The sequence below is a fragment of the Notothenia rossii genome, assembly GCF_949606895.1.
Source record: "Notothenia rossii genome assembly, chromosome: 3".
NCBI classification, from domain to species: domain Eukaryota; kingdom Metazoa; phylum Chordata; class Actinopteri; order Perciformes; family Nototheniidae; genus Notothenia; species Notothenia rossii.
The window spans coordinates 16,521,152-16,593,240 of NC_136901.1; the positions used below are offsets into that span (position 1 = coordinate 16,521,152).

Genomic DNA, 72,089 nt, shown 5'->3' on the forward strand with positions numbered 1-72,089 from the left:
TGAATGTATTTTGACCAAGGTAAACATTTAGTTTATGGGGGAAAGTTTAAAACCTCAACGTTTACTCAAGTTCTTATGTCAGTGCCTGTTTATTGGTGACATTCAAGTTTGCCTAAGTAGGGCTTAATGTTCAAATAAGATTAAAAAAAAGCACTCCCTTTTGTATTTGTGTTGGTTTTCTTATTTTTATTTGTCAATCATGTAACATTGTTATCAAATACTACTTCACTGCAAGGTCAGTAATGATCCCTTTCTTTGTTTGTTTGTTCCACACAATAAAAGACGATTATTATGTGAAGCACATGGAATAAAGATTTATCATTAAAGTAAGATACATTTTCTGTTCACTGTATATGACTTTACATGAGATATCAAAGGTGAATTAATGTTTACAATACATGTCACACATTGCTAGATACATTTACCATATATACATACATATAAATGTGTATATCCTAAACTATCCAAAAGTATATAAAGGAGTTAAAATTAGCACAGCCTTAAACAGCAGTAAAATGCAACATTAATTCAGCAGTAATATTAATCCAGAAACATCATATATAATAATAAAACACTGACAGGGAACATTTTACTGCACGGTGACTACTTTTACTATTCATACTGTTATTTACATTTAGCTGATCATACTTAAATACTTTTAAATATGTAAGGTTTTAAATGTAGGATATAGTGGAGTATTTCCACAGTTAGGTAGGGTTTTTACTTCAGTAAAGGATCTGATACTTCTTCCACCAATAGCAGAAAGAAAACTGCAACATTCATGCAGTTGCCTCCTCAAATACTTGTGGGCGAATGATATCCCTCAATGATAGATATAAGTCAAGTGCTTGTGACCTATTCATTGGGAACCCCATGCCTGATTCTTCCATTATGATTGTGCACAAATCAAACACGTCCTCGTCACATGGAACTGAAGTTAGGAACTTGCAGCTCTCTTTGCAAGTGGGTAAGTCATCACTGAATGGAACAAGAAGGTCATCTGCACCCCACAAATGAGGTGCCGTATACATGATATTAGGTATTCCTGCGGGGACATTGGCGTTTGTAGAGGGCCTGATGCGATGTGTGTTCCAAATCTGTCTTATCTCATTCAAGTCCTCCTGCAAAAAGAAATGGAAAGGGGGATAAATTGTATGTACCGTATGGAATAATAGCAAAAAAACAAAGTTATCTGATCTACTCTCGTTGCCCACTGCACACACATCATTCAAGCATAGCTTCGACATAGCGCTGTTATTTCAGAACAATGGACAGGGTTGTTGCGCGTTGGCAAGAGATTATTAGATTTGAACCTCACGGCATGCTGTACGCGATCTGATAAATAAAAGATGTAGATATATCAAACACAAAGTGATCGCTATAATAGAGCCGTATTAACAGATAATTGGCGTTATGGGTTACATCACGGTACATTCTTCAAAATCACAGGTCTAATTGTGTGAGGCCTTTTTAGCGCAGACACATATTCTTACGCATTCATTATGCATGCAGCTATCAAGTGTCCTATACACTGACAATTAAGCACAACTAAACTATACATAACATAACTTTGAGTCAATTCCTTCATCATAATAAATCCTACGTTAAATGAATAGGTACACATGCATGCAACTATAGTAGGCCTACGTCTTCATTAAAGTATACCCAAAGTGCGTAAAGACTCACACAACTCATTCAACAACAACGTTAGCTATACCCTAAATAAAAAAGGCCTATATGCCAGCTGTAAATATACGTTATCAAAAATGTTTGCCAATGTCTATATAGCCTATTTATATATAAGTTAATCATGTCTATGCATTAACATTGGAAGGCTATGATTGTCTGGCAAGTTGTCAGAAAACGTAGTGCGGCTTTTCGTAAAACTGTTGTGTGAATCGTTACGAATGTTGGGCAGACTGTGTGTTTATAGCCTGTGTGTTCAACGTAGGTTCATCTTGATGATGAATTTATGTCAGGTTGATTTTAAAGGTTGTTCTACAGTGGGTGTATTTGGCAGATCATTGCTGCCTATCAGTGCGTAAAAGTATGTGGATGGATGCATACAACATGATTGACTCTAATAATAAATCCTGTGGTTTTTAAGTCTGTGCCCTACTTTTACTATTTCCCGATATTTGTATAATTTACATGGTTATGGTCTCTGTTTAACTGCAGCTAACAATTGTCAGATCAACATCATATTGTTTTACCTGAATGATTGCCATGAAGCACAACTGGACAAGTGCTTTGTCCAGAAAATCACCGGTGAAGAGCCCTTCATCCTTGAGTTCTCCCAGTTGCTGGATCCAGTATTGAACCCCTTCCTTTCTCATCACTCCCCACCAGCTCTCTATTCTCTGATTTGCTGTGCTAGCTCCTGTTATATAACTCCTTTCTCCTGCTCTGTCATCTTCATCGTTTCGCCGTAAAAACTGTTGGATGTCTCGTAGCAGCACATTCTCTGTGCCCATGTCAGTGCGTAAAAGCCTTGGGTAACCTCCGACATTCTCTATTGCTTCGACAAAGTAGCTTCCAATTACTTTTGGGTCACTGTTGGTGAAAGCTGCTTTTAGCCAGATAATCCTACGGGAATATCCGTCTATGCATCCATTAATGCATATTCCATAGGGCTTGAGTTTGTCGTAGCCATCTACGTGCCATATGAAATTAGGCCCTTGTGAAAAATACTTTCTCCGGCTGAGACGTCTTTTCAGGCGAGCTTGAGAGTTGACTGGGTCGAGCAGAGAAAGAAGGATCCTCACGTCTTCTTTCCGGATGCGGATACCTCGCTCCAAAAGCTTTGCATACATCCAGCGATATCCATGAAGTTGTCCAGGGCCTCCCAATTGACCAACTATATAGTCGATAGCAACTTCCAAATCAGCATATTTCCGACGATTTAATCCACACGCTCTCAATATTCTCCTTAATGTACTTTTACTAACAATTATCCCTTGCAAAGCAAATGTTGTCAGGATGTCTTGATAACTCATCCCAAGTCCAAAGTAAAGCTTAATTAAAGCGTCTCTATCCATAGCTACAACCATTGACCTAACCCTAACCGCTTTGCCAGGTCAGCATCCGTCACTACAGGTATTATTGATGCATCAATCTGGGGAAAAAAAACAAAAAGTAGTAGTTATAATGTGTACATAGTTACAATGCATATATGTTACCACTAGGTGGCAGTATAACATATATTGACATATAGAAGTGAGTAGAACAAGATGTAACTTGGTACTGCTTGTTGGCTAATAAAGTGGCTAGTGAAGCTAGTCTAAAGATTCAAGACGGTGTCTTATTTATAACAAATAAGAACATTACACTTGATGCACAATCAAAAGTGTTTTTATCACTACATCCACGAACAGTTGGTTGAAAAACTAGTGTTGACACCATTTATCCTAGCTGCTAGTGCTACCGGTATTAGCTTGTTAAACTTAGCAAGTTGGCTATGTCGGTCGGCTGCTTAATAAATAGCCAGCACAACTAACAGGTAGATGGCCAAATACACAGTTAAGCTAGCAATTCATGTTTAATAGCAAGCTAATAATCAACTTAACTTACCGATCAAGCAGGTGAACTCTTCTTCATGCTTCGGGGAGAAAGGCTGGTCTGTTGTGCTGTAGGCTACATTATATACCTAACTATCTCGTGCGCACGAGTTATTAAAGCGTGCGCACGAGTTATTAAAGCGTGCGCACGAGTTAATAAAGGGTGCGCACGAGTTATTAAAGCGTGCGCACGAGTTATTAAAGCGTGCGCACGAGTTATTAAAGCGTGCGCACGAGTTAATAAAGCGTGGCCTCGTTTTATTTATTTTTCTCTCTATGAACCCTCCAGGGCTCCGTACTCCCCCATTCTCATTGAGTATTTTACAAAGAGTGAAACAGCGCCCCTCTAGATGTTATGGTGAAACAGTAGATTGCACTCTCTGTTGCGAGAGGAGGCAGGCCGAAATTTGCTTCCCTTGGTGAAAAAAAATGGAGGGATTGACCAATCAGATGAGGCTCACGTCATGCCCCTGCCAACCTGTGATTGGTCAGGGCCATGCCAAGGGAAGCCAGAGGCGGCTGGCTTCCCTTGCCTCACAATCCAATCAAATCGCATCAACTTAGTGGTGCAGTGACGCGTCCCAAAAAGCGGAAGTAAGCTGCGCTCGGTTTCCCTCGACAAAATAGCAATGGGATTTCTCCATAGGATTTTGGAAAATAGCTCAAAATAAGGTCAGTGGAAAACGAACCTGTTAGATAAATGCTCGTTTTGTTCAGTCGGATAATATCCACATGTCTACCCTACTTTTATAATTTTCAAATCATAAATCTAATCGATAGAAGATAGATACTGCACCACTCTCACCGCCGTTAGAAAGTAGCAAGCAACTGAAGCAAATGCAATTATGGAGGGTGGAGATTTGGAGTATTTAATCAAAAATAATTGTACTAAACTTCCGCTGCAGCAGCAACAACAAATAAAATCTGATGACAGGCCAATGCCCAAACTGGAGCTGTGTACAGCGAGGAACAAAGGAGCGAACCGGACGTAAAACGTTAAAGGTCTCCTGATTTAGTTTGTGAATGAATGCTTATTAGAGTTTCGGCTGGAGAGTGCGTGCGGACCTGTCGGTCAGATAACAGGCGTGTGTAAGTCCTGCATTTGTATGATACAAATGTGTGTAAAATGATACCGGGCGCTGTAATCACTCATCTGGTTACGTTATTACATTGACCACCACACCCCCCCCCCCCCCACCCCAAAAGAAAGGACGTATTATTGGCTTCCCCTAATTTTTTCCCCACGCCACGCTACTGGTTGTCCATACTATTATATCGCTCTTCAATAGCTGATCTGGAGGGATTGTCGGCTGGGAGTAAGTGTAATACTTGATCCTGAATAGTAGACTGCAAATCTCCCACAAATTCCTGTAAATTCTCAATTGTAGAGAGAACAACAGTATTTGGAACACCGCTTCCCAAAAGTTTGGCTATAATGGAGGCACCCATATCTTTGCTGTGAGTTGATAGTGAAGGGCCTGCTTCAATATTTTGACATTGAGAAGAAGTAGAGGGTGTTTCATCATTCATGCACTGAGAATGATCATGCTGTTGGATGACATGGTTGGAAGGGGTGTCTTGAGGCCCACAGGATTCATCAGTATGAGCATGTATCTTAATAAGATGTCTTCTAAATCCAGAATAACTTGAGAATTGCAAGCAACATCCTGTTTGCCCACAATTTAGTCTCAAGTTTTTACCAGGATACATTCCATGAATTACTTTAGGGTGTCTGATCAAAAGTAAAGCTGTATCAAAAGATGAAGCACAGAGGAAACATCCAAACATGTGGGCTGCATTAGTTAATACTTCTTGTTCAAGAACTTTGCTCTCAACTCTTTGACTTTGGAGTTTCTACTGTTGTGCCAATGTCAATATTGTACAGAGTAGTCTGCAGAAATGTGTACAGGCTGGACAGAGCATCATCATATGTCACACTAAAAGCGAAGTGGGACTTGAAAAGCTCATCAAATGCACCCAAGGATGTACATGACTGACAAGGAAGAAGCTTTTTGTCCAAGACGATGTAGAAGCTGAAAACCTGTGCCTTTGAAGTGCCTGTGGCCAGAAGATACGGCTGGTGGGTTCCCTCAATGGTCATCATGTGATCCTCAAGGCTCTTGCAGGACTGAAACAAAATGAAAAGCATTTCACATGCGTGTGTGTGAGAGCGTTTCACACGTGTTTTTGAGAGCACATTTCTCAGGTGTATATGAGAATGTTTCATATGTGTATGTGAATAACTTTTAAATTCAGTTGTGTCGTTTCAAATATGTGTGTTTTTAAATGATTTGTTTCTGTTATGTGAGAGTGTTTCATAATTGTTTGTGAACAGTATTTCTGAATAATGACCCTAACGGCCCCGCATACACAACAACATGATGCACAGCATACAGGATGTAGATGATATTGTCAGACAGGAATGTACAATTGAACATTAAAGTTCAATTGACATCACATCAAGTCATCCCTATTGCAACTGTAAGGTTTCAGCGTTAGAGTTCTGTTAGTTTATTGTTTTGTGTTTTTATTGTGGCCTTGCATTTTATTTTGATGTTGACTCTGTCCTCTCTTTTCAGGTGTCTACACTTCCGGTCGTTGTGTGCCACCTGCCAGCTTGATTGTGGTCTCCTGCTCATGATTGTTTTCACCTGTGCCCCACTAACCGTTGTGTGTATATGTAGCCCTGTTCTCCTTTTGTCTTTTGTCGGTTCGTCTTGTCTCTACACCAAGTCCATGTCTGTGCTCCCTCGTGTAACATTGAGCATACTAGTCGAACCTAGAGAACAATTGAGGATCCTAGGATGCATTAATTGATTCTGAGGCTGATGAGAGCTTGTTAGACTGGGAACTGGCTAAAAGTTTGAACTTAAACATTGTCCTTTTAGATCAGCCATTAGAGGCTAGCGTGTTGGATGGCCGCCTTTTATGTACAGTTACTCATCGCACTGAGCCCATAGTAATTGTCATAGATCAGGAGCACCGTGAGCATATTAGTTTTCATTTATTTAACTCAGCTCAACATCCTCTCATTTTGGGTTACCCTTGGCTTGTTAAACATAACCCTCACGTGGACTGGCATACAGGAAAGGTTAAGGGTTGGGGGAGTGAGTGCTCTCGTTCATGTTTAGCCTCTCCTACAGTTTTGAGTGGCCCGCACAGATCTAGGAACGTTAAACAGACGCCAGGTAGTGACAATGTCGCTTCTTCGAAACATTCTGACTTTCCTGACTTGTCCAAAGTTCCTGAGTGTTATCTTGACATTAAGGAGGTGTTTAACAAAACATGAGCTACTTCCTTGCCTCCCCATAGACCGTATGATTGCCCCATAGACCTTCTCTCGGGCTCTACTATCCCCAAAGGCCGGTTGTACTCTCTCTCTGGTCCAGAAAGGGAGGCCATGAAAGAGTATATCGGATCATTACTCAAAGCTGGCTTGATTCGGCCATCATCATCCCCAGCCGCAGCAGGTTTCTTTTTTGTGGGGAAAAAGGACGGTTCATTGAGGCCCTGTATTGATTACAGTCGACTAAATCAGATCACGATAAAGAACAGACCATCCCCTTCCACTCATCTCTACTGCATTTGAACTATTACAAGGAGATAAGTTGTTCACCAAGTTATAATTAATGAATGCATATCACCTACTGCACATCAGGGAGGGGGATGAGTGGAAAACAGGGTTCAATACACCCACAGGACATTACAAATATTTGGTTATGCCTTTTGGACTTTCTAATGCACCTGCTGTTTTCCAAACACTCATCAATGATGCATTAAGAGATTTCCTGAATATATTCTGTTTTGTGTACCTCTATGATATTCTCATCTTTTCTCCTGATGAGAAAACCCATGTTAACCATGTTCACCTTTTTCTCCAGAGACTCCTTGAGAACAATTTGTTTGTGAAAGCCGAAAAATGTGAGTTTCATGTCAACTCATTGTCATTTTTGGGCTTTGTGATCTCTCCAAAAAAAATGGAAATGGGCCCAGCAAAGGTCAGCAACGTGGCTAATTGGCCAACGCCAAGCTGCAGGAAAAAAGTTCAGCAATTCTTAGGGTTTGCTAACTTTTACAGACGTTTCATACGCAATTTCAATGCCATTGCCTCTGCTCTCCATGCCCTTACCTCTCCCCATGTTCAGTTTGTGTGGACTCCACAGGCAGAGGACTCTTTCCAGACACTGAAGAAAAGGTTCACAACAGCTCCCATCCTGACTGTACCTGATACCAGCCGGCAGTTTGTAGTAGAGGTAGACGCCTCCAACGACGGCGTTGGGGCTATATTGTCCCAGAGGTCAGCGGCGGACAACAAGCTTCATCCCTGTGCCTATCTCTCCCGAAAGCTGTCTTCTGCTGAGAGGAATTATGACGTGGGAAATCGAGAACTGTTGGCTGTGAAGATTGCTTTGGAGGAGTGGCAGCACTGGTTGGAGGGAGCGTAGCAGGATTTCCTGGTCTGGACGGATCACAAAAACCTGCAATACATCAGGAAGGTCAAACGCCTGAACTCTAGGCAGGCCAGATGGGCTTTGTTCTTTAATAGATTTAGTTTCACTCTGTCATATCGACCTGGTTCACAGAACGGAAAGCCTGATGCACTCTCCAGAATGTATGATCCTGAGCCAGTCCCCAAGAGTCCAGAACCCATTCTGCAGCCAGGCCGAGTGATAGGGAGTGTGACCTGGCCCATTGAAGTCAAGGTCAAACAGGCAAACAGTGGTAATCCTGTCCCTAGAGGGTGTCCTCAGAATTGCTTGTTTGTGCCGGATCAACTTCGATCTCAAGTTGTTCATTGGGCCCATACGTCGGTACTTACCTGTCATCATGGAAACAAAAGGACCCTTTTCATGGTGAGACACAGATTCTGTGGCCTGCTATGTGGAAGGATGTTGCAGAATATGTGGCAGCGTACCCTTTGTGTGCCAGGAACAAAACTTCTCGGCAAGCTGCGGCAGGTCTTCTCCAACCTCTGCCCATTCCCAACAGGGGAACACATTGCGTTGGACTTTGTGACAGGATTGCCAACATCGGCAGGTAATACCACCATACTCACTGTGATTGATCGTTTTTCTAAAATGGTACACTTTATCGCCATGTCCAAGTTACCTACTGCCAAAGAAACAGCAGAGGCCATGTTGTCCCATGTGTTTAGGATCCATGGTTTTCCCAGTGATGTCGTTTCAGACCGAGGCCCACAATTCGTGTCACGTTTTTGGAAGGAGTTTTGTCGCCTAATCCAAGCCACTGTTAGCCTGACCTCCGGATACCACCCACAGTCGAATGGACAAGCGGAGAGGATGAATCAGGATTTGGAGACCTGTTTGAGATGCCTGGTGTCCGAAAAACCTACACCCTGGAGTAAGAGTCTGATTTGGGTGGAGTATGCGCACAACACATTACCCACATCCGCCACTGGTATCCCCCCGTTTCAATGTGTCCATGGATACCAACCTCCATTGTTTCCGGAGCTCGAGAAGGAGGTTACCGTACCATCAGCCCATGCTCTGGTTCGCCGCTGCCGTCGGGTCTGGGCGGAAGTTCGCCATATGATGCTATTCTGACCATTCTGTCCATTTTATTGACAATTTTAACTTTTTCTGGGATCGCAGACATCTTTATAAGGCAAATGGAGTTTGCCTGAACAAGTCAGGAGTGAAATTGTTTATCTTTAACATATTCAACTGCCTGCGTCATCAATCTGTTCCCTCTGCCAAGGACAAGCGGCAAGAGAAATAAAAACAAGAGAAAGACACAACACATTGTGCAGAAAACCCTGAAAAAGTATCACTGCACCCGCCTGAGGAATGTTCTGATTATGGGAGACCTATGACACAAATGGAGGAGTCTCCACTGCCCGTCACCCTCCCTGTCAACGCCTTTGAGGATACTCTTCATTCATCCCCCAGCTCTCTCTACTCTCCGCTCACCCTTTCACCCTCGCCCTCCCCCCTGGAGTTCGATGACCGCATGAAGGCGATACGCAGGGTTGGCAGCATGTCCTTTACCCCCGCCCCTCAACGACGCCCACCAAAATCTCCGAAGCAGAGACGCGCACCATCTCCCCCGGCTTCATCACCATGCCTACCACAATCATCCAAACCAAAACAATACAAGGAAGATGGGAGCAGATTTTCAAACCCCCCTTTCTACCGTGTAGCCCTCACCCCGCCCTCCTATGATGAAAGGAGCAGGGTGGTGGGTTCTCCCTCCCCTTCAAAGCCTGAATGAATGAATGAAGGTATATAATCAGGGGTGCACATAACTTTTTTGCCCTGGTTCTCAAAGGAGCACCTGAAGATGTTGCTTGGTGCGCATCCTTAAAATGAAATAAACCGGACCTTGACTTTATGAACGGGGGGGGGGGAGGTGCGCTAAGTGAGCACGCAGCAGGTACAGCAGACCCTTCACGCGATAGCGAGGGGAAGAGCGAGGGATCGCAGATGCCATCTTGCTCATGGACGGATTAAAACAATTAAACCTAAATAGCTCGCGAATTATACTTTGGCGGCCGTTAATATACCTTGGCGGCCCGCCCAAGTAAAGTCTATGTGTGGGAAACCCTGCTATCTTACCAGTTATTATGCAACTCGCAAATATCTCTCTCTCTCTCTCTCTGTCTCTCTCTCAATGTTGGTGCGCAAATGCGCCTTTTTTCAAATGATCCGGTGCTCTTTTTTGGCGGGTGTGCGCATGCGCACCAGTTATGTGCAGCCCTGTATATATGCATAGCTTAAATGACTGTTAGTAACTTCAATGAAAAGACAATAAAATAAAAATAATACTTACATATAACCTTGGAACAGGAGTGGAGGTATGTTTTCCAAGAAGTCCCGGCGCATTAAGTACTGAAAGTGTTATATTTAGGCCAAATGCGTCCTCTGTGTCAGTAGCATACCATTTAAAAAATGTCTATCCTCATAGTTTGCTGTACGCACTGAAAAACGGCATGATCCATGCATGCTTCATTGAAGGCCAGTGATTGGCTGGAGGCTTGATTGCTCTGCATCCTTCATTTGATTGGTTTAAACTCTTCACCCTTTTGCCATGGAACAATCTTTTATCTTTTTAAGTGTGGCAGCTGATCTTTAGAGGGGAAATAAAAAGTAAAGTATATTATCGTTTACATCACCTGGCTTCATTTACAGTCCTAAATCCTAGTCCTAATTTCTTGCACTAAGAAGTACTTGCACTAATGTCCAATTTATGTTTCTTGTTGATTGTGTTTTTTATATATATTTATTACTTACTTTTATACCCTTGTTTAGCTAGAACGTTCTTCATTAGTTTATATATACAGTATATATATATATTGTTTTTGTTCAGGCTGTGGGACTGTAAGAAACGGTATTTCAATGTTTCTGTATGTATAACACATGTGGAACATTTGACACTAAAGTTGACTTTAACTTCGGCTAAATCTGTAATAAACATTTAGTTTTGTTCACAAAAATATTTATACAAATGTATCGAACAAACGGGAGACTATACCGATTGTAAGTTGCTTTGGATGAAAGCGTCAGCTAAATGTAATATTAATGTGTGTAGTGAGTTTGGTAGTAATAAACTGGATAATAGTGAAATTATGGAAGATGATGCCATGTTTATTGAAGATTTTACACTATAAATATTCCCCAAAATTATTCAAAAGCACATTCTTCCAAACTCTCTACTTTAGTCCGACCAACAGGAGACTATTGACGTGTGTAGTGAGTTTGGTAGAAATATACTGTATAATAGTGACGCTATTGAAGATTATACCATATTTATTGAAGATTTTACACTATAAATATTCCCCAAAATTATTCAAAAGCACATTCTTCCAAACTCTCTGCCGTAGTCCGACCAACAGGAGACTATTGATGTGTGTAGTGAGTTTGGTAGAAATATACTGTATAATAGTGACGCTATTGAAGATTATACCATATTTATTGAAGATTTTACACTATAAATATTCCCCAAAATTATTCAAAAGCACATTCTTCCAAACTCTCTGCTGTAGTCCGACCACCAGGAGACTATTGATGTGTGTAGTGAGTTTGGTAGAAATATACTGTATAATAGTGACGTTATTGAATATTATTGTATTTTCTTTTTTCGGAGTTGCACTTTGCAGACGGTCCCTGAGCACTTGTTTCTTCTCCGGCTGCTGAAAGAGACCAATTTAATGTGTCCAGCTCGGAGAACGGCGCATATTGGCTTTTTTTTTATCAACATGTGATTGTAGTTCGTTCTCAACCTTACCGCGGTACATAGGAGACGTCATTTGTGTCTGAATAACGTTTTGTTCATGAGTTATTGATCCGTGAAATCCGAATCTGCCAATATCGTTCTAACTTTACTCAACTACGGAAAGGATTATATTTTGTGCTAAATAAGAGACATGTAATAATTTACAAAACATCACCATGTTTTTATTTAACAAAATAATGTTGTTTAATTCACGTTGGCGTAAGTACAAAACCATCGCTATGTTTTTTCATCAGGAAATGCAGCCTGGCTCAAACAAACGATTTTCAATCACCATCCTCACGATCATTTAATGTATCATAATGTTCGCGAATTTAAATGAATACACTAATACATGGTTTAATTCACGTGAGTTTACAACAACACAAATAATCGATTTGTTTTTATATCACATCTGACCGGAGCAAAATGCAGCACGGGTCTCCCGATAATCCTAAACCCACGGGCAAACAAACAATAATATGTACAGTGTTAATATTTTACTGTATTATTAATGTCTAATATTACTGCTATAACAATCACACATTGAGTTGTTAAAATCAGACCGTTGTTTTTTTTTTAAACAGTCTGAATGAAACGGCAGCTCTCAGGTGACCAGCTGTGTGTTTATGCATAGTAATTTAATAAATCCTTCCAACACACATTGTAAGAACAGTTCTGTTTCATATGAGTGTTGAGAGCTGTATCCACAAATCTCTTAATTTTGCCCTCAAAGTGCACCAGATTGATGCATTTAACCCTTTGGAGTCGACCGTTACGCCGGCGTGATCAGATCACATGACCTGTTCAAGCCGGTGCCGCATAAAAACAACAGTCCGGACAACATTGCTGTGTGTTTCTGTCGAAAGTATTGGCTTGAAACTATATCCCAGTCTTTGTTTCATGCAAAAATACCCAGTAAACACGGAGATACGATTATATAAAGTTAATACTAGGGCCGGGACTTTAACGCGTTAATTAAGATTAATTAATCACACAAATTAACGCATTTTAATCGCACTTATTTTTGCACCGCGGAACGTTTCTCACTGGATGAGTTTCAGGGGTACCGATTATCAGTGGTCAAGTTGTAAAAAAAAGCCAGGGGGGATGGTGGATCTGCATGCCCTCCCCCCCCCGGAGATTAAAAACAAAAACTAACCTGCAATTCAGGGTAGTTGAGTAGACTGGATATATGTTTGGTGCTGACTGCCTTAAGGGCCCTTAATTTGATCTGATGACAGCGCATTTGGTGGGAGACCAACGTTGTACCCTTTTGATTAGTGTTTAAGCACAAAGATAATTATTATATTCTATTACTGTAAAACAACTTGCATGCTATGGATATATTACGTGTCAGATACTCCTGTCATTGATCTTGACCAAGGCACCTCAGAATTAGAGTTGGTCCCATGGCTACCACTGCTCCTACATAGTTAGGGTAAATGCAGAGGACACATTTTCCCACTGGGTGCAAGTGCAACTTCAACTTCACACTCACAATACCTATAAATCTACTGGGAATTCATCCATTAAATGTTGAAACAAAACCTCACAAAACATTGAACATGAATCCTCTCTAGTCAAGTCCATTTTAATTCAAGTGCAAGAACATGGATTAAACAAATATACTATTTACAAAATCTGAAAATAATACATATAATATGATATACAAATACAAATAAACAGTTTTATTCAATGGCTACCAACCCAATTCTCCCCTATACTGTAGTATCTCATAGGATCTTCCAAAGAGTTTCATAATCATGTTTTTTAATGACAACTTTCCGGGCTCTTGCTCTCAGATCATTAGCCAAGCTATGACTTTGAAGCCAAGACTTGACATAAACTTCTGGTTTGAACATTTCTAGTGGAGGGCCAACACACTTGATGAAAAGCAAGGCTGACATACTTTTTACCTCTAGCGTGCTTCTAGTTGTGGTTAAAATGTTCATCTGACTGAACCCACGCTCACACTCAGCTGTGGAGATGACCAGTGTGTTCACTGCTTGAAGGAGGGGTTTTAGCTCTTCTGGTGCTTGTGGTGTCATTTCATCAACAGTTTTGAGTTTCACCATATCAACATATTCCCTCATTCCTCTCTGAATTTGTCTGCCATCATCAAGCTTGAAAAAGGAGCAGAGTTCCTGTATTTCCTTTTCGGCATAACGAACACCACACACATCTGGCGAGTTTGATGGCTGCAGCACTTTGACATTGTCAAGAAAGCTCTGGTACTCTTCTTTGCTTCTCTGTTTTCCAGGCAGTGATCCCATTCTTGTCTCAATTTTAGCAGCCAAAGCATGAAAAAAATGTTGGCGGTTTATTTCTCTGCTGTGTCTTAAATTATTTGTTAGTGGCACCCCTTTGAATAGCTTCAAACCGATTGCAGTCTGAGCCACTTCTGCCGCTGGTCCAGGCTGCTCTGCCATGGACTTCAACACACGGACCTGCCGACTGAGTATTGCTACAGCCTTGGGGAGCGTCATGTTTCTGTCTTGAAGAGAGAGAGAGAATTCAGACAACTCTTCTAAAGCGTCATACATGATTCCAAGATTGTGCACAAAGGTGACATTAGAAAGGCGATCTATTAAACCACTGAACATGCATTTCTCTGTTGAACTTCTTTTAGGATCAACTGAGGCATTGGAAAAGTGCTTGTGGATTGCAGGGTACTGCTGCCATACAGCTTTAATGGTCCTGTAACTGGATGCCACCCATCTAGTGCTGAGAATTCTCCCTATGTTCAGACACTGTAAAGCAAGTTCCTCACAACATTCAGTGAGCTCACGGCGGTTTTTGGCCGATGCATGATAGAGACTGTACACTTTGTCAAAGAAAAACTGGAAGTCATTCATCCCTACAGTTTCTTCAACAGCATCTCCAACACTCAGCTCAAGACGGTGGTTCATGCAGTGCCACACCATTACGTTTGGAAACTTTTCTACGATTTTGGTTGCAACACCTGCTTTACTTCCAAGCATTACAGAAGCTCCATCTGATGCAAAGCAAACAAAGCGTTCACTCAGAATAGCTTCAGAGAAGCCATGATGTGACAGATTTTTCATTAGAGCTTGATAGATTTCACCTGCATTGGTAGCAGAAAGCTCAACTAGATCCAAGAAGAATGTTAGGGGCTCTTCACTCATCCCTAAGCTCGCTCTAATATAAATGATCAATACTGATTTTTTACTGTCAGTTGTAGCTTCATCTATCATAACAGAAAGTTTTGTTCCACTTTGAAGGACCTTTCCAACTACTCTCTTTCGCATTTCATTTGCTATGTGTTGGCTGATTGTTGCACAGGAATAGTCTGAATGTAAAGTTCTTCCCATGTCTAGTCCATTCAAGACTTGCAGATCAATATCGGACGGTAGATCTGTGAAAGGCCTTCCAGGTTTCACAATCTTGTAAACTGTACGAAATACCCTATCAGTAGTTAAGAAGTGATCCCTTTGCATTTCAGAAGTCAATGTTTCCAATGTCTTTTCTTTTGCTTTTTCTATGGTTTTCTCAGCTGCTTGGTGATAGTCTGACATTTTATGCTTGTGTATTTTCTTACGAAGAGACTGCAGCTGTGCTGCTCGGTTTGTACCATAGGCTGTAACCTTAACGTTGGACCACTCCTCAGCAATATGCAACTGGTTGCTCCCACCTGTACTTGGCCCAACCACTTTCATTTTCTGGCAGGTTAGGCAGCCAAGTTTTTTGCTTTGACATATTAGCCATAGATAATACTTTTTTTTCTCCCTGAACTTGGTAGATGTCCAGCATTCAGGGATATCTTGCTCATTATCTCCCTGGTTATTTTGGTCAGAATCATCGACACTATCTCGCCCTGCTTCTGCCTCCTCCTCTCTTCTTTTTTCTACCACAAAAACATAAAATCTATGTTAAAACCCCACTTGGTAAGATACATTTCCCCTCTTCGAAAAAGAAAAGTGTCTATTTAGAATGATCAAACCTGTTCCTTCTGCAGCTCTAGGCTCCTCTGCTTCTGCCTCCTCCTCTCTTCTTTTTTCTACCACAAAAACATAAAATCTGTTACCCCCCCTTGGTAGGATTAGCTACATTTCCCCCTCTTCGAAAAAGAAAAGTGTCTATTTAGAAATATCAAACCTGTTCCTTCTCCAGCTCTAGTCTCCTCTGCTCTAGTCTCCTCTGCTCTAGTCTCCTCTGCTCTCCTTCCTGCTTCCCCGCCATGATTATCCTCTATATGAAGAAAACAACGGCATTATGGTTTTGTTAGAATGAGCAGACAGTGAAGTAGGCCTACTGTCAAGTTGTGTTTTTTTTTCATATAAAATAAGAGCGATGACATTCAACCACCAGAAGCCGCTATCACACGATTCGGAGGCATGCATCACATTTAAAGCTTTTTAAGTAATACATTTTGGTCGCTCGCAGTGACTAAAGGTGCAATTTTCACACTTAATTTATATTATATGATCTCACTAAAATGAATGGAAAGCTTATCAAACAAAGTGCTTAAATCACTAGTGGATACATGATCATCGAATTGATACACAAAATCAGCCTAAAGATCCTCCAGGAACCTTAATTCAAATGGGTTCTTTCGGAACCAGTTTTCATACTGAAGAATCCCAAACTTGGACTATCTACCATCCTTAACTGAACTTCACCGGCTGTTTCAGGAACCGTCAACGACACCTGTTCTTCTCTGTGTTCTTCTGCCCCTGTCGTCTCTGCTTGTACACTAGCTTGCTCTGCCTCATCCTAAATTACATTTAATTTTTTTCCCCGAGTGAACATGTCTAGGCTAGTTAAGTGTGTTGCTTATGCGGTCGCCTAAGCAGTAAAGAGCTGTGGGAAACCCTGCGAGATATTCCATGTGAAAAAGAAATCAAATCTGACATTAACTTTGTGAATATAAGAAAGGTCTAACCTGACGTTGGTTACTATAGCAGCTAGTACTAGCGGCCTGGCGTTAGGCTAGTTAACAAGAAAAAAAACGTAAGCTCCCAAACTATAACTCTGTTGTTATCGCCTCTGTCCAGAGATTACACATTTGGTGACATATCAAAAGTATTCTTGACTTACCTTCAGTGGTACTTTTTGTCCTCTTAAAGCCGAAGTAGTCCCTCAGGTCAAGCTGTCCTTGTCGCTTACTGGCCATGATGCTTGCACAGGCTGCGCTGCTATCGTTGACGCTGACTGACTTGACATCAATTTCGTGATCGTGATATGTGCACGAGCCCCTCGTCAACAGTATTTTAGCGGCTAAAATAATGTTGACGAGGGGCACGTGACGTTCACATATAAAATGTAGAATGTTGAAAATTAAACATTGGCAATATTTCCACATTAATTGATCAAATAACAGGGGATGGGAAGGGGGGATGGCCGTTTCATAAGGGGGATGGTTTTGACCATTTTAATACCTAAGGGGGATGCCATCCCCCCCCATCCCCCCTCAACTCTACTACTGCCGATTATACTGGAGCACCAACTAACGTTCATGACTTCAGACAACAACAAACCACAGTAAACAATAGTCAAACATGAACGAAGAAGTTGATGAGACTGCTTTGGTTGGCCCCGTGGATGGGACATTTTGTTTTAAAAAACGGACGGATCGAAGCGTCAATAAGAGCACGGTTGTTTGCAAATTATGCAAAAAGGAATTTGCATATCACCGCAGCACATCAAGCCTCAAGTATCACCTCAATGCAAAACATATAGCAGCTAGCGTGGAAGCTAGCGTGGATGTTAGCCCGACTCGGAGTACAAGGACCCACACCCAATTCGCGTTGATCAAACAGTGGCCTATGCAACAGAGAGATTTTATTTTTCATCAGGATAGTGGAAGAATAGGAGGGATTGAGGTCAATCACTGGCACTTTTTTATTTTATTTTAAATGGTACACTTTATGTTGAACTATTTATTATGTTGTTGGTGCAACTGGCACTTTATGTTGAACTGTTTATTGTTTTGGCCAAGGTTATTGAGAGAGTTGGACTGAAATTTATTAGATTTTTTAAATCAACTGTTGGTAAATCAACAAAGTCTGTTATGGCCTCTGAAGCAACAGAGAGATGTTTTCTAATAGTCAGGGTTTCCAATGTTCTGAATGTACTTGAAAGTATTGTGTTTTACTTAAAAAACAAAGTGTTATAGTTTACAGAAGGTCTACCTACCTATAGGCTACCTGAATCTCTGAAATGTACTATATTCCTAAATATGCTATTGCTACACTTTATGGCAAAAATTGCACTTTTCTGTTGGTATTGGTTAAGTACCACCTTGAAAAAAATAAACAATGTTTTGTTGCTTAAGCTTATGTATTCAGTCATTATTCAATGTTTTACTAAAATCCATGTGAAAAAATTGCTTCTCACTGTTCTCAGGTCAAATATTTATATGTGATTAAAAATGCGATTCATTTCGATTAATTAATTACAAAGCCTCTAATTAATTAGATTAATTTTTTTAATCGAGTCCCGGCCCTAGTTAATACATTTCAAAAGTATGACAAATGGAAGCACATATTTGAATATCTCGTATTTTATCATTTTACGAAACGGAAAATACTGATCAGTATTTTGTACATAAGGTGTGTATATATATTTGTATTATATTTATAATAACACTTTTGCCTTATCAGAATTAAATCCCATGTACATTATTTAAGCTTTTAAAAGTTGTGTTGTGTCTACTGTGTCACTGTTGACAGAACTTGAGAAATGAGGAAAAAAAGCCTATGGATACACCTGTTGTATCGGCTTCATATCGCAATATATTCCCGAAGTCTGAAATGCAAAGAAGTCAAAAATCAAAGTCAAAAATCGTACATCCAAACGGAATAAATATAATTAATTATTATTAATACGTTGTCTTGTTCATTGTTTTTCACTTTTATAAAATGTTTGGTATTTCCGGCACAGACCCGGGACTAAGGTGTTAATGGTGGACTATCGGACATTCAAAATGCAGCATATTTTCCCCCAATTGTCCGTCTTATCTGTCAAAATGCATCTTACGTTTCTAACTTGCAATATCATTATTGCCGCTCTCTTCACTCCAGAAGAGCGATATCCCTGTGTCTCTCTGTGTGCGGGGGATCACAGGAGGAGGGGGCCAATTTGTTTTAAACAAAGAGTTCCCAACAGCATAGGCAACATGGGGGGTGGGGGCTGGTGAACGGTATTGTCCTAAGGATGTCTTCTAATCAAACCAAAAGAGAAAATGCAGATATCATTCTCTCTCTCGACTCGCTGGTATCTCGAGCTGAGCGCTCATTGGTGGTTTGTACCCCATGCTGCTGATGAAACTCTCCATTGGCTCGGCAAAAGTTTTACGTCGCCACTTCCATTCACATTTTTCATCATTGTTCCACAATGTTTGTCATCATGAAATTGATATCTATGTATTTTATACTATACTTGCACTCCTTACCGTTTTCATACTTTATATATCTTAGCATATTCATACACACTGTTCATACTGCTCACAGGCTGGGCTGCTGTGTATTCATACCCCTCCTCACTGTTTATTCATCATTCAATTCATTCTATATTTTATCCTGTAGATTGTGTACATTACTTTTCACTTTACTGCTTGTTGCACTCCTGGTTGGAAGCTAAACTGCATTTCGTTGTCTCAGTACCTGTAATATGTGCTATAACAATAAAGTTGAATCTAATCTTGAGCAGGAACACATGTATTTACTTAGTACATATCTGACATTAACGATTAAACACATTTGTGCATTCTTTATGAATGCAAACCGAGTCAAGCCGACACCGGAGGAAATCATATTTCGCATAAATGTGTTCATCCATTCAATGTGGCATCTGCTATAATGGGGTTAATGTATGATATTACTTAATAATACAATACATTATAATATATGATATGATAATTACATTTTAGCTTTATTCATTTCTTATTTCATAGCTTCTCATTATTATTATTTTTATCGCTCATCTTATTTTTGATTTTATTAATCTGTGTAAATCTGTGCTATCCTATTTTTCACTCTTACCCTATTTTTCACTCTTGAACTACCGTAATTTTCGGACTATAAGGCGCACCTGAATATAAGCCGCAGCAGCTAAATTGAATGATGTGTACATATATAAGCCGCACTGGACTATAAGCCACAGGTGTTTTAATGTTTAATTACCATATGTAGGGGTTCGTGCACAGAGGGGATTGTCGGGAAAGAGATGGCTGTTTGAGGAAGCTCCCATTTATTAACATTTCAACAAACAAGTTGCATATTTGCGTAACGTATTCAAGTGTTAGCATTTAGTGCAATAGTAGCTACAGAACGTGTACTATGCTGTGTAAACTGTACTGTATCAAATAGCGTTTCAGACACACAAACTTTTCAACTTTCAAAATTAAACGGTGCGCTCCCAGCGCACGTACCGGCAGTGATCTACAGCAGTGGTTTTCAACCAGTGGTACGGGGACAAAGTGTCTCGCTCTCGTAATGTCTGTCTGTCTTGCTCTCGTTCTGTCTCTCGTACCACTCTCGGTTCCACTTTTACTTTTGCGCGCTACCTGTCTCACTCTTTTCCGGCCTCCAGCTTTTCCTGCTGGAGCCCGCCGCTTAAAGGTGGGGGTCCGCGGACCGGCCATAGAGCCCATAGAGTTAAAGGTGGTGGACTGTAACCTGTAAAATCCATAGATTTAGGAGGTCCCCTAGTGGCCGTTAGCTGTAAAAATCCATAGATTAGCCGCTCCGTTATATAAGCCGCAGCGTCGAAAAATGGGAAAAAAGGCGCGGCTTATAGTCCGAAAATTACGGTAGTGTATTTCCCCACGGGGATTAATAAAGGTCCATCTTATCTTATCTTAATGTATAAATTGATTTACTTCAATCTACTGTACTGTGTAAAAGCACCCCAACACTATTACAAAAAATATACTGCATAAAGCAAACTATATACTTTATTTGATCTAAAACACTGATGTTTTTTCATTATAGTAGCCTGTGAAAACCATAACAAATAAGTGATTAAATGCTACAGTATTCAGCAAACACAACTGCAGAGCTGCAAACATTGCAAACAGACTAAGTTCTACAACACCCAGTTGTCTTTGTGTATTTGTGAACGAAGCGCCATCTCATGGCTAAATCCTGTAATTGAACACATGGGGAAATTGGGCAACGCCCTCTAGCAATTTGGCAACACCCCCAGCCACTGGGATCCGCTGGGCTTTTGACTGGGACACACCCATGTGAGTCCTATCTGGAGTGCTACATCTGTATAATCAGGGGAGAGCGCAAACGCAGTCCCCCACTACCACAAATTATGCAGTCGAGATTCCCACATTTGGGGAATTTCGCAGCGGTCAGCATAGCTGGGGTGCAATGGCCGAGCCTCGCCGTGGGTGAACCAATTCAATTTTTTGACGCTTTATTGTTATTAAGGCACATAATTTACAAAGGATAAACTTGCAGGTACATTTTCCTGTTTTAAAAAAAACAACACAATTATACTTGTATTACAACAAGAACATATATTTTCTTTTTTTTCCCAATAACAATTCATTTAAAGTGCATACAAATATTTTGTTTTTTTCAACAACAATTCAGTTAAAGTGCATCAATATCTTTGGTTCTTGTCCCAACAACAATTTATTTAAAATGCATCAAAACCTTCAGTTTTCCCGACAACAATTCATTTAAAGTACATCCCTCAGTTCTTTTGTTAAAAATATGTCATAAACTTTCCAGATGGTTTTAATTTCAGCATCCTTAAGCTTCACTCTGTCCCTGAGAATGTAGTCATGGACCATTGTGAGGCCAACCTTTACCACTGACTGTGTGGACATCTGGCAATTCTTAAAGGCGGTTAAGTTCCTACACCTCCAAATTCCTTCTTTCAAGCAATTGATTATAGCCCACCATCGTTGATGTCTTTCAGGATCCTTGGGTTCTAAATCACCATAAAGTACATCTTGCTCATTGGGTCCCCTATAAAGAGCAGTTAACCATGGCCTTAGTGTCCCCCACACCCTTTTCGCACATGAACAATACCAAAAAAGATGAGCCACATTTTCCTCGGAACTACAACTTAGTATGGGGCATTTTGCACTCTGTGAACATCTTCTCTTGTACAGGAACGCTTTTGTTGGGAGACAACTATGTGCTGTTTTCCATGCCAAATCCTTATGGGCGTTAAAAAGGAATGGTGAGTTTACATTTTTCCATACTTGCAGGAATTTTTTTCCGATAATGTCCCTATTGGTGTTAGGCTTGAGGTCAGAGGTGAGAGGCTTTTTTCAACACAACTTCTGTTCACAAAGCCAACAGATGATTTGTCTAAGACGGCTCTCTTAAAGAGGGTCACAGCTCTGCTATACAATGGTGGCCTAGTCTCTGCATGGGGGATGTTCAGAGGCAGTGGCGGCTGGTGGAAAATATTTTTGGTGGGGCTATGGAAATTGTGACAAAAACGTGTGTGTGTGTGTGTGTGTGTGTGTGTGTGTGTGTGTGTGTGTGTGTGTGTGTCTCATACTTGCCAACCCTCCCGATTTTCGCGGGACACTCCCGCATTTCTCCCGAATTCTGACAAAATCAGATTTACTCACGACTGTTTCCACTCGGACTTTAATACAGCTACCCCATTGTTTGGTTTCCATGGTAGCGCGTCTCTTTAGCAGCGCGCGCAACTCAAAGTCTGAGAGGGTGAGGAAGATGAAAACTGAACAAGAATCGACAACTCGACCCTCTGATCACTCCTTTCCTGTAAAATACAGGTCCAGCCCACACATATGCTCCATGGTGCCACAGGCATTGCCCTTACAACTACAATAAGCAAGCAAATGTTAATCTACAGCTCCGGCGATCCACTAGCACCGGAGTCTACCTGACGCAGCCATTCCCTACTGTAGCGTCACCTTGGATACGAGTCTAAACAACTCACAGACACACAGGCCAGGGCGCTGAAGGGCGCCCTTTGAGCATCAGATATGACTACGCTGATTGGCTAAAATTATGTTTCGGCGGCATAGTTTACAGATAGCAACAGTCAGCTTGTTGGCTGCAGCTGCTCTGGCTGAGGGCTCCTTTCTACCGCCCGGACGAGAGAGGGTAATGATACATGCTGCGGCCAGGCAGGAAACATGTGACTTATCAGTAACTTTAGACATCGTAAAACAATTTTAAACGACATTTTATTGTAGATTATAGATTTTATTGATACCAACTATATAATATTTACCTTTTCTTTAAAAACAAAAACAAAACAAAAAAATATATATTTTTGGGAAATATATTTTTTAATTTATTTTTAATTTTTAATGACAATCAAACATGTGGGAAGAGGGGGGGGCGGCGCCCCTAGCGCCCCTATGGGCCGGCCGCCACTGTTCAGAGGGGCTCTTTTGCCTGTACCAGAAATAAACTTTCGGCCCACCCAAAATGTTGCAAAGTGTGTCCAGAGGCTATTTTTCTTTTCAAATAACACAGCATTTAGAATTGGTGTTAAAAAAAAGGGCTTCCAGTTTGACCCCCAGCTCTGGAACTGCTCTCCCTCCTTTTTCCAATGGTTTATACATGATCTCTCTTTTTAAGTATTCCTGATGCGAACCCCAGATAAATTGGAAAATTGATCTTCTCAAGGTTGTTTGAAAGGCTCTTGGTACAGGCAGGGTGGCTGCTAGATGAGTCAGTGATGCAAGGATCTCCGCCTTAATGACAAGGATTTTTGGGCCCTATCTTCCCACCTAAGGAGTTTCCCTTTAATTGCTGGGAGTCTGCTCTCCTCATTTACATTTTCCATGCCTCTACCAATCTCTATACCTAAAATGTTCACCCTTTCTTTTTTTCAACTAACCCCAGATCTACTTTGTCCTCTTTCCAGTTAAGGTAAAGTATCTCACTCTTGGACCTGTTAATCTTAGCGCCTGATGCAAGAGAGAAGAGTTCACACCACTCTAGAGCTTTTGCAATTGAATTGTTTTCTGTGCTTAATATTGTCATGTCATCCATGTACAAGGATACAGTTGCTTCTTTCCCACTGCTACCCGGGACGGGGAGGCCATGAATTAAAGGATCCTGTCTTATCCCGCAAGCTAGTGGTTCCATAGCAAGAATGAATAAAATCACAGATAGCGGGCAGCCTTGTCTAACCCCTGATAAAACCTTAAAGGGTGCTGTTGTATGACCATTTACGGACACTCTACTCGAACAATCTGTGTACAATAGATCCGTCCAGGCCCTCAAATGTGGGCCGAAACCAAAACTGACCAAAACGTCTTTAAGGTACTGATGGTTAATCCTATCAAAGGCTTTTTCTAGATCCAGGCCAGAGATGTACAGTGGCAATTTACGGTCCATAGCATATAAGTAGGAGTCTCTTATTAAAGCCAGGCTGTCGTTCATGGATCGTCCTGGTATTGCACATGTCTGCTCGACTCCTACAATTTCCTCTACCACGTCCTGTAATCGAAAAAATAAAGCTTTTGCTAAAATCTTTCTGTCCACGCCGAGTAGTGTAAGGGTGCGCCAGTTTTTTATTTCCTTTTTGTCACCTTTTTTGAACAACAGGGAGATTGTGCCTTCTCTCAGGGATGGTGGTAATTTACCCGTGAGGAGGCTCTCATTATACATTTTCAATAGGGGGGCCTTCAATTCTGTCCAAAAGGTTATGTAAAATTCTTTTGACAACCCATCGGCACCTGGGGCCTTGTTTTTCTTCATACTCTCAATTGCTCTGGTCAATTCATTTACAGTTAATTTCCTTTCCAGCATAGCTTCATGGTCATTAACCTTTTTGTTTACTTTTGATAGAAGATTAGCCAAAGCTGCTTTGTCTAGAACTTCACTTTTATAGAGTTCTGAGTAAAAGCTGTACACTGGCAAGTATATTATTTATATCTGTCTGCTCTTTCCCATTTTTATCTTTTATTGCGTCCATAACATTTCTCGGTTGGGCTAGTTTTCGAAAGAAGTATCTTGTACATTTTTCGTTATTTTCCATATGACGTACTCTGCTACGTGTAAGTAATCCGCGACTTGCCTCTGTAGTAAGATGTGACATGTCTCTCTTAAGCCTCGCTATGTCTTCTGCTACATCTAAACCCGCATAGGCCATTGTGTAAAGTCGTTGTAGTTTTGCTTGCTGGATTTTGAATTTATAGCGTTTTTTCTTTGCTTATTTTTTACCTTCCTCAATGAAAAAGCTCTTAGTTCGCCCTTTAAAATCTTCCCACTAGTCCCTCACAGAGTCAAAAACAAACTCAAGAGAGGACCACATATAGATTTTTTCCTTAAATCTCCTTACAATACTAGGATTTTCCAGAAGGGATGTATTCATCTTCCATGAGCCTCTACCTCTTATACCCTTTCCTTTAAAATCAAATAAACAGTCCATTTTGGCGTGATCAGAGAAGAGTACTGGTTTTACAGATGCGTTGATGACCTGCAATCCCTTTGAGGTCAGAAGAAAGTCTATTCTTGAGTGTGTTTTACCATTTGACCAAGTGTAGCCTGTCAAGTTAGCGTTTTTGGCACGATACGTATCTGTGAGTCTAAAGTCATTAATTAGGTTTTTCAGGGCTTCTGAGCTGGAGTCCAGCTTTACAAGGGATGTTGTTAAACGATCGTTTTTTGCCAACAGGCAATTGAAATCTCCACCCAATATGATCTCCCTTCCACATAAAAGGAGTGGCTGGATTGCTTTTAGTGTTGCTAAGCGTTCTTTTAGACCAGCAGGGCAATACACATTGATAATTCTCAGATTGTCATCACCCCACCCAACATCAACACAGAGAATTCTACCATCTGATATGCGTTGTAGCCTCTGGATGTCAAAATGATTCCCATTAAATAAGATTGCAACCCCTGAAGACCGATTTTTGTTATCGCCCGACCATACTGAATGTCCATGGCTCCATCTGTCCTCAAACATCTTGTAATTGTCCCTATAGTTTATATTACCTTCCTGAAGTAGGTAGATGTCATGATTTTCTGGATGTAGAAATGTGAAGGCTGATTGGCATTTAACAGGATCATTTAGGCCTCTTGTGTTGAGAGATGCAATGGAAATGGGGGGCATAAGGAGCAAATGGGAGAAAGCAGGGCGGCATGGTTTTCTAAGTGTCAACTATGATGCGTCTTCTTTGATCTCTTTTTCTTGGATTTTATAGCTCTTTCTTTATTCAGATAGATATTTTTTATAGATGTAGCCGAAGAGACGTTAACTACATCCTCAGGCTCAAGTAAGGGATTTGAGGTTGGGGAGGGAGAGTCCCCGTGGGAGGGGGAGGGTTCACCTGATTGTGGTGACTCCTGGAGGCGTTTCCGTGATGGTGAATCCTTTGTGTCTCTTATCTGGGTGATGGCGATAGGTGGGACCAAAGGGACACTTGCCTGTGCTGTATCAGGGGGGTCTTGCCTGAATACTTGCTTCCCCTGGGGTGGAGGAGTGATGATGTTTGCCATTATGGACTCTAGCGTATTCTCTGCGTCTTGAAGGTTCATCCAGGGCGAGGCTCGGCCATTGCATCCCGGCTATGCTGACCGCTGCGAATTCCACAAATGTGGGAATCTCGACTGCATAATTTGTGGTAGTGGGGGACTGCGTTCGCGCTCTCCCCTGATTATAGTGTTGAAGAAAAGGTTAAAGACAACGTGGTTACAGCTTGCATGTGTGGCGGCTTCTTTGCTCCAGGAAAGACTTTCTGGTGCCGATGTCCTCCCCAGAGCGTGTCCTTCCTTTGGGCTCGAAATATCTCTGTCCCTTGCAGTGAGCCTCCCTCTGCGTGCCACGCTCCAGAGCCAAGGCAAGTTCAATTTGTCACCTTTAGCTTCTTTGGCATTGAGTCCAAAAAAGATCCGCTGCTGATGTGCTGCAGTTTCTGCCCTCAATTGAAACCATTTGTTGTGGTTTCCAGATGCGTCTTTGTTTGTTTTTCCACAAGGCAGGAGATGGGTGCACCGTTCCCGGAGGCGCTGCAATACCGGGTCGATGTGTGGAGTGAACGGGGCAAGCCCCTCTTTCAGCTCCCAGTGCTAAAAATCCATTTAATATATAGTCCACGTATAGGGGACGTATCAGATATTAAACCGATAACAACAGATTTTTTTCTTTTGGGAACATTTTTATTGACACTTAATCATGTACTTCTTCATCACTTTTTAGAAACACAAATTCATTTTGAGCTATACCATAATAAATAAATGTACACTGTAAGATTGTATTAAGAAATCAGACCCATTTTCATAAAAGCATCACATTTCATTAAAACATTGTATACCTGATATAAAAACAATTTTCCTTTTAAAATCTTTAAAAAGGGGTACATTGATTCCACTTTTTTGTGCAGGAGCGCAGTGAGTCCCTATCAAGGTTAACTCATCCCACTCCCCATTTACAGGTTGTGTTTCCCGGGATCTTGTCAAGGTGCTCAGCGGAGACCTCCACCCTGTTGTTCCTTCCCACCTGCCTTTCATGGAGAGTCAGGCCTGCGCTGCTTTGACCTTTCCCGTGTGGCTCCGACTCCTTCGTCCGAATGAGCACAGAGGCGATTCTTCTTTGTGGCTGTGTCCTGGTCGTGCCGCTGATTTTATTTTTGCTGCAGCCATCCGGATCACAGCCACGGGGGGATCTGCATGTGCCTTCTTACCAGTAAGTTTCTGGAGGTCCATATGGCGTCTTTAATGGCAGCTAGGGTGAGCCATTGCTTAGAAAAGTCCCTAGAACAGTCTTGTTTTTTGCTCACCCCATACAGTACCAGCTGTGCTGTGAGGACCTCCCTTGCCGGCAAGCACGGGAATTGTAAGGAGTCGGCCATTGCCCACTGGTCTACGGCAGCGCTGCACTCCCAGAGCAGATGCCTCACCGTCTCAGGTGCGCCACAGCCTGGGCGGGGGCAAGTTGAGTTTGCCGCCATGCCCCGGGAGTGCATTACGGACCTGACTGGGAGGATCTCATGAGCCACCATCCATGACATATCCCGGAGTCTGTTTGTCAGAGTGGGATGGTTCACGTTGCACCAAACTGTTGAGGGCTCACCAAAAGTGAGCCCGTGCACTGGACTCACTGGTTCTCGCTCCTGCACAACAGAGAGAAGGGAGCGATGATTAGTTAAAACGTGCAAACCCTCCTGCTCAAGCTGAAGTTTCTTTAAAAATGTTTGTATGAAAGCATAAGATGGTGGCAGGTTAAAGGACACTGGTACTTTGAGGTCAACTGGTAAGATCTGTATCCTTCTTAGAAAGGTCCCCATCCAGAATCTTGTCATTGCCGCCGTCTTTGGGTTTTTGGAGGGGGCTGTGGCAGCGCGGATGTGGAGTGCTGCATATCTGCTTCCTAGAAACAAGTGGAGGTCTGGGACTCCTTTCCCCCCTTTCTGTTTTGGTTTTTTCATCTCCTTTCTTGTTATCCTTTCCCACTTGGACCCCCACAGAAAATAAAATATTGCTCGTTCTATCTCTAAAAGCCCTCTCCTGGGTGGGATAAAAACAGAACCGACTAGTAGAAGCAAAGGTAAGATCACTGCTTTGAGGTTTAAAACCTTGCCTTCCATGGTCAGTCCTCTAAGTCCCCAGTATCCTAGTCTCTGTCTGACTTTCTCTACCCAATTCGTCCAATTAGTTTTCCCTCCCCCTTCATTGTCAAATTGAATCCCGAGTATCTTTTGTTCGGTCTGGGTCACAGTCAGGGGAAGTCCTGTCTTCTCAGTCTCTGTCCATGGTCCATAAAATTGGGCTTGTGTCTTGCTTATGTTCAATTTTGACCCAGAGGCCTGTCCAAACCAGTCAGTTAAGTCCAGCGTCCTGTTGACAGACAAAAGATCTGTACATAAAAGGTTGATGTCGTCCATATATAAGATACATTTAGTTTGAAGACCCCCGCTCCCTGGAATATGTACCCCAGTGATTTGTTTGTCCCTTCTCAAGATCTGTTCAAGTGGTTCTATACAGATAATGTAGAGGAGGGCTGATAACGGACAACCTTGACGGACACCACAGTTTATATTGACTGCTTTTGTCAGATGTCCATTTACAATAAACTTGCTGGTAGTGCCCTGATACAGCAGTGCCACCCAGTCTATAAACCTATTTGGGAATCCCATTTGTTTTAGTACCTGGAAAAGGTACTGGTGTGAGACCCGATCAAAGGCTTTCTCAAAGTCTAAATTTAGGACTACGAGCTGAAAGTTTCTATCTCTCGCAAAGCAGATGGTGCCTCGGATCAGTAGGAGGCTGTCTGTGATCTTCCTCCCTGGCACAGCGCAGGCTTGATCTGGGTGGATCAGCTCTTCTAAGAACAAGGACATACGTGCTGCTAAGAGTTTGCTAAAGAGTTTGCAGTCAAGGTTTAGAAGTGTTATAGGTCTCCAGTTTTTTATGTCCGTCTTGTCCTTGTTTTTGTGTAAGAGTGTCACTATCCCTGTTGTGAAACTGTCAGGAAGTCGGCCTTGACTTTCAAAGTCCATAAAAACATCAAGAATGTCAGGTGCTAGCAAATCCCAAAAGGTCAGGTAGAATTCCAAGGGAATCCCATCTTCCCCTGGCGATTTCCCTGCCTTGAAGGTTTTCAAGCATTCGTTCAATTCTTCAATTTTAAAATCTTGGGTTAAGATAAACTTTTCCTCCACTGTTTTTTCGATAAAAAGTAAAACTTCTTTCATTATTTCCTCATTCACAGTTTTTTTTCTATAGAGTTCACTATAAAATGTCTCAACCGTTTCTATTATTTCCAATGTCGTTTCAAATGTGGACCCATTTTCAGTTTTCAGCCTAAAAATGCCCCCCCTTTATTTATAATCTTTTTAAAGAAGAATCGGGTGCACTTTTCTCCTTCTTCTATTTCCCTCTCTTTACTTCTTAGAATGACACCTTTACTTTTAATTTCCGCTAAAACTGACATTTCTGTTTTAATTTGTTTTATTTCTTCATTAAAATCCATCCCTTGTTTGTTTAATTTAAAGTATCGCTGGAGTCGTTTCTGCAGTCCCATCATGCGTCTGTTGTCTCTATGTTTATTTATTTTACCTGCCTGTCTAAAGAAAGTCTGAGTCCTTCTTTTCACCATTTCCCACCACTGTGCATGTGTATCATATGAGTTTTGAAGGGTCTGCCACTCTTGGTATTGCTCCCTATACTGTCTAACTAAGTCCCCATCTTCCAGAAGGGAGCAGTTGAGCTTCCACAAACCTCTTCCTGCTGTCACACCATGAGAGAGTGAGAGGGTGCAGGAGAGCATTGTGTGATCAGAAAAGAAGACAGGTGTCAGTCTAGCATCAGTCGGTGGGCTATCTCGTGTTAAAAAGTAATCTATACGAGAGGCTCTGGTGCCATCACTACTGAGCCAGGTGAAACCCTCCTCCCTAGGATGCATGGCTTTAAAGCAATCTGTTAGTTTAAAATCTTTGCACATTTTTTGTAATAAGGCCGATGTTTTATCAAGTGTAAAATCATTTCCTGTTCTTCTCCTATCACTTTTGTTCAAAATACAGTTAAAGTCTCCAGCTACAACTAAAGGTGCCCTACCTAGCATGTGGGGTTGCAGGTCTTCTAAAAGGTCGTACCTATCATTCTTGTCCGTCAACCCAATAAGGGATCCTGCTTACCAAATATGTGTCATGTCGGGGGGGTGTCCGTCAACCCAATATGGGGTCCCACTTTCCACATATTACACAGTAACACAAGTATTCACTTGCTGTGTACTTATTGGGGGAGGGGAGTGTCCGTCAACCCAATATGGGGTCCCACTTGCTGTGTACTTGTACTTATGTGGGAGGGTGTCCGTCAACCCAATATGGGGTGCCACTTTCCACATGTTACACAGTAACACAAGTATTCACTTGCTGTGTACTTATGGGGGGAGGGGGGTGTCCGTCAACCCAATATGGGGTCCCACTTGCTGTGTACTTGTATTTATGTGGGGAGGTGTCCGTCAACCCAATATGGGGTCCCACTTTCCACATGTTACACAGTAACACAAGTATTCACTTGTTGTGTACTTATGGGGGGAGGGGGGTGTCCATCAACCCAATATGGGGTCCTAATTTTTTCTTCAGCGGCTTCTAAATAGGGCCCAGATCAGGAATCTGACATATGGGAACCCTAACCCACCCAGAAATGTTTATTCCATTAAATGTCAAACTTTATCACAAAATCCTCTCATAAGCTGAGGGTCTGACAGGGTTGTGGTGGGGGAGGGGGAAAAAATAAAATAAAAAATAAAAAAAGGTGCGTGGCGCTCCGAGACTTTGAGAGATTGTTGCTTAACTTGTGTGGCACCCGCTTGCAAAATGTGGGGCCCCTTCGACCTTCAACAAGGTCAAAACTGAGGTCAGAGGTCACATTTTGATGCCGTACGGTGCCCTTTACGGCACAAAGGAAGGTCCGACCGCTTTGAACTTGATGTCGTTGAAACCGTCTCGGAAAGTAGATGCAGATTGATGCCTCTGATTCAACTAAATGTTAAAGGTTATGGCTTAAAACTTAACAAAACCTTCGGTTAAGGCCTTTTGAAAAGCTGCTGTGTTGCATGACTTTTGAAAGGGCTAAAGAGATATTTTTTTCACAGGGCCCAGATCAGGAATCTGAAGTATGGAAACTGTCACCCACCTAGAATTGTTTTTCAATAAAATCTCAAATTCCTCTCATATTGCTGTCTGGAGCTTAGAATCTGACAGGCTTGTGGTGGGGGAGGGGAAGACAATGAAATGGCTCTTAGTACTGTACACGGAACAAAGGAAGGTCCGACAGCTTTGAGTTTGGTCTCGTTAGAATCGCGTCGAAGACTACATGCAGATTCTGGGAGTACTTCCATTCGCTTCGTGTTGATCTGTAGATGTGATTTCATTCATCGTTTGCCTGTCTTCAGAAAAGACAGGCAAATCTCCCGTCATTCTATTGAGGAGTCTATATAGGAGACTTATTCTCATATTGATCCAAGTGGCTCTGTGGCGCAGTGAGATAAGCATTGCTCTATGGGGCAGGAGACCTGGGTATGATACCTGCCTCAGCGGTGTCAATGAAAAGTGTTTTAGGTGCCTGGCTGTGAAAATTATATGTATTATTAATTGAATTGAGAGAGGGAGAAAGGATCTTTACTTTTAAAGTTAGTTATTACAGGTTCATTTATTATGGACTTATTACATATAAAACAATTGTGTTGAATGAAGAGAGGGATAATGTCAGGGTGAACAGTGAATGTGTGAAATCCGAATATTATGCTAACTGCTAGTTGCTAAGCTAACGGAAGCTATTTCAGTGTATATTTCCATTGGAAATGCTAACCGCTAGCTGCAAAGCTAGCATCACCGCTATTGACTTTGCACACGTGTTAACAACAGATTTCCAAACGCTACGAGGCTGGGAGTACTACTACCAGTGTCATTCGCTTCGTATTGATCTGTAGATGTTATTTAATGCATCGTTTGTACATTTAGACTGTGGGAAAGACTACTGTCTGCACGAAATCGGAGACCCGGTTTTTGAGAGGACTCAGAAAAAAAAGCTCTTAGAGGATAAGTCTATTATAAAGTAGAGTAACGGGACATTTCACTGTCTTGTTCACCATTAAAATGAACAAACTAGACATCAAATGACATCTACAGATCAAGACGAAGCAAATGGAAGTACTCCGGGACACCTGGCGTGTGGAAATGTTTGCGAAAAACGTGTGTGTGTGTGTGGCTTTGAATGTCATTGTCACATGTTCCTTCTCTATAAAACAGCGCGGACCGGGGATTTTGGGAGGGAAAGTTAGAGGAGAAGTGTCCGAAAAAACGGACCAATGGCTGTGAATCTCATTGTCACATGTTCCTTCTCTATAAAAGAGCTTGGACCGGGGATTTTGGGAGGGAAAGTTAGAGGAGGAGTGTCCGAAAACGGACCAATGGCTGTGAATCTCATTGTCACATGTTCCTTCTCTATAAAAGAGCTTGGACCGGGGATTTTGGGAGGGAAAGTTAGAGGAAGATTTGCAATTATGGTGAACACTTGCCCAATTTGTCTGAAAGACTACACGGCCTTAAGCCAACATTTAAAAGTCACCTACAAAGTGATAAATAAGGAGGAAAAGAGTCATTTAGTTTTGTTGGCTGGTGGGAGGCTCAATGGCTGGACCGTCACATGCTGAGCCACACAGAGCTCTCCCTTTCAGCCCGACGCAAAATGCTGGACCGTCTTCAAAGGCGGCCAATATTGGCCCCTTTGGGGAGGCTGAGGGCAACACAGCCAACCTTGCCAATGGTTTCCACACTAAACCTGGATCAGGTGGAAGGTATTGTACCTTATACTTTTTATGCATGCATGTATGCAGTGTTCGAATGACCCATTTGCTTTCGGGGGAGCCCTATTTTTCAGTGCACATCCTGCTCAGGGTGTCCGCGGGGTCTTAAAAAGTATTATTTTAGTATTTATATATATATTATATTATTATATTCAATTTAGCGAAAGTTAAGGCTATTAAAAAGTAGTCTCTGCACGGAGGAGCCGCGGAGGAGCTGCAGAGTTCCTCCAAGGAAGAGGCACATGTTCACCAAAGAGGTTGAAGTTCATGTGGAAAGGAGGCTTCAGTGGTCTGTCTGCACTCTGTTTAGTTGTGCTATCTTACAATCAATATAGTAAATGTGAGGTAAAGTGTGTTGCCAATGTAACCGGTTAGAACTCGAAGTTGCGATGAGGTCTTAAAACGTATGGAAAGGGTCTTAAAAAAGGTCAAAAGGTATTAAATTTGACTTCAGGATTCCTGCATATACCCTGCTGCTACTAAATATGTCACACGCACCGGTGCAGCAGCCCAGCGTGTAGACATTTCAAATAGTGCACCTCCGTAACCATAGCAACGTAAGAAGTAAAAAATGCAGGGCGTGTAGACATTTAAAATAGTGCACCTCCATAACCATAGCAACTAGGGATGCACCGAATATTCGGCCGCCGAAAATTATCGGCCGAAAATGGTTAAAAAGGCCCTTTCGGCTTTTGGCCGAAAAAAAATAAAATATCACCGAATGTCAGGGAACAGGGTTACTTTGGTAAGCTAACGTGTTGTTGTGATGACGTAATCAAAACGCGGCGACAAACACGGAGCGCGACCATGCTCGCGGCTGGCTCACAGCCAACATGTCTGGCGCTTGGAGATATTTAAAAATATCAGAGGAAGAGGCGCGGATTGCGATTTGTAAAACGTGTTCAGCTGACATTTCTCGAGGGGGTGTAACTGCAAAGACTTTCACCACTTCGGGATTACTCCACCACTTGAAATCAAAACACCCGGACAAATATGCGGAGTAAGGTCAAATCACAAGCACTGACAGCGAGAGACTGTTCAGCGCTGCCTCTCATGTGCTTGATGAGAAGAGGAACAGACTTATGGCTGATAAAGAAGAGAAGCTACTGTTCATTAAAAAGAACCTCCCACTTTTCCTTAATAAGTAGACAAGGCTGGCTTATCATAAGCTTATCTAGTTCTACATGTCTACTCTATACCCACTTTCCTGTTATAATTCACCATCTCAGGTTATCATTAGGGGGAAATGACAGCAGCACAGTGTTCAATATATTGTACTTTCGGTATCTAAATGATACAATGTTGTTTACATTGCTCATGAAATTGTAATTTAATTTGTAATTGATTGTGGATTTTGTATCCAGTTTTCACTTTATGTATCTTTATACAATGTTTACTACTTTGTTTATGAGGACAGACAGCCTTATTTACAGATTCTTGAAATTGAATTGTAACTTCATTTGTAAATAGTTGCATTCATGTGGATTTATCCAGTTTGCACATTTGTATGCATTCACTTATAGGTGCATTTGTTGTTGTTGAAGGCCTGGCTGTTACAGTCTTTATTTACACTATTTTGTTGTAGGCCTACTGGCCTAGATGTTTATGCAGTTTTAAAGCACCTTGGCTTTGTTCTGAATGCACTTTGTTGTAGTTATCCTACAGAGAAAAGAAAATGCACTTGACTTGGAATTAATGTACTGTATGCATTCAAAAGTGCTGAATAAATGTTTTATGGACCCATAATAGTGATTATTATTTAAGTTAAGTTTTGCCATAATCATGTCTTTTTCCATAATCAGGTAGCTGAACAACATTGGTAAAAAATGTATACATTATATATATAGATATTTCTATTAATCATTTTCGGCCTTTCGGCATTCGGTTTTCGGCCAACTGTTTCCTATTTTCGGTATCGGTTTCGGCCAAGAATTTCCCATTCGGTGCACCTCTAATAGCAACGTAAGAAGTAAAAAATGCAGCGCTGCCACGTGCAGATGGCAACACCCAGAAATATGAAACAAATATTCAGAAACTTTAATGAACAGTGTTATGTAATTGTATTTATTAATGTATTCTTCTTTTATTAATTTATTCTTGGATTTATCCATTTCATTCTTTAATTATTGAAACTTCTATTTTGTATTATATTTATTTTATTTATGCCTTTATTTATTGATAATTTAGTCATATTTCGTAATCCATATGCATGAGTTATACAATATTAAGTAATAACAATATAATATGCCATCACTTTTCAGGTCTGGAAGAGGAGGAGGAGGAGGAGGAGGAGGAGGAGGGACAAGGCCAAGTCCAAAAACTCAAGGCCGAAGTGGCCAACCTAAAGAAACAGAATGTGTCATTAAATGACAGCCTCGACAGCTGCCAGGAATATAACTGGAAATTAAAAAGGGCCTACGTAACACTGCAGCGTAAACATGCAAAGGCAGAGAAGCTATCAATCTTATTTGGCACCGCAGGGAAGCTTGCATTGCCTGGTGAGCTTGCACTGCCTGGTGAGTCCCCCCCCCCAGACATCGGAAGCGGGCCCCTCCTCTGACACCTTCCGGTCGATGGACTTCCCGGACCATGTCTCCGTCCTCAGTGAGTGCATCTCTCCCTACGTATATGGTAGAATAAATGCCATGATCATTATAGAGATCATTTTTTGTGTTAGTCGTCTAGTAACAGATTGTTCCCCTATCTTTTTTTCCAGACAGCTTATTGGAGGAGTTCAAGAAGCTGCAGGAGGGACCTGACCCATCCCCCAAGCTCCAAAACAACGTGGGGTCCAAGCTGCACAGGATCCGCCATTTTGTTACGTGGATGAGCAAGGGCAAGTCAGACCTGGGGAAACTCAAATTCCTGGGCGATCTGGACCGTCTTCGGGGGTACGTGACTCAATTATTTTTAGCTCAATTGTTGTCCCATGTGTGACACAGACACACACAGACACACACACAGACACAGACACACACACACACACACACACACACACACCCTCACAGAGGTCAATATCACAATTGCACTAAATATTGATTTAATTGATGGTAATACAAGGTACAAACTACACAGTACAATATTATTGCTGTTACAGAAAAACAAATATAACAGGAGAGTTAATGATTATCTTTGTGCTTGTGTCTTTGTATTGTAGATGGGTCAAGTCTCTAAGGGGGAACCAAATGGCTCTGACCACCACGCTCCACTACTTAAAGAATGTGCGGCAGTTTGTGGTTTACATTAAGGACACCCCACCTCCGTCATCACGCATCACCCGGCAGGAGCTGGTGAAGGACATCAGGGAGCTGAAGGCGTCCATCAGGTCGTGGACGCGCCCTGTTGTCCTTCACCAGTTGGTGGAGAAAGGCGAAAAGGATGCCAAACTGCACTCCATCCAGGTGCTCCACCGGTGTCGCAGATTGGCCCTGGTGGCCATCCCCAAACTCCTCTGTAAGTTATAATACATATGTTATAATGAACAGGGTGATGTAGCAATTCAAATAAATGGATGAAAGAATACATATTTTATTTCCCTTGTCATTGCAGCTAAACTGGAAAAGCAACATACCAACATGGACCAGTGGAAATTATTCGGGTATGTCACTGGCTACCTGGCCTCACTGTACGGTCACCGACTTGGAGTGTTCCTGAACATGACCGACGTGCAGGTCAGCCAGGCAGTGTACTGCCCGGAGAAAGGCGACTACCTGATCAAAGTAAACACTTGATTTCTCCTATTTCTTCAAAGTATATTCAAGGCACATTCCTTGTATGTGTAAACTTAATTGTGATTCTGATTTGGAATAGGTGGCAGAGCACAAGACCAATAAACACTTTGGAATGGCAAAGATGCTGCTGAGGGACCAGGAGTACGGCTGGCTCCTGGCAATCATCAAGATGAAGAACAAGTTGGCCAAAGGAAAGAAACCGTCACAGTATGTCTTTTTCAACGCTACATACAAGCCAACCAGGAACCTGACCAAGCATCTGCAGATGGCCTGGTCTGAAATGCAGCTGGGGGGGACAGCCACTTTCATCAGTCTGCGGACCGCCGTGGCAACCTTTGTAAGTGAAATTACACTAATGTAATACTGTAACTGATCTACTGTGCTCACTTTTAACCTCATCCAAACTTTGCATTCTGCTCTTGTGTCTTTTCTGCCTTTGTCTGCTTCAGGCCAGAGACAGACATGGGGAAGACTCCCAGGAGCGTGCAAGCATGGCACGCCTAATGTGCCACGACACAGCAACGGCAGACAAATTCTATGCCATGGACCTGAGCATGGAGCAGGCCCGCATAGCTCGCGGGCTCTTTGAACTGGCACAGGAGGAGGAGACTCGGCCTCGTGGGACCAGGACCAAGAGGAAGAAGGAGGAAGATGAGGAGGGAGAGGAGAATCAAAAGAAGAAGAAGAAGAAGAGCACCCCACCTCAGTCTGACGTAATTAAAAGACAAGAGTCATGTATAGTTACTCATGTGTAGTCCAGTGTATAGATAGATAACTGTTTTCTCTTTTATGATCCAACAGGAGAGCGAGGAGGAGGAGGGTGACAAGCAAGAGGAGGAGGAGGGTGACAAGCAGGAGGAGGGAGAGGAGGATGAAGATGAGGAGAGCGAGGAGGGAGAGGAGAATCAGAAGAAGAGCACCCCACCTCAGTCTGACGTAATTAAAAGACAAGAGTCATGTATAGTTACTCATGTGTAGTCCAGTGTATAGATAGATAACTGTTTTCTCTTTTATGATCCAACAGGAGAGCGAGGAGGAGGGAGAGGAGGAGGAGGGTGACAAGCAAGAGGAGGAGGGAGAGGAGAAAGAACAGATTCAGAGCAAGAAAAGAAGCACCCCAAGGGTGACCAGGAGCCGGGCTATTGCAGTCAAGGTAGTGAAAATGTCACAATTCAAAAAAATATAGTAAAATATAGCATTAAAGATTTTGATTTTATTTGAGATTAAAAACGGTTAAAATAGCACAATATGACAATGTATGAATCCCAACGTGACAAGTTCATTAATAATTGCTTTTTATTTTGTGTGCCAACAGAAAAGGTGCAGGGTGATGTTGTCCCCCCTCAAAGCAAGCCCCCATAAACTCTCCAACCGAGTCAGGCGTAGTCGGAAGGGTTTAACATTCAAGACAATCTGTAAAGAGTAATTGAATGTGCAGACAGACACACACACACACACACATTTTATTAAATGATCTTAAATATTGTTGTTAAAATACATGTTTTAAATGTTCTTGTTGTTGTAAAATAAATGTTTTACATGATTCAAATAAGTATTCTGGTCATTTCTTTAGAGTTATGCTAAGTCATGTTGTATGTTTTGGGTGTCTAGCTCTGATACACTTGGTTCTTATATATATATATATATATATATATATATATGTCAAAGTTGTAAATATGCAGTGGAGTTTCATATTAAATATGATTTATAAGTCGTTTAATATAATCACATACCATTACTGGTAATAGCTGTTATATATTTAACAATTACCCCAAAAATAACCCTTTTAAAGTAGAGTTCCAATCCAACTTTTCGGTCTAACAGACTTCATTCGGCTTAGATGTGTTTCGAACTCACAATCTTCCGCATCAAGGGGTGATAGTTGTCCCACTGCGCCACAACGCTACTTATAAAATCAAGATTATAAGTCAGATATAAAGCATTCTCAGTAGAGTAACGGAACATTTCCCTGGCTTTTTCACCATCAAAATGAACAAACTACACATCAAATCACATCTACAGATCAAGACGAAGTGAATTAGAATACTCTTGACAGCCTAGCCTGCGGGGAAATTGGTGTGCCCTATCACCATAAGAGTGAGAGTGAAAACAGCTTAACAGAAGGCCGTAACGTTACACATTATGAGTAGCAGAGGGTACAGTAGCGTATACCATCCACAGACAACCTTTGACCTCTAGAGCTTTGTCCCCTTTTAAGCCGTAACCTTTGACATTAGGAGCAGCAGAGGCATCAATCTCATTGAGTAATCAATAACTGAAAGACATTGATATATAGAGTAAGTGGGCTAGCATATTATCAGGGTGGACACTCATTGAGCCATCGATAACAGACATTGATATATAGAGTAAGTGGGCTAGCATATTGGGTTGACTGACATCCCCCCCACCGTGGGATAGCATATTGGGTTGACTGACACCCCCCCCCATAAGTATAAGTACAACACTACAAATATTTGGTAAGCGGGATAGCATATCGGGTTGACTGACACCCCCCCCCCCATAAGTATAAGTACAACACTACAAATATTTGGTAAGTGGGATAGCATATTGGGTTGAATGACACCCCCCCACCCCCATAAGTATAAGTACAACACTACAAATATTTGGTAAGTGGGATAGCATATCGGGTTGACTGACACCCCCCCGCCCCCCATTCACCTTAATATGTGGTAAGTGGGCACTCATATTCAGTTGTGGAAACCCCCCCCCCACGCAGTATAAGTGCACGGGTAAGTGAATACTCGCGTTACTGTGTAATATGCGGCAAGTGGGCTCCCGTATCGAATTGCCGGACACCCCGACCGCCCTACCTGGTGGTCCGAGACGGAAGCGCGTCCTGATGGGGCATAGCGGTTTAATCGGCACCTAAAATCGGGGGGGTCGCGGAGGGGCGGGGCTCGGCGTTTTCCCGAGGCGCGGGGACCCCCCCGAGACCCCCAGGGGTCCGGCTATTTTACAAAGGGGGAGGGACGCGGAGTAAGGCGGGGTTTAACTCTATCCGTACAGCGGCTGCATATTGCGCCTGGGGCGGGCTGGTGGAAATCGATCAGCCCTGCTAGTGTTGGAAAGCAGCGCTTCACTTAGCCCATCACAACGTTCGCCTGGATTGGTCCGAGCTGCTCGTGATGGCTACCGGCGGCCATCAAGTCACTACGTGCAACAGCTGCAGGGCCACACCTCCCCTTTCTGCCCTTCAGTGCCTCTCTCCGGGCCTAGAGTCTTCCCCACGCCGTTTTCCGGGAATTATTGTCAAAGCCGTCAGGTGCAGCATAGGCAAGACGAGAAGACTTGTGGGGGTGGGGGGGGGGGTGTAAAGTTTTAGATTTTCTTTTCATCTGTGAGAGAGAGAGTGGAGGAAGAAAGTGAAGGAGCACAGAGAAAGGCTGAGAACAAAAGAGTGTTTGATGTGGCTCTTTGCAGTAACATACTCAAAATGTTGGTTCTTCACCTCTGACTGGTTGGCCACCCCTGGTATAGAGGGTTTTTTTTATCATTACATTTCATTGCATTTAGCTGACGCTTAAGTGCATTCGACCAACAACATAAAAACTTGAAGAAATACAATACAAACTTGAAGAAAAACAAAGACGAATGAGGAGAACAATATGAGAAATCGAAGGTAATAAGTATATAACGTAATATGGTAGGTAATATGTAATATGTTTAGTGCCGTTGGTACGTTAGTTCAAACGGTAACAACGGACTATTTTTTTTATTTTGTTTTGATTGTTATATTTGATTATATTATATATCAATATGATATACTTTTCTATATAATAGATTATCAAAAAAAGTATTTATTAAGTAAGGGATAATGCGCAGCAATCACAATCCATGTAATATGTATCTATACAACATTTTCGCGCCATAGGTAATATGTACTTTTGTTATGTTCAGTGCCGTTGGTACGTTAGTTCAAACAGTAACAACGGACTATTTTTCTTAGCGGATGCATGTAAATTTCAATCAATACATACAACTATTTTTAAATCAATAAAATCATTTTCTAAATCCACAAAAGCATTTCAATTAATATTGGGAGTCATATCGGTACTTTGTTGAGAATGTGTCCATGTAATAAGCGGGATAATGTGCAGCGACTTGGTCATTATGGTGAACAGAACACCTTCATGCCGATCTCGATCCCTCCGCTTCCCCATAATGACCGCGACATTTTCGCGCTATAGGTAGTATGTAATATTTTCTTTTGTTCTTAACTTTCATGACAGAAATGGAGAGCTTTTATACTGATATAAAGCACTACGTGCTCAATGGTGGTTACCACGATCTCACCATCGCCGCTGAAAAGCCTGATACAAGGAAGGCGTTAATTCGGAGGGCATCTAAACAATACCTGATCAAAGGTAAGTAACAGAATAAGGCCATGGTTAAGTCATGAACATACGTTTTTATTATGAGGTATAAACCCCCTGTACATGTGACATCATCACATCCCTTTACTTTTAGGGATCAATAAAGTACATATCTATCTATCTATTTATCTAATGGTGTTTTTTGGTGCAAAAGTGATCATACCTCTAATGGTTTATCATATTGCAATTCCCAAATGTTTCAGTAAATCGCAAGGACTCCACAGCTTGTTTCTCCTTTTTCTTTTTATTAGTATACACACTATTACTGTAGTTGTTATGTCTAAACCCCATTTGCCACTGGATTTCTTGAACAGCTTTTAGTCATAATGTCATCTCTACCCATGTCTAAATGATTGTTTTTTTGTTCCTGATGTGCCAGCTGGAGATTTGTACTACACTTACAAGGACAATGAGAGGATGGTTGTGTGCACCAAGGACCAAATTATCGATGTCCTGAAGGAGTGCCATGATAACCTGGGTTCCGGAGGTCATGCAGGGAGAAGGCGCACCACCGAGAAGGTTTTGGCAACGTACCACTGGTCCACTATGCGGGAAGACGTGAAGAAATGGGTGGGAGTTTTTGACTGATTGATTATTGATCTATAGAAATGTGTTGTATGTGTACATTGAAACTGAGTGAGACAGTTTGAGCTACATCAGAGCTGTCTAAAAACATATTTCAGAATTTGAACAGTTTAATTCTGTCTCCTCTGAAAGTTTTCTGTTCTATCATTTTTATGTTTTGCTGATTGAAAATGTATGATATTTGCGAAGGTTGATGAGTGTCCCCTCTGCCAGCAACACGAGGCCATTAAAACGGTTGCACCCGTACTGCATCCGATTCATGTTCCCGAGGCATTGACTGTCCTTGGTGTGGATCTCATTGGCCCACTTCCCTCCACTGCTAAGGGCAAAAGGTACTATCATGATGGGCTGAAGCATGTGTAACCTCCTTTAAAGGTTCTAAACGTGAAGATTCTGGTTTAAAAAGAAAGGAAATAATTGACAGTTATTCTGTATTTCATATTGCAGATACATTCTAACAGCGACCGATTTATTCACGAAGTGGGTGGTAGCAAAAACTCTCTACCAGAAAACAGCTGCTGAGGTCTCAAAAAAGATCATCAACATTCTTCTCGATTTCGGGCTTGTCGAGAAGATCATTACCGACCAAGGACAGGAATTTGTGAATGAGGTACAATAATCTATCTAATACAGTGTATGTGTTATGTGTAACAATGTAATACGATCAGGGTAATTGGTGTACACTAAACCACCTGCAGGTCAACCGTGGTGTTTTCGATGCACTGGGTGTAAAACACTGCATCACTTCAGCCTACCATCCCCAGTGCAATGGCCAAGATGAGCGTACCAACCAAACCATCAAAAAAGCACTTTCCAAGTACTGTGGAGAGGACCAGAATGACTGGGATGAACACTTGAGGGGCATTGTGGCCAGCATTAACACCTCAAAGCAGGTACAATGTTGGAACAAATGCAGATGGAAACAATGCTCAACAGAGATACTAAAAGGAATTTTTATGTTTTCAGAGGTCAACCAAGTGCACGCCCTATTTTGCCCAGTTTGGGAGGCACCCTCGCGTCCCGGGTTCAATAAATGCAACACACAATGACAGGGATAATACCTCTGTTTTGCTGCCTGCTGATGAGGCAGAACAGCAGCTTGAGGCAAAGGCTGCAACCGTTGCAGATTTGCACTCGAAGGTGAGAATAAAATGGCAATATTTAAAACATAATAACTCCTAAAAAATGCAATCGTATGTTAAGGACTGTAAATGATAACTGTTACATATCTTTCTCAGATTTACCAGAACATTCAAACTGCACAACAGAGACAAAAAATCCGTTATGAAACAATCAAGCGAAAGAATGTAAAATCTTTCCTGATTAATGTTGGAGATGAGGTCCTAAGAGCGAATAAGAGGAAGGAGGGCCGAAAAGGTGGAAAACTGGAGTGCAACTGGTTTGGGCCTTATGTGGTTTCCTCAATCATCAACAAGGGTGTGGCAACCCTGTTGGGCTCAACAGGAGCTCAGCTGAGACAGGGTGTGAATGTGTCTCAGCTGAAGCCCTTTATCCAGCCTACGTTGAGAGGTATTTCGATTATCAATACAAGGACACATTTTAGGTATACTTCATGTGTGGTACTTGAATAATACTGTTCATTTTTTGTCTATCTATCTAATAACAGCTGAACCGAAGTTGGATTCGGAGGGATCAGTTGCTGACCACCAGTATGCCCTCTCTGGTGCGAAATACGCAAAGGATCTACATCCGATTAAATCCAAGCTGGTAGATATATGTTTACTTCATGCACAGTGATGGAGGTGCATTGTTTTGATTTAAATTTTTCTATGTTTTCTATGGGCTTGAAGTATGTTTTGCAATCTGTTATTTGCAGCTCAGCTATGTGCTAGACCACGATAGGCCTGGAGCATAGGTCATTGTGAAGGAAGGGGATGTGTGCCTGACCAGAGAGGACTTTTGGAGCCTGGGTCTTCCTCAGTGCATGGAGTCAAATGTAGGTATACTAGAGCTTTTCTGCCAACTTTATCTTGTCTCAAATAAATGGCACAGGTAACTTACTGTTGTTACTGTTTCAGATTGGAAACACGTGCCTGAAGATGGTACAAGAAGCCACCCAAAGACATGTAAGGTTTTGAACAGACATCATTGGCCAGCTTTTTCTTTTGAATAACACATATTTTCTAAATAGCTGTTTAGTGGTGAAACTCCAATCTCGTGAAGTTTTCTCTTGTTGTTGAACATACTTCTATGAAGATTTCATTTTTTTTGGAAAACTATCAATATAGGGCAAACATATACACATCGTGGACATGTATGTGGTTCCTACCTGGAAGTCCAAAACAGCTGACGCGTTGGCCAGTTTTCCAGTAAGTTCCTGTTGCTTGAGACCTTCTATGTTGCTTGACATTGATATACAGCAACTTAAAATCCCTTGTTTATAATACTAGGCTGACAAAATGGCCACCAAGGACATGGTTTTAATCCCTGCCTGGAGTCGACAGCAAGGAGAGGCAGATCACTATTTGCTTTGCGTGAGTCTGTTCCAAATGATCTCACCAGCTGGTACAAAATGAACACAAGTTGTGCTGTGTGGTTTTCTTGTGGTGTTGGATTATGTCTAATTTCAGCTGTTTTGTGAATGGTTGACAGGTGATCAAGCCAGCAAAGAGAGAGTTGTATTTGCTCGACCCTCTTAAGCCAGATGGCTTTGGTGACAGTTCCTACAAGGACATATTTAGGTTTTTGTAACATGATTACCCAGCCCCGTTCTGTGGCTTGTATGGGAATTCTAAATAGTTTATAGTATTCTAATACTGCAGTAACCATCTTGTAGACCAGGGGTCTGAATCTGATCAAATTCATTTATAATATATCTCCATTTCCACAAAGTCTGGTGTGTCCTTAGTGGAACCAAAAAAAAAAGTCTGCAACAGGATGCTATGAATTATAATGTTCATTTGGTTATAAGCCTTGTTCAAAGGTTGTTTTCAAGTTCAGCTTTGTTCAGAGGCTGGTAAACGTATTTTTGTTTGTTTTATTTTAGCCCCGTTCAGTGGCTTTTCCAAAAACAGGAATTATATTGAGTATAGCGTTCCTTCACCAAATCAATTCCCATGTCTTATAATTTATTTTGACAGTGACCTTGCGCGCCGCATTGCTCCAGGTCAGTGGACAGTAAAGTTTGGCATCGACGTCAAGGTACATTTCTCCACCATCTCATACACCTGCTTTCACATGTCTTTATTTTCCCTTTGACCATGCACATCACTGTTATATTCCCAATTCTTACAGGGTTTGCCTCACCAAACCACGGGCAATGACTGTGGTGTCTTAATACTGATGGTAAATTCCTCTCTTGACACTTTTCTTTTAAGGGGTTTTGTTAATGTTTGAAACACATAACTTAACAGATCTTTATCCTTTCACAGTATGCACTCAACCTCAGCTCAGATGCTCCACTTTGGTTTACCGAGGTCAGTATTTATCCTCTGAGTTAGTATTTCAGGGGGAAGAGGGGGCTAACATTGAGTAGACAAATGATGAGGTTCCATTCATTTTCAACTTTATTATTGTTACATTGTCTTGTAGCGGGACATAGCACAGATCCGGAAATGGTGGTGCATTATGCTGATGGAACGGTACCAGATTGAAGGGTAAATCATACCTTTTAAATGTTACTTTATAGACAACAGTTTCTTTGACACTGATTTACATTTTCATCCTGATATTATGTGATTTTTATAGCCACGGACAGAGGTTTTCTTACTGGACCAATGAGGCCGGAGAGCTGCTCAAAGGGGCCAGTGTACAGGGTCCCAAAGAAACGAAAGACAGAACATGAGGTGAGCATGAGGCCGATAGGCACACTCCTGTTTGTGATAAACAAATGTAACAATCCAGATTATTTAACACATGCATACATATCAATATTGATAATTGTATACACATGTAATTAAACAATTACATGACCCACACCTTATATTTTCCTTCAAAGGTCCAGTCTCAAAAGTCCGACATGTGCTTCATATTGGAGGTAATATCTTTTCAGTTAAGCAGTAACTGTTTTTTGTTTAAAAAACGACCTGTGATCACGGCAGAATTTCCAACTATTATGTCTCACTGCTTTTTTAAACTTTATTGATAGCTGTTTTTTACCTCAAGGAGAAGAATAACAAAACATAAGAAAAATGTGTATTTTTGCTACCTGAAGCCCAAAGAATCTTGGTATTTCGATTGTGCTGGCAACAGTCTAGTCAATGTGTTGTTAAATATGTTTGATCTAGTCTGACCAATACTTCACAGCTGCCAAACTGTCTTCTTTCGGACATTCTGATGGAAATGGTTCTCCAGGAAGGGAGCGTACTCAACACTCGCTCTAGTGTGTACCATCTTCAGAGACACAATGTCCACTGTGTCTTTCACTTTCGCTGGATTGAGAGTAAGTGATTCAGTGAAGGTGCAGCAGTATACGACAGCGGTGGTGTCTATGCATATTTTTACTGGCTCTATTGAAATGCTTGTTTTACACAGGTGTTGCTACATGGAGTTGGTTCTCTGCTTCATACAAGTAGGATTTCCACGTCATGTACACCATTGACGTCTGCCGTGGATGCTTGGAGCCTTACAAAAACTGCAAACCAGGTAGACTTCTTATTCTGGATAATATTGTTTATGTGTCATTACATATTTAGTGTGCTGTGGTCCAAATGTGATTCAATTACAATATTTTCTTTCTCTATTCATAGGATATGTTGGGAAAGGTAAAAGAGGAGAATTGCAGGGCATCTACTCTGATGACCAACATCCGGGCTATTGCAGTCCCTTCTGCAACCAAATATCATAGGTGCGTGTGATGACACAGTATCATTCTATTTGGCTTGATAGCTATAACATCCACGCATAACCCAAACCAACAAGATATCATAGGTAAAGATTAACTCACACAATCAAATGTCAGAATAGACTAAATTATCACTGCAATTAATGAAGAAGGAGGCCTTGATGGTGGAGCCTTTCATGTTTGTTTTCAGGGGCACGGAGGATATGGAGGTTTTCCCCTGCGTGTGATGACACAGTATCATTCCATTTGGCTTGATAGCTATAACATCCACGCATAACCCAAACCAACAAGATATCATAGGTAAAGATTAACTCGCACAATCAAATGTCAGAATAGACTAAATTATCACTGCAATTAATGAAGAAGGAGGCCTTGATGGTGGCACTCAAGAGAGAAGACCTTGATAAAAAGGAGCCTTTCATGTTTGTTTTCAGGGGCACGGAGGATATGGAGGTTTTCCCCTGCGTGGGATGATAGAGTATCATTCCATTTGGCTTGAATGATTGAATGACATTTTTCTTCTTTTGTGGCTATATCGACGCCGGGATCTTGAGTCGAGGCTGATCCTCTTGCTGTGGTCCCGCATCCTGGATCCTCTATCCTGAGTTCTGGATTAAGTCTTGGACTTCGGGTCGTGGCTAAACCTGTATCTGCGGTCCTGCCTGGGTCTCGTCGTGCTGCCTCCCTGAAGGCTCCCACAGGATTGTCGACATCTTCGTAGATTCATCTTCTTATTACAGACACATGCATTTCCTAGCATTTGGACTACCTATGCTGTAAAATGTATTATCTCTTCGATTTACACACGGCATCTATTGCACGTCTGTCCGTCCTGGGAGAGGGATCCCTCCTCTGTTGCTCTCCCCGAGGTTTCTCCCATTTTCCCCTTTAAACCAGGGGTGGGGAACCTTTTTCCTCTCAAGGGCCATTTCAATTTTTACAACATCTTCCGAGGGCCGTACAAATGATTGAACTCAACGTCTGCTTAAAAAACTAAAATCACAGCCCATTCATTTCGCCTTTCTTTCATGCTGTACAAAGAAAAAGCAACCTCTTAATCCAGATATTTGACCATGACCCGCACATGACCACCAAAACAGAAATATATGGACACAAGATGTGTGCAAATGTATTTAGTTTCATATCCATGTGGATATGATTTAAGTGGGGGGGAACGTTTGACCTCTGTCATTGCCAACAAAGGGTATATAACAAAGTATTGATATGAACTTTTGTTATTGACCAAATACTTATTTTCCACCATAATTTGCAAATAACCAGGAAGATTTTTTTTTAATGTTGAAGTTAAAAGCATCAATCTCGTGCACTTTGAGAGTAAAATTTATAGATCTATGGATACATCTCTCAACACCCATATGAAACAAAACTGTAAGCAGATTTTTTTTCTTTATGGATATTCTTGGAATAAACGATAGACGCGTCCCGGCCCGGAACCGCGTTCTGGTGCTCTCCGTTAGAACTACACTCCTGTCAGACGAGACATATACCTCGTGATGACACGTTAGGCTCGTGTTGTGTTCAAGACCCTACCTTGGCCAGTAAAAACAGGCACTCGCTTGTTATTTTGCGGTCTAAATTTCTTGAATTGTTTTCTTTTTTGCGTGTGTTTATAAATTACCTCGAGGGCCGTAGCAAATGTTCTCGCGGGCCATATACGGCCCGGAGGCCGGAGGTTCCCCACCCCTGCTTTAAACTGTGGGTTTTCTCTGGAAGTTTTTCCTTGTACGATGTGAGGGTCTAAGGACAGAGGGTGTCGTTTTCTTCTCATACTGATATTCTGAACAAACTGCTGTTGTACTAGCTGTAAAATGTCTTTACTGTAGGGTATTTTTATTATTTGTACAGCACTTTGGCTAGACCAAAAATCGTTTATAAATGTGCTCTATAAATAAAACTTGATTTGATTGATTTGATTTGAAAGGGTGTGCGCCAAGGTTCCATATTAGGACCAATAATTTCGCCATATATGTAAATAATCTCTAATAATTTTTCAAATGCTGCTTTCCATTTTTATGCAGATGATACTGTTATTTATTGTTCATCCTCTTCTATAGAGCAAAGTCTTGATTTCCTCCAGTCTGCCTTTGATGTTATTCCATCCCATTTATCTCAACTCAAGTTAGTATTAAATGCAGACAACTCCAAACTCATGATATTCTCAAATCGCAAAAAGTTAACTTCTTTTCTCCCCAACATTTGTACTGTTCAAGGGACTGACATTGACATTGAAAGGGTCACTACATACACATATCTAGGCTTTATTATTGATCAGAACTTATCTTTCAAGTCACACACTGAAAATGTTGTTTTTAAATTAGGTTTCTCCTTTCAGTCAAGGAAACATTTGATCTCTGCAACGTTTTTACCAGTATTGGATTCTGGTGATCTGCTTTACATGAAAGCCTCTGACCAGTGCTTACAGAGTTTGGATACTGTGTACCATTGTGCATTATGTTTTATTACATATATATATATATATATATATATATATATTGTGAGTTTGGAATAAATATGCACTTTATGAAAATTATTAGTTGGTTACTGTTAGTAAAAAACAGTAAGGTTAATACTGGATGTTTGTTACACTTGGATATGTTTTCTGTAATACTTGTAACATAATTATTCTCCAGTTTATGCATTTGAGTGACTTGCAGTTAATGCTCGACATTCAATTCAAAACCTTTATTTATCCAGGTAAAATCCCATTGAGATCAATGATCTATTTTTCAAGGGAGACCTGCAGCAGTAGGTTCCACATGAAGACATAAAAACATAAACAACACCAGTGTTTCCCCTGGGTTTACTGCCTTGGCAGGGTGCTGCTCGAAAAAAAATGTTGGCGCGCCCACATTTTTGTTATCCTCTGGAGAAGAGAGGAGCTGTGGATTATTGTTATTGATATCGTACAGTAACAAAGTATTATACATTAAAAAGTAATACAGTACAGTGTTACACTGGAGGCCGCTCCATCTCATCTGATCTCTGATATGAAAGCAATCGTGTTATGATCATATTGAGCTATTGGTGTGAGTCTAACATTAAACGAGCAGTCTGCTTGTCATACATTGCTGACGATACATTTTTAGAGGCAATTTGTTGAGTCACTGCCGCTAAATGCCGGTAGCATTAAGCTAGCAAGTCCTGCATTTGCCTCACATCAACAGGTTTAGACAGAACATCCAAATATCCTGAGCTAATTTACTGAATAAACCAACTCACATCTCAATGCTGTAGTTCAAAACCGCGGTAGCTGCTCCATCTGTGAGCTATTTTTAGAATGCGAACGCTACCTTCGTTGTCGCGTTCGCGCGCGTCCACCTGGGCAGGCTGTGTGTGTCCTTCTCCCGTGACGATAACGGCTTGCGGTTAAAAAATAATAATAAACGAATTTGAAACTTGGGGGGACACACAAACGGGAGACAGCAGAGCTCGGGGCAATAAAGCAGATTTGTTTGACTTTTTTACACTTTGTTGTTCTCCTTTCCTCGCCTCTTGTCTCTGATTGTGAGCGTGAGTGTGTGCATTCGTGTGTGTGTGAGCCCCGCCCTTCAGAAACAGAGCAGAGGGAGAATGTCAATACGCAAATCAGTGGACACTCAAACATGAACACATTGGATAAATAACATGGCGTTTAGTTTATTTAATAAAAGTGCACATGTTCAATGTGAAAAGTGACCGTAGATAGATTACTTCAGTTGAAATTTGGTGCTATATATATATATTTGTTTTAAATAAAAAACTAAAATAAAAACACCTTGAATTTCAGGCAGGGCGCGGCGCTCCTTTGGCAGGGCGCAGCGCCCCGCCAAGACAATGGTAGGGGAAACACTGAACACAACAACAAAAGGACATCATACAGCAAAAATTACAGGGATTACAATTTACATATCTATCCACATGTACAGGTACCAACAGCATCTGACTGTGGAGCATCCAACCGAGCTTTAAAAACATGTAGTGGTACCAGCTTGGTAATTTTACATTCTTTTTGCAGACTGTTCCAGGTTAGTGGAGCTGCACATCTAAAAGCTTTCTTCCCTAAGACAGTCCTAGCACTTGGCACATTTAATAAAACCACAGCATGAGATCTCAGGCAATAAGTACTTTCAATTTGCCGAGAGATCAGGGAGCAGATATAAGATGGTACTTTATCCAACATGGCTTTGTAAATGAAAATGTACCAGTGACTGAGCCTCCGTACAGTAAGTGATGGCAGAACCTCCTTACAGTGTACAGTGATGCTTAAGTTCTTTACAGTTTGTCACAAATCTCAGTGCACTGTGATAGTAAAACCTTATTGTGGTGTAATTGTATATCCAAAGCAGTCAGAAGTCAGAAAATCATTAGTGATGTTTAACCACTCAGAAGACAGCCCATCAAAATGAACACATTGAGACCTTTCAGACCACCCTACTGCAAGGTAGGATAAGCCAATACTGACTAGCCTCTGCTTCCAGATGCGATGATCGACGGGATCAAACGCTTTGGACAGGTCAATAAATAGAGCTGCACAACTCTACTTATTGTCTAAAATACTCGCCACATCATTCACCACTTTCATTGTGGCAGTGATGGTGCTATGTTGCTTTCTGAAGCCTGACTGATGTTTAGACAGGATGTCATTTGTACATAAAAACACCTTTACCTGCTCACTCACTGGCATTCAAGAACCTTGGCCAGCACTGACAATTTAGAGATTGGTCTATTATTGTTTAATAAGCTGGCCTCCCCTCCTTTTAGTAGTGGCAGGACATAAGCTGACTTCCATACTTTTGGGATTTTCTTCGTGCTGAGAGAGAGGTTAAAAAGAGTAGTGAGAGGTGGAGCAATAACATCTGCAGCTATCTTTAAAAAGAAAGGTTCTACATTGTCCGGACCAGCCGGTTTCTTAGGATCTAACTTGGTTAAGACTTCATGAACAACATCAACAGTAAAAGGAGTAAAACTGAAAGGGTTTTCAAGACCACATTGTTCAGAGTCTGTGGTGTTCACAGAAGCAGAATTAGAAACAGAATCAAACAGAGAGCCACAGGACACAAAATGCTCATTCAAACAATTTAGTATGGTGGCCCTGTCCGATATAGAGCCAGATGCTGTGGTAATGCACGGAGGTAGCTCATTACGGCTATCACCGGTGGATATCGATTTTATGGCTTTCCAGAATTTTCTAGGGTTGTTCAGGTTGTTTGTGGTAACTGACTGATAATACTTAGATTTAGCACTTTTGACATGTGAAGTGAAGCTATTCCTTAGCTGCCTAAAAGGCAGCCATTCTACCTCTAAGCCTGATTTCCTAGCCTTTGCCCAGGCCTTGTTTCTCTCATGTAGGAGACTCGATAATTCATTCTTAAAATGTATTTAAGGTAAAATAAATGTCTACTGAATGTGAAATTCAAGTGAAATATGTGTTTATCACAGAAAAGGGTAACTGACAGTGAATGTATGGTAGTGGAACTGTGTCAGGAAAGTGAAGTGTTAATTAAAGAATGTTAATGAACTGAAATGCATAGAAAAGAAAGTTAATATACATGATTTTGTTGTGCAATAAAACAATCAGAGAAGCGATCTGCAAGGTGCTTAATACAGGTATCATCACTGCTACTGTGGTCATATCGGGGACCCGTTACAATAGTTGAGATGTGAAGGGGGTTATGTTTTTTGTCTGTGTTCTGGGTTCCTGCAGTTTTTTGAACTGACGCACGTTCAGAGGATGAAGCTGTTAACGTGCTGCTAACATAAACTGGCTGTCGCCCACAAACTGAAGCAGAATGATCAAGTTCAATAATAACAAGCTCCAGTTTTATAATTCCATAATTCCATATTCATAAATAAAATGACATGCAAATAACATTTTCTTGGCTGTGGACTTGTACTGTACATAATTATGTTGAGCTCATGATAATCCTAACCCTAACCCTAGGCTATCCTGTGGCAATACATAAAAAGTTAATTTATAGCCTGTGAAAATACAGTAATACATTTAAAACATGCTAAAATATACAAACACATGTAATGTTACAGTAGATTATAGAGTGAACGGAAGGAAATGCAACACTGTTACTGTAAAGCAGGCCTATTCAACTGGCGGCCCGCGGGCCGGATGCGGCCCAGAACCAACTCCCGAGTGGCCCAGCCTCCCGTAGCCAAATTCCTACACTAGTACAGACCATGAACGCAACACTCCGCGTTGCATAGAAACCACCAAACCACAACGCAGCACGTTTTTTGAAAGTGCATCTAGTGGTGCTAGTAACGGTGGTCCTATGATAGCAACTCTAAAACATGTCCCTCTCAACTCTGAAGCGTAAACAGAGACAAAACGGTCATTGATCTTGTGGAGCAGATCCAAGTCAAGCTGGACCTTGTCGCTAGCGACTTGAGCACGGGTCGGATGCTGCATTTTCCGACGCTCCCCAAACACATCACATCTCCGGCACAAATCACGGATGTGATGATAGATTTCATTGCGAGGTTGAAAGAGAACTTTGCCGGTCGATTGGATGGACTTGCTCTGCCCACAGACGTGATGATGGGCTTTGCCAGAGACCCCTTCACTGTTGCAATAGAGGGGGACGTATCAACCAGAGCAAAGGAAGTGGTCCCCTGCATCGACAAGGGGAAATATACACTGGAACTTATTGACATGCAGCGCACTAACGGGCCAGCGAAGTTTTGGAGTGATGTCAAAAAACAGCAGTTCCCTAACGTTCAGAAAGTAGCGATCTGTGTGCTCAGTATGTTTGGATCAACCTACCCATGTGAATCAAGCTTTTCACACATGAACTCAATCAAAAGTAGCACTCGCTGCTCCCTGACTGACAGCACTCTTCACCAATGTCTTAGGATTGCATTGACATCCTATGAGCCAAAAATCACTGCTCTTGTTCAAAACAAAAAATGTCCCTTCTCCCATTGAGAAAGTCAGCGATGACAAATCACAAATGAGGTGATAGTAAGCACCTAGTTTACTATAGTAGACGTGTAGTGTAGTATTCATTCATATAGTTACCCGTATCCCTTGTTATGGGTTTGTGCACTGAAGTGTTTGACAGTTCTTTCTGTATTCATTTAAGTGCACTTTGTAATGTGTCTGGGACAAATGTGACCAAAACGTATGATTTTGTTGTTATTACTTGAAAGGTGAAAAAATATTGCTACAGTACTACCTCTTTGTGTTGCATTGCTCTTTAGCTGTTTTTTTTGTATGTGAGCGCATTTATTAAGACTGCTATTATTGTATTCAGTAAATGCACTTTGTGATGTGCCTGGTTCAGAAAAAATAACCAGAATATTTGACTTCTAAAGCAAACAAATGTAATGCTACAACTGTGCACTTTTTTTCAGATTCTGTTAAATTAATGCTAATTTGTTGTGTTTTTATGCACTTTTTGACCTACCTTTGTTAGATGAACAATGAATAAAAATTGCAATTTTTTCATCGCAGTAATATGTGTTGTTTTAAAATGTGTCACTACCCGCTTTTTACAGGCCGCTGAATGTCTGGCCCAGCTGAATTTTGTAGTTATAAAATCTGGCCCAACTGAATGTGTAGTTGAATAGCCCTGCTGTAAAGCAACCCTGTTACTGTAATTAAAGTAACAGGGTTGAAAATCAATGCTAATGTTAGCTTTAACCTCAGGAATTATTGCTAGATGTAGCATGTAATGCTACTTTCAAGGCAAGGACAAACTTGGATATTTAATTAAAGAAAGATAACTTTGAAATGAATATGCTTTATTCTGATAATATGAGTAACAGGGTTAGAGTGCCACACTCTTTTAAGACTGAAAATATTGTAAAAATAAAAGAGAGGACTTACCTTTGGTATACCCATGGCACTAGCACATGGCTTGCTGATGTCACTTCCTGTGTGTCATTTGACTTACAGTTTTTTCACTTCCTCTGCCAAGCTAAAAAGGTTTCGGTAACAGGGTTGAGCGCATGTTGAGGGAGACACCTTCTGTGCAAAATTACTATTATTTAAAATATGTTTATGATTTAACAAATTGATTTGACCATTACAAGATACATATATCAATAGAAGGATACCAAAAGAAGTAAATAAAATCCCTATTTTAAATGTTATATTTGACATGCAAGTTGGTCACCAAGAAGCGGGGACAAGAGAAAAAAGCAATTTTAGGGGGTGTTCGAGAGCTATTTGATCATTTAAATAATATTTTGAAACCACTTTTTTTACAACTTGATATACATCTTGTCTCAAGACAAGTATGTTTAACACAACAAGTGCATGTTTTAGCTTTTTGGACATGGATTATTTGATTTTTTATATGGGGGACATGAATTGTCCTCCAATTCTGGAATGACCCACCTGCTGGTTGCCCGGTCGGGCAATCTATTATGCCAGTATCATGCAGCTCGGGGATCCAGTAATGAGTGACCCGACAGTAAAACAAAACATATCTATAACTAGTTGAGGAAGTTTGAGAGGTAATTAAAATAGCTACGAGTGATATTCTAACCTGAAGTGTGTGTTTTGTCCGCTCACCGCTGCATGTGATCATGCAGTCGTCAGCAGCAGCTGATCTCTCTCTCCCGTCAGATTAGACTTCACTCGCGTTTATGTCCATATCGATCAGATCCAGCTAGTTCTAGCTAATGATATGACTACCTGCTTATTAAAAGACACCTAAACAATAAGTGTCGCTATGCAACCGGGTGAGGCCACAAAGTATAGCGCAGCATTATGCATTTGTTTACATGCCCACCGGAACCCCGAAGGATTACCAACAGATCAACGCACAATCAACCCAGACAGGACATCTCTTTCTCCACATTACGTGTTAGACATTAGAATTGACTATTATTGTCTGTCACATACTCTTCTAGTCTGTCACATAAGTGGCGCAACTGAAGCGGTATTGCGCTAAAGGGAAATTATTTTGACCGAAGAGATTTAGATTTGCCGGCTAACGGGAACTCCGACGTCACCATGTTGTGTGCTTCGCGGATGCGCTCGGCTCCTCTCGACTGCTGCTCGGGTCTGCTCGGTCAGCTTCCGGATGAGGAAGCATTCATTCGACCAACTTACAGTAGATAACATTACAAACATTTTTAACAGGGGCCATAATAGTGTAAACAATGTTTGTTTTGGCAATTATAACTGAATGTAATGTTTTCTACTTTTTTACATCTGGGAAGGCATTTGCCTTCATCAGATGGAAAGTGTCTTGACCAACAACTTAAGTATTTCTTATAGCTATGCAGGGCATGCAAGCGAGCAAACAAGAGCAAACAAACAACTGAAATGAAGAATAAAATTGAAATTGTACAATATAATGTTGGTTCATCTTATAATTCAGTCTAGAGAATGCACCGGACAGCATCTACAGTAAGACCTGGAAAAATCTAAATGTTCTAGGGGGAGGCCCCCCAAACCCTTCGTGCCATTTCGTCTGCGTGCATTTTTCAGGGCAATCTCTATTGGGCTCAGGGCCATCTGTAAATTAGCTTAGATAGCCCACAGGGCCATCTCCCAAAATCCTTAATGTCATGCATTGTACCCAATAAAATGATTTACTGTTCAAAATAATTCTAACTCTTTTTCATTAAAAATATTCAATTTTGTTCATTAATATTGATTGTTTCATGTTTCCGCAGGTTCAGCAGGCGTTGCAGGTCTCAGGAAGAGCAGATCCTGAAGCAGGGTATCCCCGCTCCTGACGCTCCCATGGCAGGACCTGAGAAGCTTCTTGTGGCAATGCAGAAAGGGACATCTCTGTTTCCTTGCAGTTTGGCTGACCTCACATCTTTGTTCTGCCACCAAACACTGCTGGTGAGGCAAAGCTCCAGAAGAGATCCCAACCAGTGGTCATCTCCCGGGTCCCACCACCACCTCCATACTATGCTCTTCCCTTCCTTGCACCGACTCCACCCTTCTCAACACCATACATGTTACCATCTGTGCAGCTTCCTCAAGTGCCTGGACCCTCACAGGTTGTGCCTGGAAGCTCTCAGATGATGCTTCTCAACATGCCATTGCCATCAGCTACTCAGGCGCTAACATCCGGTCAGAGTAACGTGCCGTACACCACACAGCAGTACAGGGAAAGACAAGAGGAGAGGGAGCATTCTGGATCAGGCAAAAGAAAATATGTCAAAAAGACAGACGCCATCATTTGCAAAAAGTTCAACAAAGACAGGAAGCCACCAGCCCACTTACAGTACTTTGGCAATTGGTACTTTAAAGAATCAGAGACCCAGTCCAATGAGGACTGGAGGGTTGTGCTGGAGCAAAGAGGGTATGGGAAAAAAAGAGGGGGGGGATGCACCTTAAAGGACCAAATGTTGTGAGCCGGTGCAACTTGTTCACTTTGTTATACTTTGCACTGTTTTTATTGTATAGTTTTATTTTACACTTTACTAAACATATTGTAAGAATTGTTGTTGTTATTATTACTGTTGTTTTAAATATATAAATACATATAAAACAAGTATGGATGTTTCTGTTTTGAATATTTCATCATCATATTTCACTTTCATTATTGTTATATTTACTTAATACTTTGTTCTTAAGTTTTAATACATTTATTAAAAGTTGTAATTATAATAATAAATGCACAACATAACAATAATCCTCATACATATTTCTCATATTACTTATATTCTAAGTACTATTCTATATGAAGTACATCTATAGAAGTACTGTACAATGATGTACTTCCTTGCATGCTCCTTAATACTTCACTACATTTCAGAGGCAAAGATCTGACTCTGAACCTCATTGATTTGATAACATGAGTTACTTTGAAGATTTAGATTCTGTTACAAAGTACAATCATATAAACAGACAATGAATCACGAATGATTATGGTGAAGAATTTAAATGATCCATTGATTTTATACACAACCCAAAAGTGTGGTAAAATAATGAATAAGCTCCACCTTTACATTTATGCATGTTCTGACATAAAGGGATTGAGCGGGATTCGAAACCGGCTCGCAGGGTGTATTTCGGCTACTTCACGGTTATCAAACATAGACTAACACGCTATGTCCTTGGCGCAATGGACAATGCATTTGACTTCTAGACATGCCCAGGAGAAGGTATTCAAAGGCTGTGGGTTTGAGTCCCACCAGAGTCGACATTTAAAGGTTTATAAAAGTGATCAAAATCAAAATACATGAACCAACCACAATGTCTATGGTTTATGTGATTATGTAGTTTGCAACCCTGTCAACATTCAAAAGTAGACTGCTGGGAATTGAACCTCCATTCAAGTCCATTAGCCCACACAAATATAGGGTCATAAATCTGATGTAGTAATTTTTCTCACAAGAATATATAACAAATTCTAGACAATCCGCAACCAAAAAAGTCACGTTTGTGACCAATGATGTGGCTCTGTGCTGCAATGGACAGCGCATTGGACTTCTAGATATACGCCCAGGAGAAGGTATTCAAAGGCTGTGGGTTCGAGTCCCACCAGAGTCGACATTTAAAGGTTTATAAAACTGATCAAAATCAAAATACATGAACCAACCACAATGTCCATGGTTTATGTGATTATGTAGTTTGCAACCCTGTCAACATTCAAAAGTACACTCTGCTTCGAATTGAAACTCCATTCAAGTCCATTAACCCACAAAAATATAGGTTCGTAAAACGGATGGAGTAATTTTTCTCAGAAGCATAAAACACAAATTCTAGAGAATCCGCAACCAAAAAGTCACGTTCGTTACCAATAGTGTGGCTCTGTGGCGCAATGGACAGCGCATTGGACTTCTAGATATACCCAGTAGAAGGTATTCAAAGGCTGTGTGTTCGAGTCCCACCAGAGTCGACATTTAAAGGTTTATAAAAGTGATCAAAATCAAAACACATGAACCAACCACAATGTCCATGGTTTATGTGAACAATCAAAATACATGAACCAACCACAATGTCTATGGTTTATGTGATTATGTAGTTTGCAACCCTGTCAACATTCAAAAGTACATTCTGCTTCGAATTGAAACTGAGGTTACCTACTGTAACCCCAGCTTCTATGAGTAAATGGCACAGCCCTCTAAGACTATCGCTATTGGGTAATCCCCCTGCGCCCCCGCGCAGCACTGAAACACTTGTAGTCCACGCCCACCCGCAAGGTGGGCCCCACCCTCGGGCCTCCTTCCGGTATAAATAGGAAGGTGGCCCGGCAATCTGCTCCCATACAACATAACTTTTCTTCAGCTACTCGTAGAGCCAGTGGGGGCCCGCACTTAGAGGGCTGCGCCATTTACTCATAGAAGCTGGGGTTACAGTAGGTAACCTCAGTTCTATTTCGTATATGGTTTCGCCCTCTAAGGCTATCGCTATTGGGTAATCCCCCTGCGCCCCCGCGCAGCACTGAAACACGTGTAGTCCACGCCCACCCGCAAGGTGGGCCCCACCCTCGGGCCTCCTTCCGGTATAAATAGGAAGGTGGCCCGGCAATCTGCTCCCATACAACATAACTTTTCTTCAGCTACTCGTAGAGCCAGTGGGGGCCCGCACTTAGAGGGCTGCGCCATTTACTCATAGAAGCTGGGGTTACAGTAGGTAACCTCAGTTCTATTTCGTATATGGTTTCGCCCTCTAAGGCTATCGCTATTGGGTTAAGGGCGAAGCATGATGTAGTCTGCGCCCCACTGGGTCCGCCCGGCACTAGAAGCACAGACACACCTGCTCAATAACACCCCCCTGCCTGATGTGCCATGCGTAATGGCTCATCACCGTACCTGGAACATAGCAAAACATGCCTATCTTCCCGACGGGGTGAAGGCTGGGAACAATACATACCGGCCGCTGTGAGAAAGTAGAGACGAAAGTCCCATCTCGTCCTGCGATCGTAGTGGGGGAACAGCAGCTCTCTGCGTGCAGACTGGCAGGAGAGCGCACAGCTGGATCCCTGACGTCACTCACTCTGACCAGGCACTCCTAACAAAGTGTGTTAGAGGAAAAAAGAACATCCCTCCTATAAGAGGGGAAATGGGCCGTTCTCCACGTGCCAAAAGGCAGGAGAGAGGCGCACAGCTGGCTCCCTGACGTCACTCACCCCGACAGGACACCCAGTACAGGGTGTGTCAGAGAGGAATGGGAGACATCCCTCAAATAAAAATGAATAAATGAACAGGGGGAAGACCAAGATGCAGCCGTGCAAATATCTTCCACTGACATTCCTCCGTGCAAAGCCGTGGAGGAGGAAATTCCTCTGGTGGAGTGCACCTTGATGTTCTCCGGGGGCTCCACCCCAGAGGAGACATATGCCTGTGACACAGCCTCACACAGCCAGTGTGACAGCCGTTGTGCAGACAGAGGTTGCCCGATCGAGCTCTCTCTATAGTGCACGAACAGGCGCTGAGAACGGCGCCAGGCCGACGTGCGCGCCACATAGCAGGACAGCGCGCGCACCGGACAGAGGAGATTTAGAAAAATAGCGGGGGTAAAAACCGCGCAAGACACTGTTCCTGGGATGACAGGAGTGTTTCTTGTATCCCATGGAACTGCTGGGGGGAGAGGCTTCTCTGTGAAGTGCCGTAATGGTCTTCATGGTGACGAGCCACGCCATCGCCACCGCTGCCCGTGAGGCAAAAGGGCTGCGAGGGAGTTTCCACACGCTGCCTTTCACTCCGTCTCTCCTCATGAGGCGCGTACACGCCCAGGGGATGAGAGGTGTGTGCATGCTGTCCACACGAGGCGTTATAACAGTGCTCGTGGTTATTATGACCGTGTGGCATATCTGGGACAGAGGAATGCCGCGAGTTCTGCAGTTTATAAACCAATAGGTTAAAACAGCAGGCTTCTGCGGCGAATGAACCACCTCTGGAGTGTCCCCCTGTTGGAAAAGACTCAGGGGGATCATCACGTGACCAGCTGATGCCAACGCCGAGCAGCTGTGTCACGGAGAGGGCTGTGTGGGTTGTGACACGCCGGAGGAGAGCTGTCAGTTCTTCCCCTCGCTGCCGTGAGAGTCGTGCTCTCATGCTGGCTGAGTTTAACTCCACTCCCAGATAAACGATTGTCTGAGAGGGAAGAGGACAGCTCTTCTTCCAATTTATTATGAAACCCAGGCTTTGACAGATGCGATACGAGATGTACCGTCTGTAAAGCGACTTCCTCCCTGGGGCGAGCCAGCAAATAGCAGGTCGTCCAGAGGAAAACCACACTCTCATCCCTCCTCTGTGTAGTGGCTCCAGCCTTCTCTACACAAATGCGAGGAGCCAAGAAATATCCGAACGGCAGACGATTGTCTGGTCTGATATTCCCTGAATGGAAAACGCAGGAATTTCCTATGTTTCGGGATGATGGGTACGTGGAAGTATGCATCCTTCAGGTGGAAGTGAACCAGTCGTCCTGGTGAAAACATTCCAGCACCTGTTTGATCGTCAGCATGTGGAATACTGACAGATCCAGGATGTCTCATTCCCCCAGTCTTTTTCGGGATTAGAAAAATAACGGGAGTGAAAACCCCTGATTTTCCTCCCTTTGAGGAACCCTGGAAATATCCTCTTTCAACAGGAGTTCCAGCAGCTCGGATTGGAGCGCAAGACATAGCTTCTGGGAGGACAGGAGTGTTTCCTGTATCCCATTGAACTGTGGGGGTGGGGGAGAGGCGAACTGCAGGACGTATCCTCTGCTGATCAGCCTGCTCATCCATCTGTCCATCAGACACACGCGCTGCCACTCTGAGAAACACTCTAAGAGCGGGCGCACATGCTCGAGATGTTCTGTGGTCGTCATGGCAACGAGCCACGCCAGGGTGTCTCCACACGCTGCGTTTCACTCCGGCTCTCATCATGAGGCGTGTACACGCTCAGGGGATGAATGGAGGTGTGTGCAGTGCTGTCCACACGAGGCGTTATAACAGCGCTCATGGGTTTATTATGACCGTATAAAGGAGGCGTATCTCGGACAGAGGAATGCCGCGAGCTCTGCAGGTTATTAACCGAGGTTAAAACCGGCAGGCTTCTGCAGCGAGCCCTGCTGTCTACTTAATCAACAGATTAGTGGCAGCCGGCTTAATTAGCGAGCTCTGCAGGTTATTAACCGATAGGTTAAAACCAGCAGGCTTCTTGCAGCGAGACCTGGCGCCGTGGCGCTGCGGGCACTCAGCCTGGAATATTGCTCATTCCCCCGTTCTGGCTTCTCTGTGATGTGCTGTAATGGTCGTCATGGTGACGAGCCACGCCATTGCCCTCGCCGCCGCTGCCCGTGAGGCGAAAGGGCTGCGAGGAAACCTCCACACGCTGCGTTTCACTCCGGCTGTCATCATGAGGCGTGTACACGCTCAGGGGATGAGTGGAGGTGTGTGCAGTGCTGTCCACATGAGGCGTTATACCGGCGCTCATGGGTTATGACCGTGTGTAGGAGGCGTATCTCGGACAGAGGAATGCCGCGAGCTCTGCAGGTTTATTAACCGATAGGTTAAAACCAGCAGGCTTCTGCAGGGAGCCCTGCTGCCTACTTAATCAACGGATTAGTGGCAGCCGGCTTAATTACCGGCTCCGCTTCCTCGGAGGCTCTCGCGGAGCCGACCAGGAGCGGGGGAGCCTCACTCCCATTTGACTCGCCGCCGGGAGACCCTGTCTCCGGGGTTGCGGGGGAGCGGAGACGTGGGACGGAGCCCCTGCAGCCACCGGGGCGGTTGCTGTGGGCGTCTCTCCGCTTGCGGCCTCCTGTGGCCGGCGTGAACGCCGCGGCTGCTGCGGGCATTGGTGCCGCTGTGGCAGCTCAGCCGACTGGAGCCAGCTGTACATGCTGGCAAATGCCGTCCACCTGTTCCGCGGCCGTCTTCATGAACTGGGGTCCGAACAGCCCGTCCGGGCTGATTGGAGCGTCCAGTAGCACTTTTCTGGCCGTCTCCGTAACAGACGCCGCCGCGCTGTGGTGACGGAGAGGGGGAAAGCATGTTCGGCCGCCAAGCTGGCACCCTGCTCCGACTCTGTCTCCCCCGTCCGGGGGAGAGGAGGGAGGGGAGAACCGAACGGTGAACCGTGGAGGGAGGCGGGGCAGGAGTTGCTTCGGACTCCTGCCCGGCACTCTGCCCCAGGGACACGAGGCCCCGTCCGCGGGCTCGTAAGCCTGGACGGGCCAATCGTCCTCCTCGGCCACAGCAGCAAGAGTGTCCGCTCTCCGCTTCCTGTCGCCCGAGGGGAGACGAGCGCAGTGCCTGCTACCTGCTGGTTTAGAGCCGCGTACGCGTGCTCTGACCCCCGGCAGGATTCGCATACTGCTTTTATCTCTGCAGGTCATAACTCATTATGAACCCAGAGCCACATGAGGGACAACCACGGACGCAGTTGTTGCTCATGATGATTCTCAATTGCTGTGCTTCAGTAACTGTGCTGGTTTGCTGAAAAAAAGAGGGAGCAGATTGCCGGGCCACCTTCCTATTTATACCGGAAGGAGGCCCGAGGGTGGGGCCCACCTTGCGGGTGGGCGTGGACTACAAGTGTTTCAGTGCTGCGCGGGGGCGCAGGGGGATTACCCAATAGCGATAGCCTTAGAGGGCGAAGCCATATACGAAATAGAACTCCATTCAAGTCCATTAACCCACAAAAATATAGGTTCTTAAAACGGATGTAGTAATTTTTCTCAGAAGCATATAACACAAATTCTAGAGAATTGGCAAAAAGTCACGTTCGTTACCAATAGTGTGGCTCTGTGGCGCAATGGACAGGGCATTGGACTTCTAGATATGCCCAGGAGAAGGTATTCAAAGGCTGTGTGTTCGAGTCCCACCAAAGTCGACATTTAAAGGTTTATAAAAGTGATCAAAATAAATGAACCAACCACAATGTCCATGGTTTATGTGATCATGTCGTTTGCAACCCTGTCAACATTCAAAAGTAGACTCTGATTGGAATTGAACCTCCATTCAAGTCCATTAACCCACAAAAATATAGGGTCATAAATCTGATGTAGTAATTATTTTCACAAGAATATATAACAAATTCTAGACAATCCGCAACCAAAAAAGTCACGTTTGTGACCAATGATGTAGCTCTGTGGCGCAATGGACAGCGCATTGGACTTCTAGATATGCCCAGGAGAAGGTATTCAAAGGCTGTGGGTTCGAGTCCCACCAGAGTCGACATTTAAAGGTTTATAAAAGTGATCAAAATCAAAATACATGAACCAACCACAATGTCTATGGTTTATGTGATTATGTAGTTTGCAACCCTGTCAACATTCAAAAGTAGACTGCTGGGAATTGAACCTCCATTCAAGTCCATTAGCCCACAAAAATATAGTGTCATAAATCTGATGTAGTAATTTTTCTCACAAGAATATATAACAAATTCTAGACAATCCGCAACCAAAAAAGTCATGTTTGTGACCAATGATGTGGCTCTGTGGCGCAGTGGACAGCGCATTGGACTTCTAGATATGCCCAGGAGAAGGCTGTGGGTTCGAGTCCCACCAGAGTCGACATTTAAAGGTTTATAAAAGTGATAAAAATCAAAATACATGAACCAACCACAATGTCTATGGTTTATGTGATTATGTAGTTTGCAACCCTGTCAACATTCAAAAGTAGACTGCTGGGAATTGAACCTCCATTCAAGTCCATTAGCCCACAAAAATATAGTGTCATAAATCTGATGTAGTAATTTTTCTCACAAGAATATATAACAAATTCTAGACAATCCGCAACCAAAAAAGTCATGTTTGTGACCAATGATGTGGCTCTGTGGCGCAGTGGACAGCGCATTGGACTTCTAGATATGCCCAGGAGAAGGTATTCAAAGGCTGTGGGTTCAAGTCCCACCAGAGTCGACATTTAAAGTTTTATAAAAGTGATCAAAATCAAAATACATGAACCAACCACAATGTCCATGGTTTATGTGATTATGCAGTTTGCAACCCTGTCAACATTCAAAAGTACACTCTGCTTCGAATTGAAACTCCATTCAAGTCCATTAACCCACAAAAATATAGGTTCGTAAAACGGATGTAGTAACTTTTCTCAGAAGCATATAACACAAATTCTAGAGAATCCGCAACCAAAAAAGTCAAGTTCGTTACCAATAGTGTGGGTCTGTGGCGCAATGGACAGCGCATTGGACTTCTAGATATGCCCAGGAGAAGGTTTTCAAAGGTTGTAGGTGCGAGTCCCACCAGAGTAGACATTTAAAGGTTTATAAAAGTGTTCAAAATCAAAAAACATGAACCAACCACAATGTCCATGGTTTATTTGATTATCTAGTTTGCAACCCTGTCAACATTCAAAAGTACACTCTGCTTCAAATTGAAACTCCATTCAAGTCCATTAACCCACAAAAATATAGGTTCTTAAAACGGATGGAGTAATTTTTCTCAGAAGCATAAAACACAAATTCTAGAGAATCCGCAACCAAAATGTCACGTTCGTTACCAATAGTGTGGCTCTGTGGCGCAATGGACAGCGCATTGGACTTCTAGATATGCCCAGGAGAAGGTATTCAAAGGCTATGAGTTCGAGTCCCACCAGAGTCGACATTTAAAGGTTTATAAAAGTGATCAAAATCAAAATACATGAACCAACCACAATGTCTATGGTTTATGTGATTATATAGTTTGCAACCCTGTCAACATTCAAAAGTAGACTGCTGGGAATTGAACCTCCATTCAAGTCCATTAGCCCACAAAAATATAGGGTCATAAATCTGATGTAGTAATTTTTCTCACAAGAATATATAACAAATTCTAGACAATCCGCAACCAAAAAAGTCACGTTTGTGACCAATGATTTGGCTCTGTGGCGCAATGGACAGCGCATTGGACTTCTAGATATGCCCAGGAGAAGGTATTCAAAGGCTGTGGGTTCGAGTCCCACCAGAGTCGACATTTAAAGGTTTATAAAAGTGTTCAAAATCAAAATACATGAACCAACCACAATGTCCATGGTTTATGTGTTTATGTAGTTTGCAACCCTGTCAACATTCAAAAGTACACTCTGCTTCGAATTGAAACTCCATTCAAGTCCATTAACCCACAAAAATATAGGTTCGTAAAACGGATGGAGTAATTTTTCTCAGAAGCATATAACACAAATTCTAGAGAATCCGCAAACAAAAAAGTCACGTTCGTTACCAATAGTGTGGGTCTGTGGCGCAATGGGCAGCGCATTGGACTTCTAGATATGCCCAGGAGAAGGTATTCAAAGGCTGTGGGTTCGAGTCCCACCAGAGTCGACATTTAAAGGTTTATAAAAGTGATCAAAATAAATGAACCAACCACAATGTCCATGCTTTATGTGATTATGTCATTTGCAACCCTGTCAACATTCAAAAGTAGACTCTGATTGGAATAGAACCCCCATTCAAGTCCATTAACCCACAAAAATATAGGGTCATAAATCTGATGTAGTAATTTTTCTCACAAGAATATATAAATAAATTCTAGACAATCCGCAACCAAAAAAGTCACGTTTGTGACCAATGATGTGGCTCTGTGGCGCAATGGACAGCGCATTGGACTTCTAGATATGCCCATGAGAAGGTATTCAAAGGCTGTGGGTTCGAGTCCCACCAGAGTCGACATTTAAAGGTTTATAAAAGTGATCAAAATAAATGAACCAACCACAATGTCCATGGTTTATGTGATTATGTCATTTGCAACCCTGTCAACATTCAAAAGTATACTCTGATTGGAATAGAACCCCCATTCAAGTGCATTAACCCACAAAAATATAGGGTCATAAATCTGATGTAGTAATTTTTCTCACAAGAATATATAACAAATTCTAGACAATCCGCAACCAAAAAAGTCACGTTTGTGACCAATGATGTGGCTCTGTGGCGCAATGGACAGCTTATTGGACTTCTAGATATGCCCAGGAGAAGGTATTCAAAGGCTGTGGGTTCGAGTCCCACCAGAGTCGACATTTAAAGGTTTATAAAAGTGATCAAAATCAAAATACATGAACCAACCACAATGTCTATGGTTTATGTGATTATATAGTTTGCAACCCTGTCAACATTCAAAAGTAGACTGCTGGGAATTGAACCTCCATTCAAGTCCATTAGCCCACAAAAATATAGGGTCATAAATCTGATGTAGTAATTTTTCTCACAAGAATATATAACAAATTCTAGACAATCCGCAACCAAAAAAGTCACGTTTGTGACCAATGATGTGGCTCTGTGGCGCAATGGACAGCGCATTGGACTTCTAGATATGCCCAGGAGAAGGTATTCAAAGGCTGTGGGTTCGAGTCCCACCAGAGTCGACATTTAAAGGTTTATAAAAGTGATCAAAATCAAAATACATGAACCAACCACAATGTCCATGGTTTATGTGATTATGTAGTTTGCAACCCTGTCAACATTCAAAAGTACACTCTGCTTCGAATTGAAACTCCATTCAAGTCCATTAGCCCACAAAAACATAGGGTCATAAATCTGATGTAGTAATTTTTCTCACAAGAATATATAACAAATTCTAGACAATCCGCAACCAAAAAAGTCACGTTTGTGACCAATGATGTGGCTCTGTGGCGCAATGGACAGCGCATTGGACTTCTAGATATGCCCAGGAGAAGGTATTCAAAGGCTGTGGGTTCGAGTCCCACCAGAGTCGACATTTAAAGGTTTATAAAAGTGATCAAAATCAAAACACATGAACCAACCACAATGTCCATGGTTTATGTGAACAATCAAAATACATGAACCAACCACAATGTCCATGGTTTATGTGATTATGTAGTTTGCAACCCTGTCAACATTCAAAAGTCGACTGCTGCGAATTGAAACTCCATTCGAGTCCATTAACCCACAAAAATATCGGTTCGTAAAACGGATACAGTAATTTTTCTCAGAAGCATATAACACCAATTCTAGAGAATTGGCAAACAAAAAAGTCATGTTCGTTACCAATAGTGTGGCTCTGTGGCGCAATGGACAGCGCATTGGACTTCTAGATATGCCCAGGAGAAGGTATTCAAAGGCTGTGGGTTCGAGTCCCACCAGAGTCGACATTTAAAGGTTTATAAAAGTGATCAAAATCAAAATACATGAACCAACCACAATTGCCATGGTTTATGTTATTATGTAGTTTGTAACCCTTTCAACATTCAAAAGTAGACTCTGCTGGGAATTGAACCTCCATTCAAGTCCATTAGCCCACAAAAATATGGGGTCATAAATCTGATGTAGTAACTTTTCTCACAAGAATATATAACAAATTCTAGACAATCCGCAACCAAAAAAGTCACGTTTGTGACCAATGATGTGGCTCTGTGGCGCAATGGACAGCGCATTGGACTTCTAGATATGCCCAGGAGAAGGTATTCAAAGGCTGTGGGTTCGAGTCCCACCTGAGTCGACATTTAAAGGTTTATAAAAGTGATCAAAATCAAAATACATGAACCAACCACAATGTCTATGGTTTATGTGATTATATAGTTTGCAACCCTGTCAACATTCAAAAGTAGACTGCTGGGAATTGAACCTCCATTCAAGTCCATTAGCCCACAAAAATATAGGGTCATAAATCTGATGTAGTAATTTTTCTCACAAGAATATATAACAAATTCTAGACAATCCGCAACCAAAAAAGTCACGTTTGTGACCAATGATGTGGCTCTGTGGCGCAATGGACAGCGCATTGGACTTCTAGATATGCCCAGGAGAAGGTATTCAAAGGCTGTGGGTTCGAGTCCCACCAGAGTTGACATTTAAAGGTTTATAAAACTGATCAAAATCAAAATACATGAACCAACCACAATGTCCATGGTTTATGTGATTATGTAGTTTGCAACCCTGTCAACATTCAAAAGTACACTCTGCTTCGAATTGAAACTCCATTCAAGTCCATTAACCCACAAAAATATAGGATCATAAATCTTATGTAGTAATTTTTCTCACAAGAATATATAACAAATTCTAGACAATCCGCAACCAAAAAAGTCACGTTTGTGACCAATGATGTGGCTCTGTGGCGCAATGGACAGCGCATTGGACTTCTAGATATGCCCAGGAGAAGGTATTCAAAGGCTGTGGGTTCGAGTCCCACCAGAGTTGACATTTAAAGGTTTATAAAATTGATCAAAATCAAAACACATGAACCAACCACAATGTCCATGGTTTATGTGAACAATCAAAATACATGAACAAACCACAATGTCCATGGTTTATGTGATTTTGTCGTTTGCAACCCTGTCAACATTCAAAAGTAGACTGCTGGGAATTGAACCTCCATTCAAGTCCATTAGCCCACAAAAATATAGGGTCATAAATCTGATGTAGTAATTTTTCTCACAAGAATATATAAATAAATTCTAGACAATCCGCAACCAAAAAAGTCACGTTTGTGACCAATGATGTGGCTCTGTGGCGCAATGGACAGTGCATTGGACTTCTAGATATGCCCAGGAGAAGGTATTCAAAGGCTGTGGGTTCGAGTCCCACCAGAGTCGACATTTAAAGGTTTATAAAAGTGATCAAAATAAATGAACCAACCACAATGTCCATGATTTATGTGATTATGTCATTTGCAACCCTGTCAACATTCAAAAGTAGACTCTGATTGGAATAGAACCCCCATTCAAGTCCATTAACCCACAAAAATATAGGGTCATAAATCTGATGTAGTAATTTTTCTCACAAGAATATATAACAAATTCTAGACAATCCGCAACCAAAAAAGTCACGTTTGTGACCAATGATGTGGCTCTGTGGCGCAATGGACAGCGCATTGGACTTCTAGATATGCCCAGGAGAAGGTATTCAAAGGCTGTGGGTTCGAGTCCCACCAGAGTCGACATTTAAAGGTTTATAAAAGTGATCAAAATCAAAATACATGAACCAACCACAATGTCTATGGTTTATGTGATTATATAGTTTGCAACCCTGTCAACATTCAAAAGTAGACTGCTGGAAATTGAACCTCCATTCAAGTCCATTAGCCCACAAAAATATAGGGTCATAAATCTGATGTAGTAATTTTTCTCACAAGAATATATAACAAATTCTAGACAATCCGCATCCAAAAAAGTCACGTTCGTTACCAATAGTGTGGGTCTGTGGCGCAATGGGCAGCGCATTGGACTTCTAGTTATGCCCAGGAGAAGGTATTCAAAGGTTGTGGGTTCAAGTCCCACCAGAGTAGACATTTAAAGGTTTATAAAAGTGTTCGAAATCAAAATACATGAACCAACCACAATGTCCATGGATTATGTAGTTTGCAACCCTGTCAACATTCAAAAGTACACTCTGCTTCGAATGGAAACTCCATTCAAGTCCATTAACCCACAAAAATATAGGTTCGTAAAACGGATGGAGTAATTTTTCTCAGAAGCATAAAACACAAATTCTAGAGAATCCGCAACCAAAAAGTCACGTTCGTTACCAATAGTGTGGCTCTATGGCGCAATGGACAGCGCATTGGACTTCTAGATATGCCCAGGAGAAGGTATTCAAAGGCTGTGGGTTCAAGTCCCACCAGAGTCAACATTTAAAGGTTTATAAAAGTGATCAAAATCAAAATACATGAACCAACCACAATTGCCATGGTTTATGTTATTATGTAGTTTGCAACCCTGTCAACATTTAAAAGTAGACTGCTGGGAATTGAACCTCCATTCAAGTCCATTAGCCCACAAAAACATAGGGTCATAAATCTGATGTAGTAATTTTTCTCACAAGAATATATAACAAATTCTAGACAATCCGCAACCAAAAAAGTCACGTTTGTGACCAATGATGTGGCTCTGTGGCGCAATGGATAGTGCATTGGACTTCTAGATATGCCCAGGAGAAGGTATTCAAAGGCTGTGGGTTCGAGTCCCACCAGAGTCGACATTTAAAGGTTTATAAAAGTGATCAAAATCAAAACACATGAACCAACCAATATGTCCATGGTTTATGTGAACAATCAAAATACATGAACCAACCACAATGTCCATGGTTTATGTGATTATGTAGTTTGCAACCCTGTCAACATTCAAAAGTCGACTGCTGCGAATTGAAACTCCATTCGAGTCCATTAACCCACAAAAATATAGGTTCGTAAAACGGATACAGTAATTTTTCTCAGAAGCATATAACACAAATTCTAGAGAATCCGCAATTCAAAAAATGTCACGTTCGTTACCAATAGTCTTGCTCTGTGGCGCAATGGACAGCGCATTGGACTTCTAGATATGCCCAGGAGAAGGTATTCAAAGGCTGTGGGTTCGAGTCCCACCAGAGTCGACATTTAAAGGTTTATAAAAGTGATCAAAATAAATGAACCAACCACAATGTCCATGCTTTATGTGATTATGTCATTTGCAACCCTGTCAACATTCAAAAGTAGACTCTGATTGGAATAGAACCCCCATTCAAGTCCATTAACCCACAAAAATATAGGTTCGTAAAACGGATGTAGTAATTTTTCTCAGAAGCATATAACACAAATTCTAGAGAATCCGCAACCAAAAAAGTCACGTTCGTTACCAATAGTCTTGCTCTGTGGCGCAATGGACAGCGCATTGGACTTCTAGATATGCCCAGGAGAAGGTATTCAAAGGCTGTGGGTTCGAGTCCCACCAGAGTCGACATTTAAAGGTTTATAAAAGTGATCAAAATCAAAATACATGAACCAACCACAATGTCCATGGTTTATGTGATTATGTAGTTTGCAACCCTGTCAACATTCAAAAGTACACTCTGCTTCGAATTGAAACTCCATTCAAGTCCATTAACCCACAAAAATATAGGGTCATAAATCTGATGTAGTAATTTTTCTCACAAGAATATATAACAAATTCTAGACAATCCGCAACCAAAAAAGTCACGTTTGAGACCAATGATGTGGCTCTGTGGCGCAATGGACAGCGCATTGGACTTCTAGATATGCCCAGGAGAAGGTATTCAAAGGCTGTGGGTTCGAGTCCCACCAGAATCGACATTTAAAGGTTTATAAAAGTGATCAAAATCAAAATACATGAACCAACCACAATGTCCATGGTTTATATGAACAATCAAAATACATGAACCAACCACAATATCCATGGTTTATGTGATTATGTAGTTTTCAACCCTGTAAACATTCAAAAGTCGACTGCTGCGAATTGAAACTCCATTCGAGTCCATTAACCCACAAAAATATAGGTTCGTAAAACGGATGCAGTAATTTTTCTCAGAAGCATATAACACAAATTCTAGAAAATTGGCAAACAAAAATGTCACGTTCGTTACCAATAGTGTGGCTCTGTGGTGCAATGGACAACGCATTGGACTTCTAGATATGCCCAGGAGAAGGTATTCAAAGGCTGTGGGTTCGAGTCCCACCAGAGTCGACATTTAAAGGTTTATAAAAGTGATCAAAATAAATGAACCAACCACAATGTCCATGGTTTATGTGATTATATAGTTTGCAACCCTGTCAACATTCAAAAGTATACTCTGATTGGAATAGAACCCCCATTCAAGTGCATTAACCCACAAAAATATAGGGTCATAAATCTGATGTAGTAATTTTTCTCACAAGAATATATAACAAATTCTAGACAATCCGCAACCAAAAAAGTCACGTTTGTGACCAATGATGTGGCTCTGTGGCGCAATGGACAGCGCATTGGACTTC

The 72,089-nt window shown here is 42.0% G+C and overlaps 3 protein-coding genes and 3 long non-coding RNA genes across 7 annotated transcripts; 5 read left to right on the plus strand and 1 right to left on the minus strand.

Annotated features, from left to right (window-relative positions):
• Positions 1–178: 178 nt before the first annotated feature.
• LOC307034428 (uncharacterized protein) lies at positions 179–3,008 on the minus strand. The gene is made up of 2 exons (XM_079673273.1): positions 2,214–3,008; positions 179–1,121 (listed from the first exon to the last, which is right to left on the minus strand). Exons 1-2 carry the CDS (start codon positions 2,994–2,996, stop codon positions 780–782), a joined length of 1,125 nt encoding a protein of 374 aa, XP_079529399.1. The 5' UTR covers positions 2,997–3,008; the 3' UTR covers positions 179–779.
• Positions 3,009–35,352: 32,344 nt separating this feature from the next.
• LOC307033360 (uncharacterized protein) lies at positions 35,353–38,202 on the plus strand. The gene is made up of 9 exons (XM_079671790.1): positions 35,353–35,624; positions 35,737–35,911; positions 36,178–36,473; positions 36,570–36,739; positions 36,831–37,088; positions 37,201–37,464; positions 37,553–37,687; positions 37,776–37,904; positions 38,067–38,202. Exons 1-9 carry the CDS (start codon positions 35,459–35,461, stop codon positions 38,175–38,177), a joined length of 1,704 nt encoding a protein of 567 aa, XP_079527916.1. The 5' UTR covers positions 35,353–35,458; the 3' UTR covers positions 38,178–38,202.
• A 3,353-nt stretch (positions 38,203–41,555) lies between these two features.
• LOC307034438 lies at positions 41,556–42,772 on the plus strand. Its single transcript, XR_013806907.1, has 3 exons — positions 41,556–41,715; positions 42,178–42,623; positions 42,697–42,772. It is a non-coding gene; the product is annotated as an uncharacterized lncRNA (long non-coding RNA).
• Positions 42,773–42,787: 15 nt separating this feature from the next.
• On the plus strand, positions 42,788–44,442 carry LOC307032827 (uncharacterized protein; the record flags this gene model as incomplete). The annotated part of the gene is made up of 8 exons (XM_079671104.1): positions 42,788–42,870; positions 42,969–43,260; positions 43,358–43,458; positions 43,568–43,687; positions 43,770–43,817; positions 43,980–44,060; positions 44,142–44,225; positions 44,344–44,442. The coding sequence occupies exons 4-8, from the start codon at positions 43,676–43,678 to the stop codon at positions 44,440–44,442; spliced, it is 324 nt and encodes a 107-aa protein (XP_079527230.1). The 5' UTR covers positions 42,788–42,870; positions 42,969–43,260; positions 43,358–43,458; positions 43,568–43,675.
• A 681-nt stretch (positions 44,443–45,123) lies between these two features.
• On the plus strand, positions 45,124–45,482 carry LOC307034262. Its single transcript, XR_013806852.1, has 3 exons — positions 45,124–45,167; positions 45,283–45,347; positions 45,439–45,482. It is a non-coding gene; the product is annotated as an uncharacterized lncRNA (long non-coding RNA).
• A 766-nt stretch (positions 45,483–46,248) lies between these two features.
• LOC307034186 lies at positions 46,249–47,405 on the plus strand. Of its 2 annotated transcripts, none has more exons than XR_013806811.1 (3): positions 46,249–46,335; positions 46,440–46,537; positions 46,969–47,405. It is a non-coding gene; the product is annotated as an uncharacterized lncRNA (long non-coding RNA). The 2 variants fall into 2 exon arrangements; XR_013806812.1 differs by lacking the exon at positions 46,969–47,405 and adding an exon at positions 46,725–46,910.
• The last annotated feature ends 24,684 nt before the right edge of the window (positions 47,406–72,089 follow it).

Excerpts from the sequence above, each read along its gene's own strand:
- LOC307033360 (XM_079671790.1), top strand. The coding sequence starts at position 35,459 with ATGCAAAGGCAGAGAAGCTATCAATCTTATTTGGCACCGCAGGGAAGC. Across the intron at positions 35,912-36,177 it reads GATCTGGACCGTCTTCGGGG|ATGGGTCAAGTCTCTAAGGG; the intron begins GTACGTGACTCA and ends TTTGTATTGTAG. Across the intron at positions 37,905-38,066 it reads GCCGGGCTATTGCAGTCAAG|AAAAGGTGCAGGGTGATGTT; the intron begins GTAGTGAAAATG and ends GTGTGCCAACAG.
- LOC307034428 (XM_079673273.1), bottom strand. The coding sequence starts at position 2,996 with ATGAGTTATCAAGACATCCTGACAACATTTGCTTTGCAAGGGATAATT. Across the intron at positions 1,122-2,213 it reads GCTTCATGGCAATCATTCAG|GAGGACTTGAATGAGATAAG; the intron begins GTAAAACAATAT and ends TTCTTTTTGCAG.